The 72,089-nt window shown below is 43.4% G+C and overlaps 4 protein-coding genes across 4 annotated transcripts in view; 1 reads left to right on the top strand and 3 right to left on the bottom strand.

Annotated features, from left to right (window-relative positions):
• Nucleotides 1-13,464: 13,464 nt before the first annotated feature.
• Nucleotides 13,465-37,519, bottom strand: LOC311118544 (uncharacterized protein; the record flags this gene model as incomplete). The annotated part of the gene is made up of 16 exons (XM_084157642.1): nt 13,465-13,663; nt 13,816-13,918; nt 14,927-15,068; nt 15,198-15,317; nt 16,526-16,662; nt 17,677-17,773; nt 26,550-26,630; nt 27,280-27,360; nt 27,516-27,542; nt 27,641-27,703; nt 28,078-28,149; nt 32,497-32,523; nt 33,188-33,232; nt 35,350-35,466; nt 36,335-36,453; nt 37,423-37,519. The coding sequence occupies 16 exons, from the start codon at nt 37,517-37,519 to the stop codon at nt 13,594-13,596; spliced, it is 1,398 nt and encodes a 465-aa protein (XP_084013768.1). The 3' UTR covers nt 13,465-13,593.
• Nucleotides 37,520-43,010: 5,491 nt separating this feature from the next.
• On the bottom strand, nt 43,011-60,002 carry LOC311118471 (pleckstrin homology domain-containing family A member 8-like). The gene is made up of 13 exons (XM_084157633.1): nt 59,830-60,002; nt 59,441-59,557; nt 58,684-58,839; nt 57,318-57,430; nt 56,923-57,081; nt 56,295-56,326; nt 54,117-54,253; nt 50,905-51,208; nt 49,136-49,221; nt 48,193-48,251; nt 47,224-47,425; nt 47,036-47,097; nt 43,011-45,215 (listed from the first exon to the last, which is right to left on the bottom strand). The coding sequence occupies exons 1-13, from the start codon at nt 59,867-59,869 to the stop codon at nt 45,018-45,020; spliced, it is 1,665 nt and encodes a 554-aa protein (XP_084013759.1). The 5' UTR covers nt 59,870-60,002; the 3' UTR covers nt 43,011-45,017.
• A 270-nt stretch (nt 60,003-60,272) lies between these two features.
• LOC311107416 (peptidyl-prolyl cis-trans isomerase FKBP14-like) lies at nt 60,273-63,007 on the top strand. Its single transcript, XM_084149908.1, has 4 exons — nt 60,273-60,579; nt 61,183-61,334; nt 61,660-61,766; nt 61,912-63,007. The coding sequence occupies exons 1-4, from the start codon at nt 60,386-60,388 to the stop codon at nt 62,050-62,052; spliced, it is 594 nt and encodes a 197-aa protein (XP_084006034.1). The 5' UTR covers nt 60,273-60,385; the 3' UTR covers nt 62,053-63,007.
• A 4,691-nt stretch (nt 63,008-67,698) lies between these two features.
• The window catches only part of LOC311118490 (beta-chimaerin-like), a 45,706-nt gene continuing 41,315 nt past the window's right edge, over nt 67,699-72,089 (bottom strand). Inside the window, exons 12-13 of the mRNA XM_084157635.1 lie at nt 71,885-71,990; nt 67,699-70,216 (exon numbers count right to left, since the gene is read on the bottom strand). Coding sequence (XP_084013761.1) covers nt 70,045-70,216; nt 71,885-71,990 — 278 coding nt within the window. The 3' untranslated portion in view covers nt 67,699-70,044. The remainder of the gene's footprint in view (nt 70,217-71,884; nt 71,991-72,089) is intronic.

Raw genomic sequence — 72,089 nt, 5'->3', positions numbered from 1 at the left:
TGTTTTATTAGAACAAAAACAACTTTTAGCCCTCACTGGTTTCACCTCCAATGCTTCAGGGTTCGCTGTTACCTGATTTTCCTTCCCATCTAACAAATTCACATAGGGTAATTCATTTAACCAAGAACACCTTAACCTAGGCTTAAACAAATGTTTTGACAACAACATTATTTTATCTGTTAATGATTGTTGCTGATACAACAGCCATAACAAAGCATAAGATTGACACGTACTCGATAGAGGTTGAGCGACCGTCTCTAAAATGGAACCCCACGTGCCTGGTGCTGGAATTCTCAACAGACATGGACCCTCAAGATTCCTCACTGATCTTACAGAATGAGTTAACTGTTGGAACCAAAGATTTCTACCTGCCCATTCATCTTTAATCTTCAAAACAGAAGAATCAAATCCATATGCCTTCCATTTAGTTTCTCTCTTCCCTAACGAGCGGTTTTGATCAGATGTATCTTCTGATGTTATGTTGAAATCAAAGAACTCATCCTGTACCTCCATGATAGTATCTTGCACTATTTCAGATGAATCTATATTCTTCTCTACCACCATCTGCTCTCCTATTTTAACCCTATCCTTACTACCATTGACAGCACTCTCCATCCGTACCATAAACTCCTGAGTCACTCTTGCTACATCCTTTAATTTCAGAAAAGTTGTTGTTGGTGTCGGTGTCATACTTCCTACATTTGTTATTGCCGTCGTACCATTAACCCCTTTCAAAGTTACCATTAAAGTAGTTGATTTAGTTGATGTATTAACACCCTTAACTACTTCTAGTGGGAAAGCTACCGATATCCTCTGTGTATTATTTACTGTTGGAGTGGCTACTGTAATATACTTCTCCTGAACTCCTTCGGTGACTGTGGAAGCTTCAACAGACTTCAACTCTTCCATTATAAGCATCACTTTACGAATTACATAGCCTTTTAACCAATAATTCTTAACCGGAACAAATTTTAATGCTTGCACTAGATAAGTACACATATATTCTCCCTGATCTTTCTCTGTAACATTACGCAAAATAAGTGAACAATCACTCATAACCCTCTTCCACTTCATATCGTTGTACAAAATATACTTCCTTTGACTAGGTGCAACAGCTTCTACTTCTGGTCCTGATAACAATACTTCTTCTCCATAATTATCTCTCCATGTGGGAGGAACGTCACCATCCCCACTCCATCTCTCACAGCTACAAGGAAGATGAGCTGTATCACCCATCCTAACCCTAATAACAGTCTTTTCCTCTAAAATTGGTGCTGGAGCTATCTGCTCCCTTGTAATCAAATGCAATATATTTATGGCTTTAATAACTATCAATGTTGAAAGAGTTAAATTGCTTCCCACTGTTGTTATAATATACTAAAGTGTTGATGTCATTGTCGTTGTTTCATCTAGTTTCCCCAAAGCTTTGAACTCTTGACTTGTATTTCCATCTATCACCACTAGTTCTCTCTCTCTTCCTACTAACTAACATTGAAACTTAGCTTACTGTCCTAGAGCTCCTTCAACCCTAGTTCTCATAACTTTTTTAATCTAATCTTTTCTCCTAACCTTTAAAAACATTTTCCACTGATTTATTCACAAAATCCTTTACCAGCAAATTTTTTGAATGTGTGATTGGGAAGTCCCCACCTGCTTCTGACTTCTTTACACACAGACTTGGCAAACGATCGAACATCTTTTAGCCTATTTTGAAATCTCTTCCACCTCTTGGTGTAGGAATGTAACCAAGAATAAGTCACCCCTTTTAACTTTTATTTTTCAGACAGATTGTCTAATAGGCAGTCTAATAGATTGTCATCCTTCCTATGATATTATCTTTTCAAGCAAATATGATTCCCAAAAACCCTACTTTTTAAAATCTTCTACCAGACAGCTGTCTAGTGTACATCTTATTGTACAGTTCAATTTACACATGCATCTCTTCCCAACAATGCAATAGGTATATGTTCTAATACCAGTATGTTTATTTTAATTTCACATTGATTTTTATAGCAGAGCTCAATTGGTTCCTTAAGAGTAATCAACTGTTTTACTCCCTCAAATCCTATCCTAATTAGTTAATTTTACATAGTGAGATGTTTAACCTCTTTAGGCTGAACACAGATAAAAGCTTTTCCACTATTCACCTCTCCTAGTCCTTTGTTTTCACTTCAATTGTTAGATATTTTCTCTTCTTCTCTAATCGGTGCTATCAGCTGACACCCCCCTTCGGATCTTCTAGGCACTCTAGAATCCTTGCTCCTTTAAGGGTTCACCTGGAGAACAGGTGATCTTCACTTGCTCCTTTATCTTCCTCAGAAATTTCCTCTGTTGTTTCCTCCTGACGCATTGCAATCACAGGTAAAGTGACCAACCTGTCCACAATTATAACACGCTTCTGAAAGTTGCTGGAAGTGTGGCTGAAACCTTCCTCCTCCTTCTAAGCCTTCTCGTCCTCTTCCTCTTCAATTCTGTGTCTGTCCAGAAACTGGCTGTGGATATGGAACAACTGGTACCGCCCTTGGTGGCTGATACAATTGCATTTGACCTTGTTCAGTTGAAGCTATGGCAGTGATTGTTGATTTGGTGCACACTGATTCTTCATAACCAAAGCTTTTCTTCTCCTTCTTATTCTCCACCAGTTGTATTTGATTGAGTTTTCTGAGAGTTTCTTGGTCCTGTTCTTTCTTGTTGTTGACATATCAGTATTCTTCAAAAGGTTATATTCTAAGTTCTGTCCTCGAAATATCATCTTCCATCATCTTCTTACTTTTCTTCAGCTTCTTGAGTTGTTCCTCCAGTTGTGTTACTTCTTCTAAACTATTCGCTTTATCCAGGCATGATACACATCAGTCTATATCTCTTTCTATTTCTTCTGTGCTAATCATTGTTGAATAAAATCCTCTTGAACATAAAGCACCTTTAATCTCCAAGTCTTCATCTTTATTTTCATCTTTCCGAACCTCATTCTTCTCTTAGTTTCCAGACATCTCGGTTTTTTCTTACTTCTGGAGTTTTGGATTCATTTTTATTGTCGTTTCTGCTTGTCCTCTCTCTATTATTTGTTCATCTTCATCTCTGATGCAATAATCACCCTCCTGGATGATCACTGGAAGCTGAGGATAAACGTCCCTAAGCTCTACTTCCTTCTCATAAGGTGGGGGTCTTTTTGCTGAATCCGTATGTGAGAAAGGTGTACTGCCATTAGTTTTTCTGTCGCCTTTCCTTGTTTCACAATTTTCTCTATACCTTTGTTTATCTTATCGCTGGAATCTTTTATCAGTTTTTGTTTGAGAATGAAGGACAACTTAAGAACACCCAGCTCTCTTTGTGTCTTTTCTTTACGTTGTTCCCTTTTTTCACTTCTTTTGATCTGCTTTATGAATTGACAGAAGCACTTTCATTATGTTGATGACGTCAGGGTTAAGATTCCCTCTACTAGCTATGGTTTGTTCAATGTCAGGCCAACTTTTGTTTCATTTGCCGGATAACCTAGCAATACTTTAGTTAAAGGATTACTATTTTGTACTATATCAACAGGTGTAATTACCTTCATAGCCTTGATGTCGTTTTTTCCCCATTGTAACAACTCTTTTATATTCCTTTATTGTGCATTATTTTATTTTAGACTGTATAGCCTATGGCTTCCCCCCTTTAATTATTAATATAACCTATTTTTTTACCCAATCAACAAAAATATGAATATTCCCAAAAAATTATTTAAAAATATTTATTCAAAAAATTAATTAAAATAAAATGTATTTAAAAAAAATTATTCAAAACGTATTAATAATTAAAAATAATTTTTCATTTCTATATCCTATTTTACTAATTTATCAATTAGTGGCTATCTTACCACATCCCATCAGGAAAGTAAATGCAAGTAGTCAACTTCAGAGCAATCCAAAAAATAAAGACTTCTAATCCTACAACACTACAATGCCCATAAACCCCCTTGCTTTATAAGCACCCAATTATCTTAATTTTACAGAATAATGTCAGTACTCGATTTCCAATAGAACTCTTAATCAAACCCACTCATGCACAGAAACTCCAATGCAAATTTTATTCAATTGATCAGTCTGTTGCCAAGTCTCTGTGAAATTGTCATAACATCAAATATCCTGTAGGGGAAGATTTTGTAAACAGAACAGCACCAAAACCTTTTGACTCGATCCTCTGTCGCGTCACACCTTGTCACGTGATGTACACGTCAGCACCTCTCTTTCTTTCTCTCTCTCTCCTCTCGTCCCATCGTTCCTATTTCCTCTCATATGACAAAAGAGCATAGAAACAGACAAGAATTTAGCAGTTTATGCAATCACTGAGTCACTTCAACCATTCAATATTCCTCCGTTCACATTCGCTCTAAGAATTAACTCAGGAATAATTATAGATAGCTCAATAACATTTTATTTATTTATTTTAATCCGTCATTTTATTTTATTTATTTTAATCCGTCAACATATATCTAATTTATAAATTCAATAGATCTCAACAAATAGTTTCATCTTCAAATAGCCGATGTAACAACTAGAACATTCCATTCGTGTTCAAATCTCTTCTCTTTGTTCCTTCGTCTGTGTCTCTGTCTCCCCCCCTTGCACCCAGTGTAACAGAAGCATATGCTCCCTACGTCACTCTAGTGTCGTAAAATCTCACGCATGCGCAGTACATTCATCAATACGATTTCACCGTGGAAGGGAGCTTCTCAGCTCTCTCCCCAACCCAAACAGACAGTTAACAGTCCCGCTGTAACTCCGTTTTCTCCTCATAGTCAAACAACATTTAACAGAGCTCACAAAGCATAGAACCTAAACTCTACACACACAAACATACTTTAAGAGGCTTTATTCCATCGCAATGGCCCTCTAAGGTCACATGTTAGCATGCAGCATGTAACACAATTAGCATTTAGCATTAGCATTTAGCCTTAGCCTGTATGTACCATGTGGCATGTAACAATGTAACAATGTAACCTGCATTGCGCCTTTTTCTTTGTCTTAGTCCCTACCGTTTATGATGCCGTGAGTTCTGGATATTCATATGAGAGGTTACATCAAACAAATGCTTCGTCAACCACCAGCTGAGCGGTAACATGCAATACAATGTATATTCCACAAACTCGAGTTCCCAGAACCCACCTAATCACACCGAATGCGTTATCAGGATTTTAGGCCCACCCTATAGGTCGCCCCCCTGGGGTCTTTACAAGATTGCAATGCCCTAACTTGTATACGTATATCTGCCTTGTACATCTGCCTTGTATATCTGCCTTGTATATCTGCCTTATTCACCTGCCTTATTCACTACCATCAATTGTTCTAGAATTCCTATCTCTATAGGTACTCTCCCCCCTTTTGCGCTGTCTACCAGTGCAAACAAATGTATGGTTAGCCAGAATCCCAGTTCTCAGCAATAAAGCAACACTAAGCACACATCGGTCCTAACGGTACATCTCTCCAGCGCACACTCAAATAGCCTCCAAACTAACAAATTTCCAAAGTGGTGAGAAAAAAAACTCACCCTTATCTGGCCATGACTTCAGAACGAGTCAGCCTGGCGGCAATGAATGGAACAAAGGAGAGATGCAGACCCTCCCTTTTCGTGACGCCATTTGTAGTGTCGAGTCAATGCTGGTAATTATTGCTGTCAAACAAAGGAGTCCGCTCATACTGAACCTTGATCATAAGTTTTATTCATATCACAAGATTCCAGCACAGGGACGGCCTGTTCAATAGGGCGATATGGGCGACGCACTGCCAAACGGGAAAAGGAAGGGATTTTTTTTCTAATCAATTATATCACGGCAACAGTAGTTATCAGTGTTCACGTCTGATCTGCCAGCCACTAAATGTCAAATCAGGCTAAAGTCGTGCTTCAAATGGCCCCGCCCGTTTTTGGGGCGATCGTGTACATACCCGCTACGAACGGACTAAATAATGAAAACGCTGCTGGCAGCGGAATCCCAATACAGCTGGGAGACTTGGCTGGATGACAGAGTCCCGGACAGAGAAGTGGAGCCGGCCGGCTTCACCCTGGTCAGAGCGGACCGCGATCCTGGTAAGAGAGCGACTCTGTACCCCGACATTGAACTGCTTTTGTTGATAAAACAAGTTTACTGGAGAACTGAGACCAAGTAGAGACTTTGGACAGGGTGGATAATGGTATAATATAGGCAGTTTATTCAGAGGTAAAGATATCTGGAATAGCGTGCACGGACCCGTTCGTCAAACTCGTAGGGAGTTTATCAGAAGAGAGCCCCGAAACATTGTGTGCTGACATTTTATACAATAAAATGAAGTAGGTTGAATCTAGTAGTTCTGATCTTCTGATTGGTCCTGATGAGTTGGGCGAGGTCCCCTCCAGGTTAGTATCACTGTTGCATTGGCTCTGAGTCGGGTTCTCTGTCTTCAGATGTTCAGCCTAAGAGAAGGGGATTTGTGTGTGTGTGTGTGTGTGTGTGTGTTTAACAGTGATGATGTGTGTGTGTGTGTGTGTGTGTGTGTGTGTGTTTATCAGTGATGATGTGTGTGTGTGTGTGTGTGTGGGTGTGTGTGTGTGTGTCCTCAGAGCAAGAACTCGTGAGTTGGAAGAACTGAGAGACCTATGGCGTGGGTGTTGTCCTTAGCCACCTGCTGACAAGGCTGACAAGATAGGACTCTTTTGTCCATTGTTATAGGATAGGAACAGCATTGATTGAAAACAAACGCCCAACACAAAATGGGTCATGCACAAGATTTTAGTCAGACCAAGCTATAACATTATATATTTACTACGACAGTACATTCAACCAAAAGCTAATATAACAAAGGCATCAGAGATTATTTATAATCTGTCACAGAAACTGGAATCCATCTCCCCAGATCAGTCAATAAATGCTTCTGGTATTGACTTATATGCTGCCCCTGTCTTCATGTTGTTGCTGGACATATCTTTTTTAAAATGTGTGTAGGTCACCTAAATCATCAGAAAAATTGCCCCTCCTGAGAATTTTTTCAGGAGCCGCCACTGTTCCAGCATGAGTTTACGGATGTCCAGACCACCCGGAGAGCGGCGTCTCAGATTGCAATGGCCGCTCTAACCTCTTCTTCGTTTTTACCCAGTATATATAATCTTCCCAAGATATGGGTGGCTCCCTCTACTGTCCAATCCCCTGTCTACAACACACACTTCCTGTCTGTTGTATGTGGCGTCACCCTAAAACAATTCCCTCTGACACTAAAATAAACATCCTCTCAGGTTCCACTTAAAAACATTAACAAAGTCATAATCTTCATATACGACAAAGCACATTAAGGTCCTGGAGTGGCCTAGCCAGTCTCCAGACCTTAATCCCATAGAAAATCTGTGGAGGGAGCTGAAGGTTTGAGTTGCCAAACGTCAGCCTCGAAACCTTAATGACTTGGAGAAGATCTGCAAAGAGGAGTGGGATAAAATCCCTGCTGAGATGTGTGCAAACCTGATGGCCAACTACAAGAAAAACGTCTGACCTCCACCAAGTACTAAGTCATGTTTTGCAGAGGGGTCAAATACTTATTTCCCTCATTAAAATGCAAATCAATTTATAACATTTTTGACATGCGTTTTTCTGGATTTTTATGTTGTTATTCTGTCTCTCACTGTTCAAATAAACCTACCATTAAAATTATAGACTGATCATGTCTTTGTCAGTGGGCAAACTTACAAAATCAGCAGGGGATCAAATACTTTTTTCCCTCACTGTATGTGTGCGTGCGTTAGTGCATTTCCAATGTGTGGCTATGTGTCCCTGCCTGGCCCACAGCACCCTGCATGCCTGTCATTCCTCCCTATAGGTCAGGGATTTCCACTGGGACTGGTTGGACAGCTGGGTCCCTGCCTGCTTCCTGCCCTGAGGCCTCCCCAGCCCCCCCACGCCCTCCTCCCCTTGTCACCACAGCCATAACTTAAACCATCCCAACCTGCTCTCAAATAATACATTTTCTCTGGGAACAAAAAGCCAGTGACTGTGTTCATTATTTAATGACCTGCCATCACCCAGGCATCCTGATGCGTCAGAGGTCAAAGCCCCCCCCCCCCACCAGGTTAAACTGATGCAGGTCACCCAGACTGGCCGTCTCAAATGGGGGTATTTTAGGGTCACACAGAGCACAAAATGGCTATAGGGAAAAAATCCTCTACATTCTTTTGTCAACTTCAGAACTCTTCATTAAGATGCTAATAGAATCGGCTGCATTCGCTGCTTCATTTCCACAGGCATCTACAGAGAGACATCTGTGCACTGCCCACAAATCACATTGGTCTGGTTTGGGAACCCAGAGTGGTAGGATAAAGAAAAGCATATGTAAGCTTTTACTTGGGCATCTCTGCAGGCAAATGAACCTTAATGAAATCATGGGAGAGAAATATGGCATGGTAATGGAGTTAGAGACAGAGGGGAAGGCAGAACTGCTCCTACCTACTCCTGTCCTATACCGCTGGCTCCCTGCCACGGCCTGAGCCCTCACTCTTCTGCCTCAGGTCTACACACTCTCACACACACGCACACAGGGTGAGTTAATGTAAAGACAGGTATTATGATTATGGTTGCCAACTCAGATCAAGCTCATTCTGAGTGATCATATAATTCCTTTGTTTGTGTTTCAGTTATTCATCTGATTAGGGCATTTACAAAACATCACAGAATAACTTTACTGCTCGTGAGGTAGGCCTACAGGCTGACTATAGAATACTAGGCCAAACGAGGAGTGTTGAATGACAATTCTAGCTGTGGTGTGTTCAGTTCAAGGCTCTCTGAGGATATTGATGTCCTGCCACTACATGAAATAGCAGAGTCCCACAGACACAGCACTTTGTGAGCAGCTGCCTGCTGACAGCGTCTTTTCTCTGCTTGATGCAGGTCTACTGCTGTGCAGTGTGTGCTCTTCCTCCCTGAGAGAACGTCAATAGCATCTCCATCACTATCAGTCTGCTGCCCACTACACACAATCCAATCACTGTCAACGACAGAGGAGCCTCCTCCACTCAGGGATGCTGACAAACCCCTGACTCTCAGCCCCATGTCAGTCAGTCAGCCGGTCAGTCCAATCAAATGCCCTGACACTAACTAGAGAGTATTGACTCTGGTCAACAATGTGTATTTTTTCTATTTAACTAGGCAAGTCAGTTAAGAACAAATTCTTATTTACAATGATGGCCTACCTGTATGTGACCAATACAATTTGATTTGAACATTTGATTTGAGTTCCTTGGCAGAGTGAATAGCTTGTAACAGTCAACAGCTTCCATTTTCTGATCTTTATTTTGTTCTCAATAATGCATGACTGTGTCAAACATGTCTGAATGATGAAATCAGAGGAGTTCTGAAATCCTGATATGCGAGCGCATTCACCACCACCAAGCATGGTGTAATGTTACCACATGCTACCAGTGTACCTACAGTATACAGTACACTATTATATTAGCCAAACAAATTGATATTTCATGTGTTTATACATGGATAATACAGTTATACATGTCATACAAAAGTTGACGTAATATTCAGTCATTAAAGTTATACAGTTATATTAACAAGAACCATCAATATTTCTTTAAAGCATATACCTTGTCGAGAGTTAACTGACTAATATTTACTTATAGCATGTAGGCTTCATTCACAGCCATCTTTGGCAAATCGGTTGCATTTTAAACTTGTAAATTACAGTACCACTAACATGCAGATGTAATATTAGAACAGTCTTGAAATTACATATTTGTATACATCCACTTTTACATGAGCAACAATATTTTCCTAACTCCCCAAAGTGTGGGTGAGGTTAAAGGTCGGCCTCCGTTGGCATGGCGACCCACAGCTTGTGGTAAAGAACAGCTTATCCTGAAACATTCTCTTATACTATTGAGGGAATACAGGAAGAAATGCAGACTACAACTACAGTGGCTTGCGAAAGTATTCCCCCCCCTTGGCATTTTTCCTATTTTGTTGCCTTACAACCTGGAATTAAAATTGATTTTTGGGGGGTTTGTATCATTTGATTTGCACAACATGCCTACCACTTTGAAGATGCTACATATTTTTTATTGTGAAACAAACAAGAAATAAGACAAAAAAACAGAACTTGAGCGTGCATAACTATTCACCCCCACAAAGTCAATATTTTGTAGAGCCACCTTTTGCAGTAATTACAGCTGCAAGTTTCTTGGGGTATGTCTCTATAAGCTTGGCACATCTAGCCACTGGGATTTTTGCCCATTCTTCAAGGCAAAACTGCTCCAGCTCCTTCAAGTTGGATGGGTTCCGCTGGTGTACAGCAATCTTTAAATCAAACCACAGATTCTCAATTGGATTGAGGTCTGGGCTTTGACTAGGCCATTCCAAGACATTTAAATGTGTCTCCTTAAGCCACTCAAGTGTTGCTTTAGCAGTATGCTTAGGGTCATTGTCCTGCTGGAAGGTGAACCTCCGTCCCAGTCTCAAATCTCTGGAAGACTGAAACAGGTTTCCCTCAAGAATTTCCCTGTATTTAGCGCCATCCATCATTCCTTCAATTCTGACCAGTTTCCCAGTCCCTGCCGATGAAAAACATCCCCACAGCATGATGCTGCCACCACGCGTCACTGTGGGGATGGTGTTCTCGGGGTGATGAGAGGTGTTGGGTTTGCGCCAGACATAGCATTTTCCTTGATGGCCAAAAAGCTCAATTTTTGTCTCATCTGACCAGAGTACATTCTTCCATATGTTTGGGGAGTCTCCCACATGCCTTTTGGCGAACACCAAATGTGTTAGCTTATTTTTTTCTTTAAGCAATGGCTTTTTTCTGGCCACTCTTCCATAAAGCCCAGCTCTGTGGAGTGTACCGCTTAAAGTGGTCCAATGGACAGATACTGCAATCTCCGCTGTGGAGCTTTGCAGCTCCTTCAGGGTTATCTTTGGTCTCTTTGTTGCCTCTCTGATTAATGCCCTCCTTGCCTGGTCTGTGAGTTTTGGTGGGCGGCCCTCTCTTGGCAGGTTTGTTGTGGTGCCATATTCTTTCAATTTTTTAATAATGGATTTAATGGTGCTCCGTGGGATGTTCAAAGTTTCTGATATTTTTTTATAACCCAACCCTGATCTGTACTTTTCCACAACTTTGTCCCTGACCTGCTTGGAGAGCTCCTTGGTCTTCATGGTGCCGCTTGCTTGGTGGTGCCCCTTGCTTAGTGGTGTTGCAGACTCTGGGGCCTTTCAGAACAGGTGTGTATATATACTGAGATCATGTGACAGATCATGTGACACTTAGATTGCACACAGGTGGACTTTTTGTGACTCCTGAAGGTAATTGGTTGCACCAGATCTTATTTAGGGGCTTCATAGCAAAGGGGGTGAATACATATGCACGCACCAATTAATCTTTTCCTTTCACTTCACCAATTTGGACTATTTTGTGTATGTCCATTACATGAAATCCAAATAAAAATCAATTTCAATTACAGGTTGTAATACAACAAAATAGGAAAAACGCCAAGGGGGATGAATACTTTTGCAAGGCACTGTGTAGTGTTCAGTTCACCACTGAGTGGTGCAGTAGCTCTTATCCAGTTATTTAAGCAGGCAGGCTGGATAAAGAGGTATCAAGAGGAGTACTGCTACAATATGATACAGAAAGATGTGTCCAGAGCTTTCTAACTGAGGCACCGTAGACTGTCCCAAGGTTTCCCACCCTATCTATCTAACTATCGGAATTCACTTCCTACCAAATAGCAGCTAAAACGGTTCCTGTTCTGCAATGAGGAAATGATTGAAGAAAATGTAGTAGTAGTAATAATAACAGTTTGCCAGCCTTCACGTGTCATATCTCCCTGCAGACAGTAGTGCACTGAGGTCCTCCTCCATACCTAGAGGACTGATGGCATGAGTCATCAACGTGTACAGTAAGCACTTCTGAGTGAGGAGAGGGACAGTGTAAGTCAGTGTGCAGCACAGACTCGGTGGTCTCATCTGTGGTCTACAATGGATATAAGGGAGGATGTCTGTGAAAACCGCACGACCACAGCTACATTATGTTAGTGGTTCCTGAGTTAAATCGTGGAAATGTCAATCTAAACTAAAGCAAAGCTGACCATGTCCACAATGTCCAGATTCTGAACGGCCCTCTTGAACTACAGTCCAGTGCTATCACAAGCTAATAGAGCGCACAGGCCTGGCTGTCCCAAATGGCACCCTATCCCCTATATAGTGCTCTACTTTTGACCATGGCCCATAGGACTCTGGTCAAAAGTAGTGCACTATATAGGGAATATGGTGTCATTTGGGACAAGGCCCCTGTTCAGTTCTACCAGGTGGTGAGGGATCCCGGTCTATCAGCTTGGCTGCTATTTCCACAAGCGGCCATCTTGGCTTTATGCTACTACTATACAGTACATAGCTTTACTGTTCTTCTGAAGAGGATATACCTCTTCAGTACAGACTGACCTAGGCTTAAGATCTACCTCTTCAGTACATACTAAACAAGGCTTATAATCTACCTCTTTAGTACATACTAAACAAGGCTTAAGATCTACCTCTTCAGTACATACTGAACAAGGCTTAAGATCTACCTCTTCAGAACATACTGAACAAGGATTAAGATCTACCTCTTCATAACATACTAAACAAGGATTAAGATCTACCTCTTCAGTACATACTGAACAAGGCTTAAGATCTACCTCTTCAGAACATACAGACCAAGGCTTAAGATCTACCTCTTCAGAACATACTGAACAAGGATTAAGATCTACCTCTTAAGAACATACAGAACAAGGCTTAAGATCTGCCTCTATTGAACAAGGCTTTCAGAATCCTCCTGAATACAGTATCATTATAACATGCCCCTCCTGTCCTGATTAGTGAAATTATAACATACAATATACTCCCTACGTACAATTGGAGACGTCTACCTACTATATATACACAGCACAAAGCTCATGACAACGATAGTAAGTATTGTGATTGGTTACATGCCTAGGTAGTGACATCTGTTGCCATGGTCACACAGCAATCTCAGCCTCATGCAAATGCTACATGACGTCATTCACATTGCAGTAAAATACACAGCACCCTGCTTCTGTTTCTCCAGACCTGGTTCTCTTTTCTTTAACAGTGCTACGTCGAGGTAAATATGGCTTCCGGCTCCACCCACGAGTCTCTCTCTCTTTCTCAGAGCTCTCCCATTGGCTGTCTGTCACTTCTCTCATTTGACCGCCTCTCGTTCAGCGGCAGGCCCTGGTCCTATCAGGTATGGTGTGGGCGGAGCCTCTTCAGTCTTGGGTTGAGTTTTATTTAAGACAAAGTGAAATTGTCCTGTGCGTTTCCTGTGAATGGGTGAGGGGGCATTTTACTCGCCGCCACCCCCCCCTCCCCCCACCTCCTCGGGAGCTACATGGCTTCAGCAGCGTTTCAACAGAGTTAGTGTGTGTAGTTTTAGTCATTTTGTCAGGTTTAGTCCAGTTTGTCACCACTTCCTTTTTGAGTCTCTTGTTTGCAGTGTTGTTGTTGATCTTTCTTCTTCTTTTTTTTTTTGTTGCATTACGGTCATCCTGTTTAGTGCCAAAGCAAACAAGACATGAAGGATCCCACTGCTGTGTCCAGGTTCCTCTTCATGTGAAATACTTGCAGTTTGTAGAGTCAATGACACAGTACGGAGTGCATCTGAGACGACCATAAGACCTGGGAATCAAGGAGAAATAGAACCCTCTGTCAACTAATCATGACAATGGCAGACAGTGTTACTGCTTCATAGGGAACACAAAGTTATGAGGTTACATACAGTAAGATATGGAAAGCAGACAAGAATGGATCAAGACAGTAGTCCTACTAACCCTGGGAGATATGAGTTGCATGTCTGATAGCCAAAGTCCTTTCCATCACATTCCTCGGCCCCGTCGTAACGATAACCATCTCCACAGTAAGCATGTTTACACTCTGTCAGGAGGAAGAGATGGAGAGAGAAACAGAGGGGGAGAAAAACAGAGAGAGACACACAGTGAGAGAGACACACGGAGAGAGAGAGACACGGAGAGAGAGAGACACGGAGAGAGAGAGACACGGAGAGAGAGACACACGGAGAGAGAGACACACGGAGAGAGAGACACACGGAGAGAGAGACACACGGAGAGAGAGACACACGGAGAGAGAGAGAGACACACACGGAGAGAGAGAGAGAGAGACACACGGAGAGAGAGACACAGAGAGAGGGACACACAGAGAGAGGGAGACAGAGAGACACACACAGAGGGAGACAGAGAGACACACACGGAGAGAGACACACACGGAGAGAGGGACACACGGAGAGAGAGACACACGGAGAGAGAGACACACGGAGAGAGAGAGAGACACACACGGAGAGAGAGAGAGAGAGACACACGGAGAGAGAGACACAGAGAGAGGGACACACAGAGAGAGGGAGACAGAGAGACACACACAGAGGGAGACAGTGAGACACACACGGAGAGAGACACACACGGAGAGAGGGACACACGGAGAGAGACACACACGGAGAGAGGGACACACACGGAGAGAGGGACACACACGGAGAGAGGGACACACAGAGAGACAGAGAGACACGGAGAGAGAGAGAGAGACACGGAGAGAGAGACAGAGACACGGTGAGAGAGAGAGAGACGGAGAGAGAGAGAGAGAGAGAGAGACACGGACAGAGAGACAGAGACACGGAGAGAGAGAGAGAGAGAGACGGAGAGAGAGAGAGAGAGAGAGAGAGAGAGAGACACGGACAGAGAGACAGATAAATTGCCATCCAAACCAGACCGGTGCTTCTGTATGTCATCAATAGCATTATCATTTAGCAAGTTACTTCATCTAAATCAACTTCCCATGCGGTAATCAAACCCACAACTCCAGGCTCCAACAAACGGAACCATCGGCAGAACCAAACCACAGATCTTGTTCATCCACTCTGATAACGTGACTTACTGACGCAGCCGTCGGTGACAATCCTATTCCCGTCGTCACATTCCTCCCCGTTGGGAATCTGAACGATCCCGTCGCCACAATAACCCTCCTGTTCCGGAGCGTTCTCCGTAGACTGGAACGGCGTCAGCTGGAAGAAAGAAGTCTATTACAGAGATTAGAAACTAAAACAAAGAAAATGAAATAAAACTATAACTTAAAGATTAACCTCGCCAGGCAATACTGTAAGCACTTAGACATCACGTTTAGAAGATAAGTGCATCGGGTGAGGTACCTGAATCGGCAGCCATCCGTTGGTGTCTTTGAAGTAAAGCGATCTCTGGTCTTTCCGGAAGGCTAGGGCGTTGTCCGTATGAAGACGATCTAGTTCTTCTTCATTGTTTACCACAAATATCTGTAAACAACAAAGACTCATTCTGGGTGAGACACAATAAAGACTCATTCTGGGGTGAGACACAATAAAGACTCATTCTGGGGTGAGACACAATAAAGACTCATTCTGGGGTGAGACAATAAAGACTCATTCTGGGGTGAGACACAATAAAGACTCATTCTGGGTGAGACACAATAAAGACTCATTCTGGGTGAGACACAAAGACTAATTTGGGGGAGACACAATAAAGATTCATTCTGGGTGAGACACAAAGACTCATTCTGGGTGAGACACAATAAAGACTCATTCTGGGTGAGACACAAAGACTCATTCTGGGTGAGACAAAGACTCATTCTGGGTGAGACACAATAAAGACTCATTCTGGGTGAGACACAATAAAGACTCATTCTGGGTGAGACACAAAAAAGACTCATTCTGGGTGAGACACAAAAAAGACTCATTCTGGGTGAGACACAATAAAGACTCATTCTGGGTGAGACACAATAAAGACTCATTCTGGGTGAGACACAATAAAGACTCATTCTGGGTGAGACAGAAAGACACATTCTGGGTGAGACACAATAAAGACTCATTCTGGGTGAGACACAAAAAAGACTCATTCTGGGTGAGACACAAAGACACATTATGGGTGAGACACAATAAAGACTCATTCTGGGTGAGACACAAAGACTCATTCTGGGTGAGACACAATAAAGACTTATTCTGGGTGAGACACAAAGACTCATTCTGGGTGAGACACAAAGACTAATTCTGGGTGAGACAGAAAGACTCATTCTGGGTGAGACACAAAAAAGACTCATTCTGGGTGAGACACAATAAAGACTCATTCTGGGTGAGACACAAAGACTCATTCTGGGTGAGACACAAAAAAGACTCATTCTGGGTGAGACACAATAAAGACTCATTCTGGGTGAGACACAATAAAGACTCATTCTGGGTGAGACACAAAGACTCATTCTGGGTGAGACAGAAAGACACATTCTGGGTGAGACACAATAAAGACTCATTCTGGGTGAGACACAATAAAGACTCATTCTGGGTGAGACACAATAAAGACTCATTCTGGGTGAGACACAATAAAGACTCATTCTGGGGTGAGACACAATAAAGACTCATTCTGGGTGACACAATAAAGACAATAAATCAAGTGCCTTAGCTGAGGCAAGTTTATGATTCGCAATAATGTTGATCATGTGTTGCATGCTCACCGCTGGCACTTTGGCGTAGTCGCTCCTGGAACTATGTTCATCAAACTGTGGGCTGTTAACACTAACAGAGTTACAGCTGCAAGGTCCAGGAAGACCTGGTAGCCCCCTCTCACCTTTCGTTCCGACCACGTAGAGTCCTGAACAAGAAATAAACCTTTAGATCATATATTATCGATGTAGGCACACAAGCACAGAGTACCATATTCACAGGGACTGTATGTTATAAATGCACTATCCAGGCCCCCTTGTCTATCTATCAAGTTGGTAAAGCAATCAACTCAATTTGCGCAGAAACTTGAACAAGACACCGGCTGTCACAGTTTAATTACATGGTGACATAATGTTTGTAAATATGTAAGGAGCTTCTTGGCCCTCTATGAATCCGTTTTAAGGACATGATGTCATGGCTTCATCATCCGTCCCATCCCAGTGTCCCCCTGCCACCCCACCCCCCCTCTGGGCATCTGTTTCACCTCAGGGGGGGGGGGATAGAGAGGGGGGGATCAGGTTCCTGTTTCACCTCAGGGGGGGATAGAGAGGGGGGGGATCAGGTTCCTCTGAAGCTAAATAAGCTCTCTGGTGTTACCTCCTGCTGTGTTTTAATGTCTGCTTCCTTTCGCAGATGCTGACACAGGAGGTTGCCTGCCTGCAGCTTCACACCCATCCCTGAAGCTTCTCACACTGACAGGACATATGGACGATTTCCAAACCATACATTAAACCTCAACCTGTACTTTCCAGTGAGATTCTCCATTGGGCATGCTTTTTATTACAGGACTAGGTTTAATAATCTAGGTCTGAGAAACTAGCCTTCAGAGTCCAGAAAATTGGCAGAGCCTCCAACAATCTGTCGATGTGCCCTTAAGCAAGGCACTTAACCCTAATTGCTCATGTAAGTCGCTCTGGATAAGAGCGTCTGCTAAATGACAAAAAAAATAAAAAATATAAACACAAATGAACAAACCAATAACTCTAAATCTGACACAATGCTCTTCCCTAGAATTCATCCAGCTACACACTCAGCATGCATCTACAGACTGGCAACAGATTAGCATGTTAGCCCAGCCACACTCCCTAGCCCTACAGCTGGCTCTAAAGCAGCCAAGCTCAGATGGAAGAGCTGATGGAGGAGGTGGTGGAGAGGTCCTTACCTGAGGCTGGCAGACCTGGGGGACCAGGGTGGCCGGGGGGCCCCTGAGGACCTGCTGGACCTAGAGGGCCGATAATCCCATTGTCGCCCTTTCCTCCCTGATAAATCAGACAAGATAAACAACACATGTAAAAACATCGACAGACAAACATATGGTAAACCTTCAGCGGTCAAAACATGTCACCACATCATAGTGATTTGAAGTTGCTCAAAGAGCGGCAAAACTTTTTTAAATCACAGCTTCTAACAGCATGTGATACAGTGGCTTGCGAAAGTATTCACCCCCCTTGGCATTTTGTTTTTGCCTTACAACCTGGAATTAAAATGGATTTTTTTGGAGTTTGTATCATTTGATTTACACAACATGCCTACCACTTTGAAGATGCAAAATGTTTTTTCTTGTGAAACAAACAAGAAATAAGTCAAAAAACTGAAAAATTGAGCGTGCATAACTATTGACTTTGGGGGGGTGAATACTTTGTAGAGCCACCTTTTGCAGCAATTACAGCTGCACGTCTCTTGTGGTATGTCTCTATAAGTTTGGCACATCTAGCCACTGGGATTTTTGCCCATTCTTCAAGGAAAAACTGCTCCAGCTCCTTCAAGTTGGATGGGTTCCACTGGTATATAGCAATCTTTAAGTCATACCACATATTCTCAATTGGATTGAGGTCTGGGCTTTGACTAGGTCATTCCAAGATATTGAAATGTTTCCCCTTAAACCACCCGAGTGTTGCTTTAGCAGTATGCTTAGGGTCATTTTCCTGCTGGAAGGTGAACCTCCGTCCCAGTCTCAATTCTCTGGAAGACTGAAACAGGTTTCCCTCAAGAATTTCCCTGTATTTAGCACCATCCATCATTCCTTCAATTCTGACCAGTTTCCCAGTCTCTGCCGATGAAAAACATCCCCACAGCATGATGCTGCCACCACCATGCTTCACTGTGGGGATGGTGTTCTCGGGTGATGAGATGTGTTGGGTTTGCGCCAGATATAGCGTTTTCCTTGATAGCCAAAAAGCTCAATTTCTGTCTAATCTGACCAGAGTACCTTCTTCCATATGTTTGAGGAGTCTCCCACATGCCTTTTGGCGAACATCAAACATGTTTGCTTATTTTTTTCTGGCCACTCTTCCGTAAAGCCCAGCTCTGTGGAGTGTACAGCTTAAAGTGGTCCTATGGACAGATACTCCAACCTCCGCTGTGGAGCTTTGCAGCTCCTTCGGGGTTATCTTTGGTCTCTTTGTTGCCTCTCTGATTAATGCCCTCCTTGCCTGGTCTGTGAGTTTTGGTGGGCGGCCCTCTCTTGGCAGGTTTGTTGTGGTGCCATATTCTTTCCATTTTTTAATAACGGATGTAATGGTGCTCCGTGGGATGTATGAAAATGTATGCACTCACTAACTGTAAGTTGCTCTGGATAAGAGCGTCTGCTGAAAAAAACCCTGATCTGTACTTCTCCACAACTTTGTCCCTGACCTGTGTGGAGAGCTCCTTGGTCTTCATGGTGCCGCTTGCTTGGTGGTGCCCCTTGCTTAGTGGTGTTGCAGACTCTGGAGCCTTTCAGAACAAGTGTATAAATACTGAGATCATGTGACAGATCATGTGACACTTAGATTGCACACAGGTGGACTTTATTTCTTTAGCGGAGGAGCGAGGTCGGGTGAGGTTGTGTTTTCTCTAGCAGGAGGTAAGCTTGGCTTCTTATATGGTGTTGAGTAAAGCTTAAACCATGTATTTAGATTGTAGGTAGGTATTGTAGTTAGGTATTGTAGGTAGTTTATTTAGGTAGTTATTGTAGGTTATTGTAGGTAATTATTGTAGGTAAGTATTGTATTCGGCTGAGCCCGGCGAAGCACGAGGCTAGCTAACCCACTACCTGGACCAATAAAGCTAGCTAGCTAGCGGGTAGCTACTGTTAACTTTTAGCAACTGTGGATAGTTGTTTCCAATGTTATTTCACGCTTAAGAGTACCTGTAATTAAGCCAGCTAGCTACCTACCATTCAGCTGTTTTTCTAACCTCATTATCTGAAGCATTAACGTTAGGTAGTTAGTAGCTACTGTACTTAATTACAGCTACTGATTGCAGAAGACCAATGTATTCTTGTCTGCCACCCAGACAGCTGGCGTCGGGTAAGTTTGGCTTTATACATAGCTTGGGCTTTGTCGAGTAAGGCTTAAACTATGTATTTAGATTGTAGTTAGGTATTGTAGGTAGGCATCGTGGGTTGTTGTGGGTAGTTATTGTATGTAATTATTGTAGGTTAGTATTGTATTCGGCGGTGCCGGGTGTAGCACGAAGCTAGCTAGCTAGCTAGCTAACTCACCTCCTGGACTAGCTGGCGAGTAGCTATTAGCAACGGTAGCAACTAAATACAATATCCTTTTAGCCAGCTACATTTGTTCGCAGCGACGCCGTTTTTCAAACAAAGTCATCACCGCAGCCATTGCTAGCTAGCCAACGCTACCAGCTAGCAGTACTATAGCAACTAAATACAATATAATTTTAGCCAGCTACATTCGTTCGCAGTGATGCCGTTTTTCAAACAAAGTCAACACAGCAGCCATTGCTAGCTAGCCAACACTGCCAGCTAGCTGTACTGTAGCAGCTAAATACAATATATTTGTGCTAGCTAGCCAACGTTTAATTATTGCTGCGTTATGAAAGGAACTAGACACGGACACGAATTATCTGTTTAGTGTGTTAACACACTATTGGTAGTTTGTTGTAACCAAGTATTGGTGCTAAACTGTGTGTTATTGGATGCTAGCATGCTAGTTAGCTATGGCCTCATAGTTAGCTAGCTGAATAAAGTAAGTTGAGTCTATTCCTTGAAACATTGAACTGCTGTAGTTTACAACAATTCTAATTTCTAAAGTGGAAGTTGGGAGAGTTTTATTCGGGTGGTTCAGTGAAACAATTATAGTTTCTGAGGTGGAAGCTGGGAGAGTTATATTTGGGAGTTATGGTGAGGGAGGCCCTGCTCTCTCCTTTCCCAGATGTTTAGTTCATTTCATTCCGATCTCCTCTGCATTATTGCAGCCATCTGCTACAGCCTGTCAACTATGCCTCTGCCTATCCCTGTTCTCTCCTCTCCGCACAGGCTACACAAACGCCTCACACCGCGTGGCTGCTGCCTCTCTAACCTGGTGGTCCCTGCACGCACCACACACCTGGAGTTCCAGGTCTCAGGCAGCCTCTGGAACTGCCGTTCTGCTGCCAACAAGGCTGACTTCATCCCAGCCTATGCTACCCTCCAGTCCCTCGACTTCCTGGCGCTGACGGAAACATGGATTACCACTGAAAACACTGCTACTCCTACTGCTCTCTCCTCATCTGACCATGTGTTCTCGCATACCCCGAGAGCATCTGGTCAGAGGGGTGGTGGCACAGGAATCCTCATCTCTCCCAAGTGGACATTCTCAATTTTTCCCCTAACCCATCTGTCTATCTCCTCATTTGAATTCCATGCTGTCACAGTCACTAGCCCATTTAAGCTTAATATCCTTGTCATCTATTGCCCTCCAGGTTCCCTTGGAGAGTTCATCAATGAGCTTGACGCCTTGATAAGTTCCTTTCCTGAGGATGGCTCACCCCTCACAGTTTTGGGGGATTTCAACCTCCCTACGTCTACATTTGACTCATTTCTCTCTGCCTTTCCACTCCTCTCCTCTTTTGACCTCACCCTCTCACCGTCCCCCCTTACTCACAAGACAGGCAATACGCTTGACCTCATCTTTACTAGATGCTGCTCTTCTACTAATCTCACTGCAACTCCCCTCCATGTCTCCGACCACTACTTTGTATCCTTTTCTCTCTCGCTCTCCTCCTACACTACTCACTCTGCCCCTACACAGATGGTAATGCGCCGCCGCAACCTTCGCTCTCTCTCTCCCACTACTCTCTCCTCTTCCATCCTATCATCTCTTCCCTCTGCTCAATCCTTCTCCCTCCAATCTCCTGATTCTGCCTCCTCAACCCTCCTCTCCTCCCTTTCTGCATCCTTTGACTCTCTGTGTCCCCTATCCTCCCGGCCGGCTCAGTCCTCCCCTCCAGCTCCGTGGCTTGATGACTCATTGCGAGCTCACAGAACAGAGCTCCGGGCAGCTGAGCGGAAATGGAAGAAAACTAGACTCCCTGCGGACCTGGCATCTTTTCACTCCCTCCTCTCTACATTTTCTTCATCTGTTTCTGCTGCTAAGGCCACTTTCTACCACTCTAAATTCCAAGCATCTGCCTCTAACCCTAGGAAGCTCTTTGCCACATTCTCCTCCCTGCTGAATCCGACCCCCCCCCTCCTCCCTCTTTGTGGATGACTTCGTCAACCACTTTGAAAAGAAGGTTGACGACATCCGATCCTCGTTTGTTAAGTCTAATGACACTGCTGGTCCTGCTCACACTGCCCTACCCTATGCTTTGACTTCTTTCTCCCCTCTCTCTCCAGATAAAATCTTGCGACTTGTGACTGCAGGCCGCCCAACAACCTGCCCGCTTGACCCCATCCCCTCCTCTCTTCTCCAGACCATCTCCGGTGACCTTCTCCCCTACCTCACCTCGCTGATCAACTCATCCTTGACCGCTGGCTATGTCCCTTCCGTCTTCAAGAGAGCGAGAGTTGCACCCCTTCTCAAAAAACCAACACTCGATCCCTCTGATGTCAACAACTACAGACCAGTATCCCTTCTTTCTTTTCTTTCCAAAACTATTGAGCGTGCCGTCTTTAGCCAACTCTCTTGCTATCTCTCTCAGAATGACCTTCTTGATTCTAACCAGTCAGGTTTCAGGACTGGTCATTCAACTGAGACTGCTCTTCTCTGTGTCACGGAGGCTCTCCGCACTGCTAAAGCTAACTCTCTCTCCTCTGCTCTTGTCCTTCTAGACCTGTCTGCTGCCTTTGATACTGTGAACCATCAGATCCTCCTCTCCACCCTCTCCGAGCTGGGCATCTCCGGCGCGGCTCACTCTTGGATTGCGTCCTACCTGACCGGTCGCTCCTACCAAGTGGCGTGGCGAGAAGCTGTCTCCGCACCACGTGCTCTCACCACTGGTGTCCCCCAGGGCTCAGTTCTAGGCCCTATCCTATTCTCGCTATACACCAAGTCACTTGGCTCTGTCATATCCTCACATGGCCTCTCCTATCATTGCTACGCTGACGATACACAACTAATCTTCTCCTTTCCCCCTTCTGATAACCAGGTGGCGAATCGCATCTCTGCATGTCTGGCAGACATATCAGTATGGATGACGGATCACCACCTCAAGCTGAACCTTGGCAAGACGGAGCTGCTCTTCCTCCCGGGGAAGGACTGCCCGTTCCATGATCTCGCCATCACGGTTGACAACTCCGTTGTGTCCTCCTCCCAGAGTGCGAAGAGCCTTGGCGTGACCCTGGACAATACCCTGTCGTTCTCCGCTAACATCAAGGCGGTGACCCGATCCTGCAGGTTCATGCTCTACAACATTTGGAGAGTACGACCCTGCCTTACACAGGAAGCGGCACAGGTCCTAATCCAGGCACTTGTCATCTCCCGTCTGGATTACTGCAACTCGCTGTTGGCTGGGCTCCCTGCCTGTGCCATTAAACCCCTACAACTCATCCAGAATGCCGCAGCCCGTCTGGTGTTCAACCTTCCCAAGTTCTCTCACGTCACCCCGCTCCTCCGCACACTCCACTGGCTTCCAGTTGAAGCTCGCATCTGTTACAAGACCATGGTGCTTTCCTATGGAGCTGTGAGGGGAACGGCACCTCCGTACCTTCAGGCTCTGATCAGTCCCTACACCCAAATGAGGGCATTGCGTTCATCCACCTCTGGCCTGCTGGCTCCCCTTCCTCTGCGGAAGCATAGTTCCCGCTCAGCCCAGTCAAAACTGTTCGCTGCTCTGGCACCCCAATGGTGGAACAAGCTCCCTCACGACGCCAGGACAGCGGAGTCACTCACCACCTTCCGGAGACATTTGAATACCTGGGATAGGATAAAGTAATCCTTCTACCCCCCCCCCCCCCCCCCCGGGGTTATAGGGTGAATGCACCAATTTGTAAGTCGCTCTGGATAAGAGCGTCTGCTAAATGACGTAAATGTAAATGTATTTAACTAATTATGTGACTTCTGAAGGTAATTGGTTGCACCAGATCTTGTTTAGGGGCTTCATAGCAAAGGGGTTGAATACATACGCACGCACCACTTTTCCATTATTTATTTTTTAGAATTTCTTGAAACAAGTAATTTTTTTCATTTCACTTCACCAATTTGGACTATTTTGTGTATGTCCATTACATGAAATCCAAATAAAAATCAATTTAAATTACAGGTTGTAATGCAACAAAATTGGAAAAACGCCAAGGGGGATGAATACTTTTGCAAGGCACTGTATTACATCATTAAGATCCAAATAAGATCCTAATACAGTATATATCTCAACTGTTTAATAAAGTATATATCTCACCTGTTTAATAAGTATATCTCACCTGTTTAATAAAGTATATCTCACCTGTTTAATAAAGTATATCTCATCTGTTTAATAAAGTATATCTCTCACCTGTTTAATAAAGTATATCTCTCACCTGTTTAATAAAGTATATCTCTCACCTGTTTAATAAAGTATATCTCTCACCTGTTTAATAAAGTATATCTCTCACCTGTTTAATAAAGTATATCTCTCACCTGTTTAATAAAGTATATCTCTCACCTGTTTAATAAAGTATATCTCTCACCTGTTTAATAAAGTATATCTCTCACCTGTTTAATAAAGTATATCTCTCACCTGTTTAATAAAGTATATCTCATCTGTTTAATAAAGTATATCTCTCATCTGTTTAATAAAGTATATCTCTCATCTGTTTAATAAAGTATATATCTCACCTGTTTAATAAAGTATATCTAATCTGTTTAATAAAGTATATCTCTCACCTGTTTAATAAAGTATATCTCATCTGTTTAATAAAGTATATCTCTCACCTGTTTAATAAAGTATATATCTCACCTGTTTAATAAAGTATATATCTCACCTGTTTAATAAAGTATATCTAATCTGTTTAATAAAGTATATCTCTCACCTGTTTAATAAAGTATATCTCTCACCTGTTTAATAAAGTATATATCTCACCTGTTTAATAAAGTATATCTCACCTGTTTAATATAGTATATCTCTCACCTGTTTAATAAAGTATATCTCATCTGTTTAATAAAGTACACTGCTCAAAAAAATAAAGGGAACACTTAAACAACACAATGTAACTCCAAGTCAATCACACTTCTGTGAAATCAAACTGTCCACTTAGGAAGCAACACTGATTGACAATAAATTTCACATGCTGTTGTGCAAATGGAATAGACAACAGGTGGAAATTATAGGCAATTAGCAAGACACCCCCAATAATGGACTGGTTTTGCAGTTGGTGACCCCAGACCACTTCTCAGTTCCTATGCTTCCTGGCTGATGTTTTGGTCACTTTTGAATGCTGGCGGTGCTTTTACTTTAGTGGTAGCATGAGACGGAGTCTACAACCCACACAAGTGGCTCAGGTAGTGCAGCTCATCCAGGATGGCACATCAATGCGAGCTGTGGCAAGAAGGTTTGCTGTGTCTGTCAGCGTAGTGTCCAGAGCATGGAGGCACTACCAGGAGACAGGCCAGTACATCAGGAGACGTGGAGGAGGCCGTAGGAGGGCAACAACCCAGCAGCAGGACTGCTACCTCCGCCTTTGTGCAAGGAGGAGCAGGAGGAGCACTGCCAGAGCCCTGCAAAATGACCTCCAGCAGGCCACAAATGTGCATGTGTCTGCTCAAACGGTCAGAAACAGACTCCATGAGGGTGGTATGAGGGCCCGACGTCCACAGGTGGGAGTTGTGCTTACAGCCCAACACCGTGCAGGACGTTTGGCATTTGCCAGAGAACCCCAAGATTGGCAAATTCGCCACTGGCGCCCTGTGCTCTTCACAGATGAAAGCAGGTTCACACTGAGCACGTGACAGACGTGACAGAGTCTGGAGACGCCGTGGAGAACATTCTGCTGCCTGCAACATCCTCCAGCATGACCAGTTTGGCGGTGGGTCAGTCATGGTGTGGGGTGGCATTTCTTTGGGGGGCCGCACAGCCCTCCATGTGCTCGCCAGAGGTAGCCTGACTGCCATTAGGTATCGAGATGAGATCCTCAGACCCCTTGTGAGACCATATGCTGGTGCGGTTGGCCCTGGGTTCCTCCTAATGCAAGACAATGCTAGACCTCATGTGGCTGGAGTGTGTCAGCAGTTCCTGCAAGAGGAAGGCATTGATGCTATGGACTGGCCCGCCCGTTCCCCAGACCTGAATCCAATTGAGCACATCTGGGACATCATGTCTCACTCCATCCACCAACGCCACGTTGCACCACAGACTGTCCAGGAGTTGGCGGATGCTTTACTCCAGGTCTGGGAGGAGATCCCTCAGGAGACCATCCGCCACCTCATCAGGAGCATGCCCAGGCGTTGTAGGGAGGTCATACAGGCACGTGGAGGCCACACACACTACTGAGCCTCATTTTGACTTGTTTTAAGGACATTACATCAAAGTTGGATCAGCCTGTAGTGTGGTTTTCCACTTTAATTTTGAGGGTGACTCCAAATCCAGACCTCCATGGGTTGATAAATTTGATTTCCATTGATAATTTTTGTGTGATTTTGTTTTCAGCACATTCAACTATGTAAAGAAAAAAGTATTTAATAAGATTATTTCATTCATTCAGATCTAGGATGTGTTCTTTTAGTGTTCCCTTTATTTTTTTGAGCAGTGTATATTTCTCACCTGTTTAATAAAGTATATCTCACCTGTTTAATAAAGTATATCTCATCTGTTTAATAAAGTATATCTCTCACCTGTTTAATAAAGTATATCTCTCACCTGTTTGCCCCTCTTCCCTGGTCTGCCCGTCGGTCCTCTATTCCCTGAGATTCCAGGTTCTCCCTTTGGACCCATTTCACCCTAAAGACATAACAAACCACAGCACTCCATCAATAACAACATATACCGGTACATCATATAAATAACTGTGGTCCAATTTAGAATTGTGTTATTGAGTTATTATGGAGGGCCAGTTGATTCTGGTACTATCCTGTTCAATGAACCTCCACTACACGTCATCCTACAATGACCTCCTCCTGCTCCTCCTACTGCTCCTCCTACTGCTCCTCCTACTGCTCCTCCTTCCCCCCTCCTCCTGCTACTGCTCCTCCTCCACCTGCTCCTCCCCCCTCCTCCTCCTCCTCTACCTGCTCCTCCCCCTCCTCCTCCTGCTGCTGCTGCTCTTCCTCCCCCCTCCTCCTCCTCCTCTACCTGCTCCTCCCCCTCCTCCTCCTGCTGCTGCTGCTCTTCCTCCCCCCTCCTCCTCCTCCTCTACCTGCTCCTCCCCCTCCTCCTCCTCCTGCTACTGCTCCTCCTCCACCTGCTCCTCCCCCCTCCTCCTCCTCCTCTACCTGCTCCTCCCCCTCCTCCTCCTGCTGCTGCTGCTCTTCCTCCTCCTCCTCCTCCTCCCCCCCCCTCCACCTCCTCCATCTCCTCTCCACATCAACCCCAGCAGCTGATAAACATCAGATAATGTCTAGATCAAGAGAACACAAGATGTATGTCTCACTTTCTGTCCAAGCATTCCAGGGAAGCCCATTGTGCCCTTGTCTCCCTTCATCCCAGCCTCACTACGGTCACCACGGGAACCCTAATGAGACAGGAGACAAAACAACTGTACAGCCAACTGTAAACACTGAAAACAGACAAACAGTGTTGTTGAACCAACCCAGTGGAACTGAGATATGGTATGTAATGTAATAGAATAAAAGAAAGCAGTCTAACACATTTGAAGTAATCACACACCTTTTCTCCTTTGTATCCGGGTAAACCCTAGGAAGGAAGATCAGAAGTCTGAAGTATAGAAAAGATGAATAACTTTATGGTTGAAATCAGACAATTTTCTCGGGGAAAGATGAAGCTTCACAGACCTTAGGTCCAAGAGGTCCTCTTACTCCAGGTAATCCCATCAATCCACCATCTCCCTTCTCCCCCTGCGCCACACACACACACACACACACACACACACACACACACACACACACAGAGACATGGCTCTGATAACACAGTCTTCATCTACCTTTACACATCATATCATACAGACGTGGTATCTTAATTTGATCACTCTGTTGTCGCAGAGAATTTTCCTGCACCGTAGGAAATTCAAATGAGCCTCGTGATTTACATAAATTCACTGAAAACCCTTTCTCTTTCTCTTACTAGATCCTAATATATAGCCTACTTTCCCCTATCAAAACTACAGTCATTTCTCGTTAGAAAATAATCAAATCCTCCTGCTGCTTACCATACTATGGTACGGTAAAATACCATATTGATATATGGGCACTTTGAAATAGGACTTACTCACTTTGGGCCCATTTGGTCCTGGCCACCCGGCTGGTCCCTGGCGACCTGGGAGACCTGGAGGCCCCGTCCGACCCTGATGGACCACAACATCATTTAACACATTATACGGTCATTTAGCACAGAGGATCCCACATTATTATGTTTTGCGTGGGGAATTGTGATAGAAAATTAATCGGGGACACCCTCATAATATCAGAATGCAAGTCCTACTTTAGAGTGCACTACAAATAGCATACAAGCAGTTTTACTATGACTTCAAGTCTTGGGCAACGGGAAACACATTTTTAAATGTCCCCCCTCTTAGCGTCAGAGAAAAAAAGCTCATTACCTGCAATTCTACACATTTTGCCTTTGGGCATAGATACCATTTTAAAGCTAAGTTCTTGCAATTCTAGTACAAGTGTACATTTCGTCAACAATAACTATGACGAAAAATACTTGTCAACAACTTATTTTTCCTGACTATGGCGATAACGAGATGCCCTGGGAAAAAAAACAATAACTGTAACAAATTCGTTTTCATTTTAGTTGACAAATATGTGGCCAGACGAGAATTCCATGTGAGATTAATGGACATTTAATTTGAAATGAAGCTCCTATTTATCTGTTTTGTCCAATCAGAGCATGCATGCAGAATATTTCATGCAACCCTCTCATTGGCAGAGTTGACATCTTTCAGGTGCGCAATCTGATTGAGCTGATCTGCCCGGCTCTCCCACACAGCTCCCAGGTGGTCTCTTCAGTCACTCTTCAATCTTTTTTGAACTGATGCGAAGCCAGGACTCTTCACTTGTAACTAACCTCAACTAGAAACAATAATGTTTATTAAGAACACCTTCCTAATATTGAGTTGCACCCCCTTTTGCCCTCAGAAAAGCCTCAATTCGTCGGGACATGGGCTCTACAAGGTAACACTTTCTCATTCTGAACGACTAACGCGAGTGGAACGGATGTTCGTGACAATGACCACATGAGTAGCTGCTGCTCACTGATTTGACAGCTCTAACACAGTTACACCTCTGACACCGCCAAAACATCAGCTATGAGGTGTCGGCTATCACCTGTTAACACTTGATCTAATTAAATCTAGGTCTAAGACTAAAACTAAATCTAAAAAAGGTGACGAAATCAACAGTGAATTCTATACATTTTGCCATGTTGCAGTTTTTGGCTTAAATTACAGTGCACTCAAAACAACATTTTTGGGGAATAAAATAAGAATTTAGTTAAACAAATGTATTATTGATAGAGTACTGTGGATACCAATATCCCTGTGAGCCTCCCCGGCCCATGTTGTGTGTCTAACGGTTAAGAACATAAATTGTGGATGAATATTACATTGTATTGCACCCTCTAGTCTAAACTCTTTTCGCAGATCTGTTGAGCAATATTCATTGTTTTTTGTTATTTTTATTATTATTATATATTTTTTTGATCTGGCTGCAGACCCCCTGCAGTACTCCCCCTTTGGGGACGACTGATTTAGCAGACTTTTTACAGTTATCACACATAGTACCACAGGAGGTTGGTGGCACCTTAATTGGGGAGGAAGGCTCATGGTAATGACTAGAGTGGAATCAGTGGAATGGTATCAAATACATCCAACACATGGTTTCCATGGTTTCCATTAGTTTGATGACATTCCATTTGTACCATTAAGGCCATTATTATGAGCTGTCCTCCCTCAGCAGCCTCCTTTGTACGGTACATAGGGTATATGTGAGAATAGCTGAGTCATATCAGAACCATTAAAACACTACTTTAACCAGACCAGAAGTTCTGAACTGACTAGAAAACACAGGCCATGAAGACGGCCATATAAAGAATCACCAGCTGACCTAGCGTCATAAACAAAAAAACAAAAATACCAGACGCTAGAACACAACCATTCAACTGAATGAATCAGCAGCTCTCCATGTAAACTGTGTACTGTGCAGTATCATCTTTTCGTGTGTAATATTGTAAAAGTAGAAGTAACATAGTTAGCATGAGTTACAAACATGATTGTTCTGAATAGTTACAGAGAATTCCGTGAGCTGGTGGGGATGTTGACATGACAACCTGTGTACTGTTTTTACCCTGGTCCGCCATGTGGAGAGAGAGAAGGACTTTAACAAGGGCTGTCACTCTGCCCTCTTTAATTAAATGATAGGCCGCATATAGAACAGGAGGGCCCGCTGCTTATGGGAAATAAAATGATTTATGGTCTGGCTCAAGCACTAAGCTAAATTGCACTGCAATGCTGCTGCTGCACACAGCCAGCCCCACAGCTCACAGAGCAGGGCAGTGAACGTATACAGTGGGGAAAAAAAGTATTTAGTCAGCCACCAATTGTGCAAGTTCTCCCACTTAAAAAGATGAGAGAGGCCTGTAATTTTCATCATAGAAGATCCAGAAAATCACATTGTAGGATTTCTAATGAATTTATTTGTAAATTATGGTGGAAAATAAGTATTTGGTCAATAACAAAAGTTTCTCAATATACCCTTTGTTGGCAATGACACAGGTCAAACGTTTTCTGTAAGTCTTCACAAGGTTTTCACACACTGTTGCTGGTATTTTGGCCCATTCCTCCATGCAGATCTCCTCTAGAGCAGTGATGTTTTGGGGCTGTCGCTGGGCAACACGGACTTTCAACTCCCTCCAAAGATTTTCTATGGGGTTGAGATCTGGAGACTGACTAGGCCACTCCAGGACCTTGAAATGCTTCTTACGAAGCCACTCCTTCATTGCCCGGGCGGTGTGTTTGGGGTCATTGTCATGCTGAAAGACCCAGCCACGTTTCATCTTCAATGCCCTTGCTGATGGAAGGAGGTTTTCACTCAAAATCTCACGATACATGGCCCCATTCATTCTTTCCTTTACACGGATCAGTCGTCCTGGTCCCTTTGCAGAAAAACAGCCCTAAAGCATGATGTTTCCACCCCCCTGCTTCACAGTAGGTATGGTGTTCTTTGGATGCAACTCAGCATTCTTTGTCCTCCAAACACGACGAGTTTAGTTTTTACCAAAAATTTATATTTTGGTTTCATCTGACCATATGACATTCTCCCAATCCTCTTCTGGATCATCCAAATGCACTCTAGCAAACTTCAGACGGGCCTGGACATGTACTGGCTTAAGCAGGGGGACACGTCTCGCACTGCAGGATTTGAGTCCCTGGCGGCGTAGTGTGCTACTGATGGTAGGCTTTGTTACTTTGGTCCCAGCTCTCTGCAGGTCATTCACTAGGTCCCCCCGTGTGGTTCTGGGATTTTTTCTCACCGTTCTTGTGATCATTTTGACCCCACGGGGTGAGATCTTGCGTGGAGCCCCAGATCGAGGAAGATTATCAGTGGTCTTGTATGTCTTCCATTTCCTAATAATTGCTCCCACAGTTGATTTCTTCAAACCAAGCTGCTTACCTATTGCAGATTCAGTCTTCCCAGCCTGGTGCAGGTCTACAATTTTGTTTCTGGTGTCCTTTGACAGCTCTTTGGTCTTGGCCATAGTGGAGAGTGTGACTGTTTGAGGTTGTGGACAGGTGTCTTTTATACTGATAACAAGTTCAAACAGGTGCCATTAATACAGGTAACGAGTGGAGGACAGAGGATCCTCTTAAAGAAGAAGTTACAGGTCTGTGAGAGCCAGAAATCTTGCTTGTTTGTAGGTGACCAAATACTTATTTTCCACCATAATTTGCAAATAAATTCATAAAAAATCCTACAATGTGATTTTCAGGATTTTATTTTCTCAATTTGTCTGTCATAGTTGACGTGTACCTATGATGAAAATTACAGGCCTCTCTCATCTTTTTAAGTGGGAGAACTTGCACAATTGGTGGCTGACTAAATACTTTTTTCCCCCACTGTAGATGGATCCATCCTCCAATACCAATGGGAGCGGGGATGGACCACATGACAGGAAAGTGGGGGTGTATTCTGAAAGATTAAATGTTCAGAATGTTGCAGATAGAAATGAAATAGATAGAGTGAGTTCGATTCCCTATTCTATACGACCTACAATCATCTATTTTCTATGCAATACATCTCTATGTGAAGGTGCTGTAACGCTGCACCCTCCTGAACAGGGCCTAGTGAAGCTGGATAGGTTTCAGGAGCTAACAGGGTGACCAATACTTCCCCATCTGTTAGAGGAGACATGGGACGGAATGCTTCTATACATCCAACTCAGCAGAATGCTTCTATACATCTTCTATCTCAGCAGCTCTCTCTGTGTCCTAGCTGTCCTAGCATCCTGTCAAGGTTGTGCTGCTAGTCTTGCTCTGAATTTCATAATGTTCAAAACCAGGCAGCGGGCGGACAGGCGGGCGGTGGGGACGTGAGTTACAGCCCACCAGACAGACTGAGGAGGGACTGGATCTCATTTTTGAGCAAATCCACTTAGCAGAGCTAATAGAATGATCAATGGACGCCCTCACCTTTTGTCCAGGTCGTCCCAGTTCTCCCTGGAGGTAGAGAGACAGAGACAGAGAGAGAGACAGACAGAGACAGAGACAGAGGTACAGAGACAGAGGTACAGAGACAGAGGTACAGAGACAGAGACAGAGACAGAGGCAGAGGCAGAGGCAGAGGCAGAGGCAGAGACAGAGGCAGAGGCAGAGACAGAGACAGAGGCAGAGACAGAGAGGCAGAGGCAGAGGCAGAGGCAGAGGCAGAGACAGAGACAGAGGCAGAGACAGAGGCAGGGGCAGAGACAGAGACAGAGGGACAGAGACAGAGACAGAGGTACAGAGACAGAGGCAGAGGTACAGAGACAGAGGCAGAGGTACAGAGACAGAGGCAGAGGTACAGAGACAGAGGCAGAGGTACAGAGACAGAGGCAGATACAGAGGCAGAAGCAGAGACAGATACAGAGGCAGAGGCAGAGGCAGAAGCAGAGGCAGAGAGACAGAGGCAGAGGCAGAGGTACAGAGGCAGAGGCAGAAGCAGAGGCAGAGAGACAGAGGCAGAGGCAGAGGTACAGAGGCAGAGGCAGAGGCAGAGACAGAGACATACAGTTATAACTAGTGCTTTTCATACAAGCCCTTTCCTCTTCGTATAATGACAGTTTTCAATCAGTCACTAAACATCTAATGTAAAAAAAATTTTTTTTTTAGAAATGACACTTACCTTTTCTCCTTTTGGTCCCTTCAGACCTGGTAGCCCAGCTGGACCCTGTAAAAGGTCAACAATAATCAGATATATAAACAATCAGAACATGTTATTATTATTTGGGGGGGGGGGGGGGCAATCGACTGATTATTTACAATCCCAATAATATTCTGAATTCCTATCATAATATCCTTTAATATCAATTAGCAGGTACAGGATCAATATTGACACCAAATGTGCTTGTTAGCTTCATTTGCAGTCAGCTAACTCGGGTGCCATGCTGTATAGGCTAAATTGTGCATGAATTGTGCATGAATACTGAAAACAATCTGAAGGGTCTGCTAACCATGCTCTCCTCTCCCTGACAGAATGCCATCTAGGCAATTGGCAATTTATAGGACTCTGGGATTACTATAGGATCTGCTACATTACAACACCACCCTCCACACAGCAACATCACCACCCACCCTCCGCACACAGCAACACCACTACCACCCACCCACCCTCCGCACACAGCAACACCACTAACCGCACACAGCAACACCACCACCCACCCACCCTCCACACAGAAACAGCACCACCCACACACCCACCCTCCACACAGCAACACCACAACCAACCACCACCACCCACCCTCCACACAGCAACACCACCACCCACCCTTCGCACATAGATACACCACCACCACCCACCCACCCTCCACACAGTAACACCACCACCACCCACCCACCCTCCACACAGCAACACCACCAGGCACCCTTCGCACATAGATACACCACTACCACCCACCCACCCTCCACACAGCAACACCACAACCACCCACCACCACCCACCCTCCACACAGTAACACCACCACCCACCCTCCACACAGCAACACCACAACCACCCACCACCACCCACTTTCCACACAGTAACACCACCACCCACCCTCCACACAGCAACACCACAACCACCCACCCACCCTCCACACAGCAACACCACCAGGCACCCTTCGCACATAGATACACCACTACCACCCACCCACCCTCCACACAGCAACACCACAACCACCCACCACCACCCACCCTCCACACAGTAACACCACCACCCACCCTCCACACAGCAACACCACAACCACCCACCACCACCCACTCTCCACACAGTAACACCACCACCCACCCTCCACACAGCAACACCACAACCACCCACCACCACCCACCCTCCACACAGTAACAACACCACCACCCACCCACCCTCCACACAGCAATACATGGAAATGAATCACATGCAGCCTAACCAGGTTGTTGTGTACACAAGGCGATACAGGAATTTACTCCCTCCACTCAATATGCCTTTCCAAGCAGACCGGGCTGTTTGGGTTGTTTCTAAGAATGGTGTGTGGTGGGACAGAGAGACGTGGCAGCCAGTGGAAAAAGTCTATTTGCGTCGTGTCTAAATGTGGAGTGTTAATGGGATGCTGTGTTGGAGGGCTCCATGTAATCCCTGTCCCTGTCCCTGTCCCCGTCTCCGTTCCCGTCTCCGTCCCTGTCCCCGTTCCCGTCACTGTCTCCGTTACCATCTCCGTCCCTGTCCCCGTCCCTGTCCCGTCCCCGTTCACGTCTCCGTTCCCATCTCCGTCCCCGTTCCCGTCTCCGTCCCTGTCCCCGTCCCCGTCCCCATCCCCGTTCCCGTCTCCGTTACCGTCTCCGTCCCTGTCCCCATCCCTGTCCCTGTCCCTGTCCCCGTCCCCGTCCCCGTCCCTGTTCCCATCTCCGTTCCCATCTCCGTCCCTGTCCCCATCCCCGTCCCCGTTCCCGTTCCCGTCCACATCCCTGTCCCCGTTCCCGTCACCGTCCCCATCCCTGTCTCCGTCCCCGTCCCCATCCCCGTCCCTGTCCCCAGCTCTAGAGGTACAACAGGAAGGGAGGAGAAGGAACTCACACGGGTCTCAGATGGTAAAGCGCTGCTAGGGGCCTATAGAGGACATAGCCAACCCCCAACACCTGTATACCGCCATTACTGAAAAGTAAGGAAGCTCAGGCAACTAACTGAGGTGTCCACCTGATAAGCCCTGATTAAATACTCTTCCAAATATCTTCATTATAACTGTATTAACCATTTTCTGGCTTATAAAAAGATAAAGTGATGAAGCCAGCAGGATGACAATGTAAGACAGCTGGGGGGTGGATAAGTTTACCTACCTGAGGACCGGGGGGTCCATCGGGGCCTGGGGGGCCTGGGACACAGGTGGGACCTTTCAGCTCCGTCCCTGGATCTGGATCTTTACCATGTTTACCTCCATTATCGGACTCTTCATTCTAAACCAATCAAACAAAAACACTCTTCCATTCAATCATTGCTTTATTTAATAATAAAATGATCAGTAGTTATTTGCGGTACTGAAGTACAATTACAGTACAATTAAGATTGTGGATCACTTATACACTATTTGCAAATCAAAATGACAGCTGTGTGTCATGTCATCTGTCAGTTTGAATTTGAGATTCTACACAATCATTCAGCGTAAACTCCTGGTCATCACTCCTCTAGAGTTTACAGTCTAGGCTATAGGCTGAGGGTTGTATCTCTAAGAGGACCCTCTAACAGGATAGGCTGAGGGTTGTATCTCTAAGAGGACCCTCTAACAGGATAGGCTGAGGGTTGTATCTCTAAGAGGACCCTCTAACAGGATAGGCTGAGGGTTGTATCTCTAAGAGGACCCTCTAACAGGATAGGCTGAGGGTTGTATCTCTAAGGACCCTCTAACAGGATAGGCTGAGGGTTGTATCTCTAAGAGGACCCTCTAACAGGATAGGCTGAGGGTTGTATCTCTAAGAGGACCCTCTAAGGTCGTATCCCCTCATCAACCCTGATCTGCAGTCAGCACTCGGTGGGAGACCAGTTAATCCATCACTTCCGACACACACCTACTCTATCATCAGAAATCACTACTGCTCTTAGTCAGGGGCAGAGGAGGGCAAGAGTGAGGCTAAGTCACAAATGGCATGCTATTCCCTATACATTATAGTCCACTACTTTTGACCATAGCCCTATCAAAAGTAGTACGTTAAATAGGGAAAAGGGTGCCATTTAGAACACAGCCAGGGAGTGAGGTTTGGATAGCACCCAAGGACAAATCAACAATCATACACTCCACAAGGACAAGTCACATGACTTTGGACTCACATGACCACCGCGGTGCCACAGTGAGGGGGGAGGAGGGAACAGGGGGGGCGGGGGCGGACTCAGTAAACAGCAGGGGTTGAATTTCCTCTGCTGGTCCAAGGCAGGTTGTTGTTGGAGACCTGGGGAAAGTAGTGGACAGTATGGTAAGTCAGTCACTTGGGAAATAAATACACACCGACCCAGCAGAGGATGCCTTTGTAATAGACATATTTAATTTGTTTGTCATGTTGACATCAGTGGGAAATTAAATGAATAGAGTCAGTGTCAAAACTGGTTGAAGGGGCTTAAAGAAAACCCAATGTTTGCTTATTTCTAACAGCATCAGAGTGTATGGTAAGGTGTGTATAAGAATATGTATGTTACTGCATCCTGTAGAGGCAGAGACTAGACAACACCTCACTAACAAGCCATAAAGGAAAAGCTCCTGCATAGGGGCATTGCCAAAGAACTGGTGTTGCAGCTGCCTAGTTCAAATCCACTCAATCAGCAGATCCTCCCCTTCACAACAAACATCAGCTGAACTGAAAATAATCTGTAAATGTATGGAAATGCACTGTCTGGCAGGTTATTGCAGACACTAGAAGCTACAAATGGTATCTATATAGGTATATACTACAAAAACTGAAATACATCTACAAATCAAACAAATAATAACTAGAATATAATAAGAACTGAAATCACACAGACTATTCAGACAGGGAACTGTAACATGACAGTAACATGATAAGTGTAGTGACATCACGGCATCCACACTGGAGAGAGCTGCTCCCGGCTCTGGCTGAATACAGATATGAGGCACCATATGCCTTCCTCCCTGTCAGGAACTGTAGACAGACGCTATTTATAGAGACATTTCCATTCTGACAGCATTTAATATTCCATAAATTACAGGAAAATACACAGTAACACACACTTCAAAGTGCAGAGACAATCATGATAAGACATGACATTGAGTTTACCCAGGGTCGGACTGCAGCTTGTCAAAACCATGCATGACATATTCCTGCACGCACACAGACACACATATAAACACACACATGCATGAGTGTGCGCATGTACACACATACACACACGGCTGACTCTCTTACCTGCTGGGAATGAGAGAATATTGTCCAGGAAAGAGGACTGAGACAGGACATAACAAAACAATAGTGGAAGATAGAGTCCAAATGTGATGAGGATCATGCTGCTGTAAATACAATACCCTGTCTGTCTCTAACTTGGGTTTACTGAAGAGCCACAGCAAAACGACTCCACTCTCACTCTCTCTCACTCTCTCTGACTCTCTCTCACTCTCTCTGACTCTCTCTCACTCTCTCTGACTCTCTCTTGCCTACTGTCCCCCCTCTCTCCCCCCTCTCTCTCTCTCTCTCCTCTCTCTCTCCCTCTCTCTCTCTCTCTCTCAGTATCCCTGCGCCTTTAGGAGGGGGGTGCCTGCCAACCATTGCCCACTCCTGCATCAGTGTGCGCTAAAATTACAGGAGGCAGCCTGTCAGCTGCCCTTTGTGACAATATTAGAATGTTACTACTGCAAGGGATGCCTTTCTTAATCGTTTCCCTCTCCGCTCATACGGATACAAGACTACAAAATATACTACATGGCCGGAATGACATTGGAAAGACCATACTCTCTACAGTACAAACACTTACCTCTTATGACCACTGTATAAATAAATACTATGTGGTCACTTCACAACTGTAGCAAATAAACAGAACAAGGTAGATTACCTTGTACATGTTGCACAAGACAAGGAAAAATAAACACGGTTCTGTCATGAATGCATGCAAATCACAATACACCTGTGACCGGTTGTCACTGTAAACAATATAATCTAAAACATTTGTTAGATTATACGATTATTTTCAGAAAAATAAGGTTTACGCACCACATGGATACGCAATGAATAGGACTCCACTTGTGTCACACAGCATTCACTACAGCATCGGTCTCTGAGGATATATCGATTAGACCACCCCATTGGTTTTATCAGCCTCTGCAGCAAAATTAATGGCCAGGCATTCATAAAGAGGCACTGGAATCTTGGGCATGGCAGGGGAGCAATATAGACGCCAGTATCAATTTAAATAAATTAAAGTGAAAGTCTTAAATTATCAGCAGTATTTCTGTCTGTAATAAAGTGCTTTTTTGAAGAAAGACTCATTCTGATTGGCTGGGCCTGGCTCCCCAGTGAGTGGACCTTGCTCCCTATGGCTGCACCCCTGCCCAGTCATGTGAAATCCATAGATTAGGGCCTAATGATTTTATTTCAATTGACTGATTTCCTTCTATGAACTGTAAAATTGTTGAAATTGTTGCATGTTGCGTTAATATTTTTGTTCAGTATACAGTGGGGAAAAAAAGTATTTAGTCAGCCACCAATTGTGCAAGTTCTCCCACTTAAAAAGATGAGAGAGGCCTGTAATTTTCATCATAGGTACACGTCAACTATGACAGACAAATTGAGAAAAAAAATCCAGAAAATCACATTGTAGGATTTTTAATGAATTTATTTTCAAATTATGGTGGAAAATAAGTATTTGGTCACCTACAAACAAGCAAGATTTCTGGCTCTCACAGACCTGTAACTTCTTCTTTAAGAGGATCCTCTGTCCTCCACTCGTTACCTGTATTAATGGCACTTGTTTGAACTTGTTATCAGTATAAAAGACACCTGTCCACAACCTCAAACAGTCACACTCCAAACTCCACTATGGCCAAGACCAAAGAGCTGTCAAAGGACACCAGAAACAAAATTGTAGACCTGCACCAGGCTGGGAAGACTGAATCTGCAATAGGTAAGCAGCTTGGTTTGAAGAAATCAACTGTGGGAGCAATTATTAGGAAATGGAAGACATACAAGACCACTGATAATCTCCCTCGATCTGGGGCTCCACGCAAGATCTCACCCCGTGGGGTCAAAATGATCACAAGAATGGTGAGCAAAAATCCCAGAACCAGGACCTAGTGAATGACCTGCAGAGAGCTGGGACCAAAGTAACAAAGCCTACCATCAGTAACACACTACGCCGCCAGGGACTCAAATCCTGCAGTGCCAGACGTGTCCCCCTGCTTAAGCCAGTACATGTCCAGGCCTGTCTGAAGTTTGCTAGAGTGCATTTGGATGATCCAGAAGAGGATTGGGAGAATGTCATATGGTCAGATGAAACCAAAATATAACTTTTTGGTAAAAACTCAACTCGTCGTGTTTGGAGGACAAAGAATGCTGAGTTGCATCCAAAGAACACCATACCTACTGTGAAGCATGGGGGTGGAAACATCATGCTTTGGGGCTGTTTTTCTGCAAAGGGACCAGGACGACTGATCCGTGTAAAGGAAAGAATGAATGGGGCCATGTATCGTGAGATTTTGAGTGAAAACCTCCTTCCATCAGCAAGGGCATTGAAGATGAAACGTGGCTGGGTCTTTCAGCATGACAATGACCCCAAACACACCGCCCGGGCAATGAAGGAGTGGCTTCGTAAGAAGCATTTCAAGGTCCTGGAGTGGCCTAGTCAGTCTCCAGATCTCAACCCCATAGAAAATCTTTGGAGGGAGTTGAAAGTCCGTGTTGCCCAGCGACAGCCCCAAAACATCACTGCTCTAGAGGAGATCTGCATGGAGGAATGGGCCAAAATACCAGCAACAGTGTGTGAAAACCTTGTGAAGAATTACAGAAAACGTTTGACCTGTGTCATTGCCAACAAAGGGTATATAACAAAGTATTGAGAAACTTTTGTTATTGACCAAATACTTATTTTCCACCATAATTTGCAAATACATTCATTAAAAATCCTACAATGTGATTTTCTGGATTTTTTTTTCTCATTTTGTCTGTCATAGTTGACGTGTACCTTTGATGAAAATTACAGGCCTCTCTCATCTTTTTAAGTGGGAGAACATGCACAATTGGTGGCTGACTAAATACTTTTTTCCCCCACTGTATTTGTGTGTACAGTCGTGGTCAAAAGTTTTGAGAATGACACAAATATTAATTTTCACAAAGTCTGCTGCCTCAGTTTTTATGATGGCAATTTGCATATACTCCAGAATGTTATGAAGAGTGATCAGATGATTTGCAATTAATTGCAAAGTCCCTCTTTGCCATGAAAATGAATTTAATCCCCCCCAAAAAAATCCACTGCATTTCAGCCCTGCCACAAAAGGACCAGCTGACATCATGTCAGTGATTCTCTCGTTAATACAGGTGAGAGTGTTGACGAGGACAAGGCTGGAGATCACTCTGTCATGCTGATTGAGTTAGAATAACAGACTGGAAGCTTTAAAAGGAGGGTGGTGCTTAAAATCATTGTTCTTCCTCTGTTAACCATGGTTACCTGCAAGGAAACACGTGCCGTCATCATTGCTTTGCACAAAAAGTCCTTCACAGGCAAGGATATTGCTGCTAGTAAGATTGCACATAAATCAACCATTTATCGGATCATCAAGAACTTCAAGGAGAGAGGTTCAATTGTTGTGAAGAAGGCTTCAGGGCACCCAAGAAAGTCCAGCAAGTGCCAGGACCGTCTCCTAAAGTTGATTCAGCTGCGGGATCGGGGCACCACCAGTACAGAGCTTGCTCAGGAATGGCAGCAGGCAGGTGTGAGTGCATCTGCACGCACAGTGAGGCGAAGACTTTTGGAGGATGGCCTGGTGTCAAGAAGGGCAGTGAAGAAGCCACTTCTCTCCAGGAAAAACATCAGGGACAGACTGAAATTCTGCAAAAGGTACAGGGATTGGACTGCTGAGGACTAGGGTAAAGTCATTTTCTCTGATGAATCCCCTTTCCGATTGTTTGGGGCATCCGGAAAAAAGCTTGTCCGGAGAAGACAAGGTGAGCGCTACCATCAGTCCTGTTTCATGGCAACAGTAAAGCATCCTGAGACCATTTATGTGTGGGGTTGCTTCTCAGCCAAGGGAGTGGGCTCACTCACAATTTTGCCTAAGAAGAAGGGTCAACACTGCAAATATTGACTCTTTGCATAAACTTAATGTAATTGTCAATAAAAGCCTTTGACACTTATGGAATGCTTGTAATTATACTTCAGTATACCATAGTAACATCTGACAAAAATATCTAAAAACACTGAAGCAGCAAACTTTGTGAAGACCAATACTTGTGTCATTCTCAAAACTTTTGACCACGACTGTAGGTGATTGACATGATTCTCTTGAATTTTGCTGTCAGTTTCATCGGCCAAAATTTCACATGCACGCATACACACACAAATTAATTACCCTCACAAATTTCCCCTTTCCATGCCTGCTTGGTGTAATCTATCTACCCCCGTTGAAGAATAGGTGGATAAGTGTTAACTAGATAATAATTAGCCCAATAATGACTAAAGGAGCCTATCATTACCCCTTATAGTCCACCTTACATGTTCTGTTTAAAGGTGAATTGGCTCTGGAAGCCAAAACAGCCAATCGATGCGGTACGGCTCTAGAAACATAAATCCCTTTCATATCACATCAAAATAATTTCACAAACGCAAAATACACATTTACTGAACACCGTTTTAACAGTTGAAGCCGACAGTATTTTTCAGCGACGACACATTTGTGGGATCCTCTTCCGTTTACACACAGGTGTTCTGAGACGCAGAACTCTCTCTTCCATCTGTTTTCCCTAAACAAGCCCTTTAATAGAGTACCACAGTATGAGTTATAATACCCATAAAACCTAGCGGTCAAACAGGGAAATGGTTCCAGTTTTAGAAACACTTAAAATAAGGGCTGTGTTTCGTGAAGGCTTACCGTTTTGATAACCATGTAAATCTCTCTCGGACAAGGCGACTTTTATCAATATATTTGCCTGTATTTTCCCCCAACAAATGAAATACTAATTAGGCGATCATAAAGAACTACACATGCCATGATTATCTGGACAGACTGCTGAATCGAGGCAAAGGTAAGAATCTCTGGATTAACTATCTAATGTTAGGTAAATGTAGTAATGAAAGAATTGGCTACATTTCTTTAAATGTATAATTCTGTGAACTGTCTTGGGCAAGTTTTAAATTTACACAATACCTGTTAGCAAAGGGGTCAGCTAGAGATGACAGGGAGTTGTAGTCTTGCATGTCTACTTTGATGCTAATTAGCATTTTCAAATCAGAGTAAATAGTGCGGAATATATTGATAAAAGTCACCTTGTCCGAGAGAGATTTACATGGTTATCAAAACATCACGCCAGGGTAAGCCTACACGAAACACAGCCCTTATTTTAAGCATTTCTAAAATCCCCTATGGGAAAAATTCATGGTGGAAAAACGATTGGAACCATTTCCCTGTTTGACAGCTAGGTTTTATGGGTATTGACACCTTCACTGTGGGGCTCTATGTGGAAATATGGCCTTGTGGGAAATCTAACCCTATAAAAGGTGTATCAATTTAACCTTTTGTTTTTGAAAATTATTTCTCACTGATATGAAAGACAAGGCCCTTATGCTTCCAAAACCATGGTCTCAACAAACTCAGAGTGCATGGACTCATAAGAAAACTCCAGAGAAGACTCCTTCATCCAATCACTCTTATGTGTAATGTACTGGAACTGAGAGTCATGATCAAGGGCTAAGAAGAGGGGAACCCAAGTCTTAGAAGGTTGGGATTTCACATGGTTGTAATGGAAACCCCCTAGGTAAAAATAACATCCAAATGATCAAACGTACCCATTAATGATTTCATCAAGTTTAATACATATGTAAAAATGCCATCTTATGTACATTCGTATAAAATGTGTTCTATCTGAAATTGTAAGATACAATAGCATAGCAATAACATTAACACTAGAAATGATTCACAAAAAACTAATCAGCCTATTGCACATCTTCGATCTAGCCACTGGTGAGAATGCTCATCATTGTTACCGTTTGTCCCTATAAACTCAACGAACAGGAAAATACTGTTGAATGTTGGGTTTCACGCGATGGGCCTATTGGTCAGATGTTCCTGCTTTGTCCAAATGGCTCAGTGCATCTATAAACAAAGACTGAATTCATGTCCAGAGTTAGACTGCCTCTGTGATAATCACTGTTGTATTATTGTCAACCTACACCATCTGTTAGGCCATCAGTCACAGAGAGGAAAGCCAGGTAATAGAAGACATTAATTAACAATCTATCCATCATGATTGTTAATACATTTAGTAACATTCAAAACGTTAATATATTTTGAATCAAGGTCTGGCTGTATATTCCACTTCAGTTGGCACCTCAGTCTAACCCTATACATTAAATCATGCAATAAACCATGTTCTATATGGATGTAAATGTCCATGAGTTACTCATAAAGACTACATTTAAATTATTAAGAAAAAGATAACATGAACTAGTATTTTACTCATGTTAAGTTAATGTCACTTGGTAAACAATAGGTTTGTAGATGAGACATAATGAGAGAGAGAATGAGTGGTTGTGGAGGCTGGAGGTGGTTGTGGAGGCTGGAGGTGGTTGTGGAGGCTGGAGGTGGTTGTGGAGGCAGTTGTGGAGGCTGGAGGTGGTTGTGGAGGCTGGAGGTGGTTGTGGAGGCGGTTGTGGAGGCTGGAGGTGGTTGTGGAGGCGGTTGGTGCTGTATGGAGTTCATCAGGGATCAATACTAGGACCGCTACATTATACTCCTCAGTGTTGTAGGCAGTTCATTACATACAGCCTATGTACAGTATGCTGTCAAATAATGATGGCAATAATTATATCAATAATAATAATATCAGCCTCAATTTAAAGTAAAAGTTCATATTTGTGCATTCTCAGCAACCAACGGTGCACCTCTTCATCATGGATGTCACCAGAGGAAAAGAGCCTAAGTCTAAAGTACTGTACACTACATCAAGTACAGTCAAAGCCACTATAACGGAGTGAAGAGTGCATCCATCGTCAGGACGTGCTCAGTCAGAAGACCACCATTCAACTCCACCAAGGTTAGAGTTTGTAAAACAGGGCACCCTTTGTAATTGGAAGTACTGAGCCTGAACCACTAGAATTAAAACCTGAAAAAGTCCTCCCTCCAAAGCCTAGCCCCTCTACAGCCATTAGACCTATGTAGATTGCATTGTGCCAGAGTTAGGAGGGAGACAACACCTGGTATTACAGACATCTCATTTTACACCGGGCATGCTCACACTCACTCACGCTCCTCAATCCTCCGGATGGCTCTGATTGGCTAATCTAGTGAGCATGCTCCCTGGGGCTCAACCCTGTTCTTGGGGAGCCAACCAACCAAGCCCACACCTCCAGGGGGCTCTCTCCTCTCCCTCCTGTCCTCCTCCTTTGTCAGTGTATCCCAGATGGTCGGAGTCTCAGAGAACTCTCCTCCTCTGGTAATGTGTCCCAGTCAGTCTCAGAGAACTCTCCTCCTCCTCTGGTAATGTGTCCCAGTCAGTCTCAGGGAACTCTCCTCCTCCTCCTCTGGTAATGTGTCCCAGTCAGTCTCAGGGAACTCTCCTCCTCCTCCTCTGGTAATGTGTCCCAGTCAGTCTCAGAGAACTCTCCTCCTCCTCCTCTGGTAATGTGTCCCAGTCAGTCTCAGAGAACTCTCCTCCTCCTCCTCTGGTAATGTGTCCCAGTCAGTCTCAGAGAACTCTCCTCCTCCTCTGGTAATGTGTCCCAGTCAGTCTCAGAGAACTCTCCTCCTCCTCCTCTGGTAATGTGTCCCAGTCAGTCTCAGACCACCAGTAGGGAACTCGTCTCAGACTACCTCATCTGACTCCAGATTGTATTCTTCATACAGGGCATCCAGGATGGCCAGTTGTTTCTCCATGGCAGGCAGGTAGACCCCCAGGTCCCGGTGCATGCCTGTGTTGAATCCTTCTTTCAGTTCATCCCCCTCTCTTGACACCAGGGCCGCCGCAAAGCTGCTGTAGGATGGTGCTGCTCGGAGGGCCAGCTGGGAACGGAAGAGATGAACAAACAGTCTCACACACAAACACACCAAGGTCATTATAGGTTTGTATTTCTATATTCCTTTTAAGATTTTTATTACAAATTCAGTTTAGTTTCAGTTAGTTTGCAGATCCACTTTACTCATTTTGATTTAGTTTCAGTTTTATAAAAACATTTATATTTCGTTTTTAGATTATTTAATTTCAGTTTTAGTGTTAGGCACAGAAAGAATCCTGTGTGTGGGAGGCATTTATGCCTTTAGTTTTTTGTGATGTCACTTCTTGCCACTGTGGGGCAGTAATGCATAAGGTGATGGGTCAGGATATAGGTTAGGTTAAGTTTAAAGGTACAACAACCAGGAGCATTGAAGCGCGAGGCTAAACTACTCCACTGTTTTGGTCCTGTACCACATTGTAGCAGCTGAAGCACCCGTGCACATGCTCTGTGTGACAGCAAAGTCTTGCACTGTGGCCTCCTGTAGCTCAGTTGGTAGAGCATGGCGCTTGCAACGCCAGGGTTGTGGGTTCGTTTCCCACGGAGGGCCAGTATGAAAATGTATGCACTCACTAACTGTAAGTCGCTCTGGATAAGAGCGTCTGCTAAACCATTTTTAAAAATGTGATCGTCTCAATGGACGCGTTTGGACAAGTAGATCACTTTTGTCAAGTAGGTGACCATCGTTGCAAGTTTCTACAGTTGCGCTTCACCGACTTCCTCCTGCAGCCATCGCCTGCATTGTATGAAAATAAATGCACTCACTAAACTGTAAGTCGCTCTGGATAAGTGTGTCTGCTAAATGACTAAAATGTAAAATGTATTGTAGGAGTCTCTATTGTCAATCAATCATTATGGTGTTTTTGTTTGGCCCACGCGAACGTGACCAAACATGATTGAAACAGGAACCAATTTGCTGTGATTTATATGTGCAGTGGATGTATACAAATACATATGAGGCGGTCTTTCACTGATGTGGACATTTACATTTTAGTCATTTAGCAGACTTTTAGTTACAGTTAGTGAGTGCATACATTTTTTTCTTCTTCGTTTTTTTCATACTGTCCCCCCGTGGGAATCGGACCCACAACCCTGGCATTGCAAACGCCATGCTCTACCAACTGAGCTACATCCCTGCCGTCATTCCCTCCCCTACCCTGGATGACGCTGGGCCAATTGTGCGCTGCCCCATCGGTCTCCCGGTCGCGGCCACGACAGAGCCTGGATCTCTAGTGGCACAGCTAGCACTGCGATGCAGTGCCTTAGACCACTGCGCCACTCGGGAGCACACATTATTATATTATGATTTCAGTGTGAGTATGTGATATGGGGGCTAGATACGTGTTTATTTCAACATTATAAAGAAAACCTTTTATAAACAATGGCAACACTGCCATGTTGATCTGAGCCTTTGCTGTTAGAGAACTACATTAGTATACGACTTTCGGCTGTCGCAGATCCTTAAACCCCATTGGATTTTTGCCCCCCCCCCCCCAAAAAAACTGAAACTGAACATAATTCATGTTTTCAGTTTAGTTTAGTTCGTTTTGGAGTCAAAGATAAGTTTCAGTATAGTTTTAGTTTGTCAGACGGATTTGTTAATTATTTTATTTCCGTTTACTAAATCGTTTTTTTTCCATGATTAGTTTGTTTCAGTTTACTATAGTAGCCTTGGCTCGCACACACACACACACACACACACACAAACACACACACACAACCACACACAACCACCCCAAAGTGGGCATGATCGCATGATGGGATACTTTTTCCAACTATAAACTGCTTCCCTAAAAGGAGCTTGACGACTGATTATTAAGTATTACTCACAGCAAATACACCTCGCACGACCCATCCATGATACTGCCGTAGACTCCGTCCATAAGCATTACCTGAATGAAGAGGAGTGTGTTAGGAATACAGAGGACATTATACAGTATATTACATCAGACCAAAAGAGGACTATCACCTAACCATTAACCGTGTGTGTGTACCACAGTGTTGCGATGCTAACTCACCCAGCGCTCCGGGGATATCCCTTTCCCCAGAGTTGACCTGGGACAGGAACTCCTTGAGGAACTTGAGTCCTCGTTTGAGCCACAGCAGGGCCTCGGTGGCTGAGTTGCGGACGCGGGCCACGCCGGTCTGCACCTCGTGGAGCACTATGGTCTGTAGTGTGGGGAAGCTGCCTGGGTCCGACGACAGCTTCTGGTGGATCTTCTACAGACAGCCACACAGGGAGGCAGAAGGACTTGTCACCATAAAGATAATGACTGCGGACCAAATGGCACCCGATTCCCTTTATAGTACACTATATAGGGAATAGGGTGCCATTTGGGATGCAGCCCAGCAGTTCTGATAGGTTTCTAAATCTGGTTGGTCATGTTGCCACTTAACAGGGTTACTTGTGCCATGATATAACAACACTCTATACCGTGTCTTATTTTCGTTGGCAGTAAAGTACTTGTGTCAAAGCTCTGCTTGTGAAATGTTCCAGTGCTTTATACACACAGCACTGCCTTATGATAATATCTCACTTTCACCTTCTAGCACATCAACTGTTACAACAATCTTTGTTTAGAGTGTATTCTGCACAACTGAAGTGCTCACAGGACAGGTTAAGGAGACTGGGTGGGTGTCCTAAATTGTACCCTATTTCCTCTGTAGTGTACTACTTTTGACCAGAGCCCTGTGGGCCATAGTCAAAAGTACTGTACTACTGTATATAGGGAATAGGGTGTCATTTGGGACATAACCGGTGGGTGTAAACGTCCATTTGGTCTAATTGTAACAACATGGAGGGAGGAGAGTCCCTCTTGTGGTCATTTAAAGAACTGTTGATACCGCTCAGAGGCTTTTACAACTGCACCCAGAATGTTATGCTGATTTGAGCAGCTTTTAAGGTTTTAGTAAATATAGTGTAAATTCCATTTCCTGTAATGTAAAATCAAACATTGTTCTAAACTCAAGGCAGCCCTTCCTCTTACCTTGATGTTGCCTGTAAAATCCATTTTAACTGGCGCAAATACTGTGGATCCTAGTTTGTCTGTGGAGAGAGTCCAATGTCACTTCAGTGCTGGATATTTTTTACACTATTGTTTGTCCTTGTGTGGCGGTTACACGGACATAGATTAAGGCTAGTCCTGGACTAAAACGCCAGTTCGATGGAGAATCTCCATTGAAAATGCTTTTGCGTCAATAATTAGTGTTAATCTGTGTCCGGGAACCCCCCCCCCCTTGGTGTTTTATTCCCCATGAACCATTACAAATTGATGTAGATTTCAATAGAATAATAAATTGACAAAACAACGAAGTATAACATGGAAGAGACAGTAAAGCCTGGAGGATCAAGAACAATGTGTGTGACATATAATACATCCCAGTACCTGAATATAGTTTATCACACTGACATGCATTATGGTGGGTCGGATCACATGAACAATGGACAGAGGGGTGTTGTATCTCTTCAAGGTGGATTACACACTCCAGACTCCACACAAGCACCCAAACACACACGCAAACACACACCCTCCCTCCCATGAAACCCATCCAGTTGATTAGTAAGTAAGAGAAAGAAATACCTCCAGTCAACCAGAGAACACATCCAATAGGATGATCAATTAGATGCAGATGAGGAGAGAACAGTATGAACGTGTGAGAGGAGAGAACAGTATGAACGTGTGAGAGGAGAGAACAGTATGAACGTGTGAGAGGAGAGAACAGTATGAACGTGTGAGAGGAGAGAACAGTATGAACGTGTGAGAGGAGAAGGGTTCATGAGAAAAAGAAGACACTGAAAGAAGAAAACATGAAGGATAGAGCATGCACTACCACCAGGTGGAAAAGATGATGATTTAGAAGAGATGGAATGATTGAGAAGAGGGGGGGGGGGGGGGAAGGAGACAGATGAGTGAGAAGTGACCGTCCTACCTAATACAGGCACTATTGCATAGCATGAGTCCAAAAAGGCTTGTGTAGGGATACCACTGTCTTCAACCAGTCTTATATCACTGAATCTAAAGAGAAGTCAAAGAGATTCAAACAGGGGGAGATATTAGTGAGGTCCAGCATCGGCAACCTTTATTTGATTCAATCAATAAAAACAATCAATCAAACAAAAACAGAAAAGAAAGGGGTAGAACCAAAGTGAAGCTAAAGACAAGATCCACACAAGACCATGCTGTCAGGCTATTGGGTGATTTGAGACTTGTTTTGAGTTCTTGTGTCTAACTTGGATATACCTGTATAATAAATAGTTATAATGTATCAAAAACATATCCGCTATGTTCCCCATCCTCTATGGTGTTGTTCTGAATACTTTTTCACTAGCTCTGTGTTCGAGGCTTACTGCACTTAAACACGTTAACACTGCTTAGATTGTCTCTCCCTGTCATTGGAATACTGTAACATCATAAGTGAACATCACGGTTCTGATCATTCACATCACGGTTCTGATCATTCAAATCACGGTTCTGATCATTCAAATCACGGTTCTGATCATTCAAATCCTAGCTTAATGCTGAATAACACTGTTAAAAGGGGCTTTCAAATGTCATCAAAGTGAAATGAAGAGTGAAATGATTACCAAAAAAACATGACCGACCCCAACATCAGATGAGGGCATCTCTGTAATAGTCATGTGATCAACAGAGAACACACCAGTGTAAAACTCGTTATATGTTCAAATGGATTTAAAAACAGTCATAAAACATTCAATGTTACCCTGTTTTAACCTAGCCTGAGTGCCAGTCTATGCTGTCATGCCAACTCCTTGTCAGTCATTAACAGCAATGGAGTTGGCAAGAGCACAAACAGATCTGGGACCAGACTAGTTTTGACCCTTTTTGTTTTTGCACAGGCAAGGAAAAACAACCTTTGCCCTTTCATACCCAAAGCATGAGCATTGGACCTAAACAGTACATATCAGAGTTGCATAATTCACAGCAAAATCTGAACACACTAAATAGATTAATCTCAATAATAAATACCTCATTGTGTAATCACAACGCCATTATAGTACCTAGAATAATTACAGGAAAAAAGGGTATTAATCGATTAGTGTATGTGTTGGCCCTTGTTCTGTCTAGTTACTGCTAGTGAAATAGCATTGAGCGCTGTTGTATAACAACTACACTCTGGGGTGATGTTTTCCCCTAGCGACAGATCTAGGCTCAGCTTTCCTTTCCCCAATCCTCCAATGCAAAAAGTGAAATCTAGGCAAGCCTAAATATCGTATATTGAGTGATAATTCATTTAAAATTAGTTTTTTATTTTCTTGTTTTTTCTTCGCACCAAGCTAAATTATCAAATGTCATTGGCAGATAATTTGGCATATTTTAAACTCAAAATATTTTCCCTTAATACGACTATGTCTCTGCGTTTTATGTCTCTGTGTTCAGTATAAAGGAAGTTGGAGGTAGTTTCGTAAGCCAATGCTAACTAATTTAGCTTAGCGCAAAGAATGAAAGTCTTCTGGATCAGCTAGCATGCTAGCAGATACCCAAGACTTCCAGTCTTTGAGCTAACGCTACATTGCCAATATCCTGAACTATCCCGGCTTCATTGCCAAAATCCCGAACTATCCCTTTAACCATTAGTGGGGGAAATGCAAAACTGACCCAAAATCAGCGTCTAGGGTCACCTTCACCCTACACCGTAATGTCTACAGTATTTGTCCCTCTTGCGGTGTGTCCCCATACCTGTGACTCATCGTATTGAAGAATGTGTCCACCTGTTCTGTCTCCTCTTCTTCTCTCTCTTCTTCCTCCGGCTTGGCTTCCTCTTGGTCAGTGACAGTTTCCTGTTGGTCCTGGGTCACTTCCTGTTTCTCTTCTTCTTGGGCATTGCTCATTTCCTGCTCCACCTCTTTGAATTCCTCCTCTTCCTGTGCTGGTTGGTCAGTGTGTTCTGGATCAGGGGTGGTTTGGGGAGCGGCCTCCTCCTCTTCCTCCTCCACTACAGACTCCTCTGGGTCCTGGTGGTCCCCGCCGGCTGGGCTATTCTCTGTATGGCACAGAGCCACACACACAACATGTTAACAAATGTTCTGTTCCAGTTGGCATCTATGAGCCATAGCAACTGGCATGTGAAACCCATTCAAGCAGAAATGGTCAATGCCATTTCAAGGAGAACTCTAAACCACTATCTTAAAAGTAGACAAGTCTCTGGGTATAGCACGTAGTGACAGAAGCACTTTCTGAGTTCCACATTTATCGTGTGCCAGCGATACGCATCTCTTCGTACATTTGGGTCCGTTATTTAAATCGTGCATTTGAACACGCAAGTGTATTTACAGTTGAAGTCGGAAGTTTACATACACTTAGGTTGGAGTCATAAAATATTGTTTTTCAACCACTCCACAAATTTCTTGTTAACAAAACTATAGTTTTGGCAAGTCGGTTAGGACATCTACATTGTGCATGACACAAGTAATTTTTCCCAACAATTGTTTACAGACAGATTATTTCACTGTATCACAATTCCAGTGGGTCAGAAGTTTACATGCACTAAGTTGACTGTGCCTTTAAACAGCTTGGAAAATTCCAGAAAATGATGTCATGGCTTTAGAAGCTTCTGATAGGCTAATCGACATAATTTTAGTCAATTGGTGTACCTGTGGATGTATTTCAAGGCCTACCTTCAAACTCAGTGCCTCTTTGCTTGACATCGTGGGAAAATCAAAAGAAATCAGCCAAGACCTCCGAACATTTTTTGTAGACCTCCACAAGTCTAGTTCATCCTTGGGAGCAATTTCCAAACGCCTGAAGGTACCATGTTCATCTGAGCAAACAATAGTACGCAAGTATACAGTGGGGAAAAAAAGTATTTAGTCAGCCACCAATTGTGCAAGTTCTCCCACTTAAAAAGATGAGAGAGGCCTGTAATTTTCATCATAGGTACACGTCAACTATGACAGACAAATAGAGCATTTTTTTCTCCAGAAAATCACATTGTAGGATTTTTTATGAATTTATTTGCAAATTATGGTGGAAAATAAGTATTTGGTCACCTACAAACAAGCAAGACACCTGGGGACCTATTGAATGACCTGCAGAGAGCTGGGACCAAAGTAACAAAGCCTACCATCAGTAACACACTACGCAACTCGTCGTGTTTGGAGGACAAAGAATGCTGAGTTGCATCCAAAGAACACCATACCTACTGTGAAGCATGGGGGTGGAAACATCATGCTTTGGGGCTGTTTTTCTGCAAAGGGACCAGGACGACTGATCCGTGTAAAGGAAAGAATGAATGGGGCCATGTATCGTGAGATTTTGAGTGAAAACCTCCTTCCATCAGCAAGGGCATTGAAGATGAAACGTGGCTGGGTCTTTCAGCATGACAATGATCCCAAACACACCGCCTGGGCAACGAAGGAGTGGCTTCGTAAGAAGCATTTCAAGGTCCTGGAGTGGCCTAGCCAGTCTCCAGATCTTAACCCCATAGAACATCTTTGGAGGGAGTTGAAAGTCCGTGTTGCCCAGCGACAGCCCCAAAACATCACTGCTCTAGAGGAGATCTGCATGGAGGAATGGGCCAAAATACCAGCAACAGTGTGTGAAAACCTTGTGAGAAACTTTTGTTATTGACCAAATACTTATTTTCCACCATAATTTGCAAATAAATTCATAAAAAATCCTACAATGTGATTTTCTGGAGAAAAAAAATCTCATTTTGTCTGTCATAGTTGACGTGTACCTATGATGAAAATTACAGGCCTCTCATCTTTTTAAGTGGGAGAACTTGCACAATTGGTGGCTGACTAAATACTTTTTTCCCCCACTGTAAACACCATGGGACCACGCAGCCGTCATACCACTCAGGAAGGAGACGCGTTCTGTCTCCTAGAGATTAAGTACTTTGGTGCGAAAAGTGCAAATCAATCCCAGAACAGCAGCAAAGGAACTTGTGAAGATGCTGGAGGAAACAGGTACAAAAGTATCTATATCCACAGTAAAACGAGTCCTATATCGACATAACCTGAAAGGCCGCTCAGCAAGGAAGAAGCCACTGCTCCAAAGCCGCCATAAAAAAGCCAGACTACGGATTGCAACTGCACATGGGGACAAAGATCGTACTTTTTGGAGAAATGTCCTCTGGTCTGATGAAACAAAAAAAGAACTGTTTGGCCATAATGACCATCGTTATGTTTGGAGGGAAAAGGGGGTCACTTGCAAGCCGAAGAACACCATCCCCAACCGTGAAGCACGGGGGTGGCAGCATCATGCTGTGGTGGTGCTTTGCTGCAGGAGGGACTGGTGCACGCCACAAAATAGATGGCATCATGAGGAAGGAAAATTATGTGGATATATTGAAGCAACATCTCAAGACATCAGTCAGAAAGTTAAAGCTTGGTCGCAAATGGGTCTTCCAAATGGATAATGACCCCAAGCATACTTCCAAAGTTGTGGCAAAATGGCTTAAGGACAACAAAGTCAAGGTATTGGAGTGGCCATCACAAAGCCCTGACCTCAATCCTATAGAAAATGTGTGGGCAGAACTGAAAAAGCGTGTGCGAGCAAGGAGGCCTACAAACCTGACTCAGTTACACCAGCTCTGTCAGGAGGAATGGGCCAAAATTCACCCAACTTATTGTGGGAAGCTTGTGGAAGGCTACCCGAAATGTTTGACCCAAGTTAAACAATTTAATGGCAATGCTACCAAATACTAATTGAGTGTATGTAAACTTCTGACCCACTGGGAATGTGATGAAAGAAATAAAAGCTGAAATAAATCATTCTCTCTACTATTATTCTGACATTTCACATTCTTAAAATAAAGTGGTGATCCTAACTGACCTAAGACAGGGAATTTTTACTAGGATAAAATGTCAGGATTTGTGAAAAACTGAGTTTAAATGTATTTGGCTAAGGTGTACATAAACTTCCGACTTCAACTGTAAATGAGAGACCTGTTGGGGGTGTTTGGGTGGTTCTCTCAGGGAGTGTGTCTGGTCCGTCTAGCTGGTCTGGTCCGTCTGCTCCAGAGTCAAGGATCTGGTTGTCATGGGCTACAGATCCTCCTGAGATTTCTTTTAACTCCCTCTGTCTGGGAAAACAAGACAAGAACCACTCACATCCTGGCCACAGAGTTATCATGGATACATATCTAAAGCTGTATTTTCATGCAGTTAGTGGAAATCTAACAATTCATGGAAGATCAAATCAAAATGTATTTGTCACATGCGCCAAATACAACAGGTGTAGACCTTACCGTGAAATGCTTACTTACAAACCCTTATCCAACAATTCGGTTCAAGAAATAGTTAAGAAAATATTTACTAAATAAAATAAAGTCAAAAATAAAATAAAAAGTAACAATAAAATAACGAGGCCATATACAGGGGGTACTGGTACCGAGTGAATGTGCGGGGGTACAGGTTAGTCAAGGTAATTTGTACATGTAGGTAGGGGTAAAGTAACTATGCATAGATAATAAACAGCGAGTAGCAGCAGTGTAAAAACAAAGGGGGGGGGGGGGGGGGGTTGGTCAATGTAAATAGTCCAGGTGGACATTTTATTAATTGTTCAGCAGTCTAATGGCTTGGGGGTAGAAGCTGTTAAGGAGCCTTTTGGACCTAGACTTGGCGCTCCGACAGCCTTTTGGACCTAGACTTGGCGCTCCGGTACCGCTTGCCGTGCAGAGAGAACAGTCTATGACTTGGGTGACTGGAGTCTTTGACAATTTTTTGGGCCTTCCTCTGACACTACCTAATACATAGGTCCTGGATGGCAGGAAGCTTGGCCCCAGTGATGTACTTGGCCGTATGCACTACCGTCTGTAGCGCCTTACGGTTGGATGCCAAGCAGTTGCCATGCCAGGCAGTGATGCAACCGGTCAGGATGCTCTCGATGGTGCAACTGTAGAAATTTTTGAGGATCTGGGGACCCATGCCAAATCTGGTCAGTCTCCTGAGGGGGAAAAGGTGTTGTCGTGGCCTCTTTACGACTGTCTTGGTGTGTTTGGACCATGATAGTTTGTTGGTGATGTGGACACCAAGGAACTTGAAACTCTCGACCCGCTCCACTACAGCCCTGTCGATGTTAATGAGGGCCTGTTCGGCCCTCCTTTTCCTGTAGTCCACGATCATCTCCTTTGTCTTGGTCACGTTAAGGGAGAGGTTGTTATCCTGGCACCACACGGCCAGGTCTCTGACCTCCTCCCTATAGGCTGTCTAATCGTTGTCGGTGATCAGGCCTACCACTGTTGTGTCTTCAGCAAACTTAATGATGGTGTTGGAGTCGTGCTTGGCCACGTAGTCGTGGGTGAACAGGGAGTACAGGAGGGGACTAAGCACGCACCCCTGAGGGGCCCCAGTGTTGCGGATCAGCGTGGCAGATGTGTTGTTGCCTACCCTTACCATCTGGGGGGTGGCCCGTCAGGAAGTCCAGGATCCAGTTGCAGAGGGAGGTGCTTAGTCCCAGGGTCCTTAGCGATGAGCTTTGTGGGCACTATGGTGTTGAAAGCTGAGTTGTAGTCAATGAACAGCATTCTCACATAGGTGTTCCTTTTGTCCAGGTGGGAAAAGGCAGTGTGGAGTGTGATTAAGATTGCGTCATCTGTGGATCTGTTGGGGCGGTATGTGAATCGGAGTGGGTCTAGGGTTTCCGGGATGATGGTGTTGATGTGAGCCATGACCAGCCTTTCAAAGCACTTCATGCCTTCAGTGCTACAGGTTAGTTAAGGTAAGTGCTACAGGGCGGTAGTCATTTAGGCAGGTTACCTTCGCATTCTTGGGCACAGGGACTATGGTGGTCTGCTTGAAACATGTAGGTATTACAGACTCGGTCAGGGAGAGGTTGTAAATGTCAGTGAAGACACTTGCCAGTTGGTCCGCGCATGCTCTGAGTACACGCCCTGGTAATCCGTCTGGCCCCGCAGCCTTGTGAATGTTGACCTGTTTAAAGGGCTTGCTCACATCGGCTACAGAAAGCGTGATCGCACAGTCATCCGGAACAGATGCTCTCATGCATGCTCCAAGATGGAGATAAGGGAGTGTGTTCCATAAAGGTGGAATGCTGGTGTAAAGGTTAAGACCGTGAGCAACAAGTTAGCTTGAAACCAAACTTCTGAAAAGAGAGCCACCTACTTTTCCTGATTTGATTGATTGACAGGTTTGACCTGTGGAACAAAGAAAATAGCACATTAGCCAAAGACAGTACAGTAAGAAGATAGGATAAAACTGCTCTCCAATAGAAATCCCTGATCACACTTGTAGGCGATGTAATGGCGACGTTGGCTAGCTAAGCTCATACGTAGAATTACGTCATCGGTTCTAACGGTCGTCTTGCACCGAACTGCGCATGTGCAGGCCGTCAAATCAAAAGGCTGTCCTTCGATATAAAGTTGTTTTTGACTCAAATGAAAACATATCCGTTTGTCACGAGGTTGGAGTAATAACATGTTCAACTACTTAATGAAGACATTGGCTCCAATCTAGGTTGGGACTTTAGATTTTTAGAAAAAAATTGCATTGTTTAGAAAGGGTGCAAAGGTGTATTGAGTTATTGCACACGCGCACTTCAGAGTAGGCGTTCCCTAACTCAAATATATGCTAGAACACGCCAATAGGATCTCGCTAGTTCGTGCTTGGCTCTGCCCACCTCCTTGCTTGTTCTGCCCACTATGACTCATTTGTTCCCATTTGAAACGACGGGCTGTGGTCCATCTTGGTTTAGTTATACAAATCTTTGGTATCTCTATGCGTACGTTGGTACCTTCTGGGGTTTGATGGTGGCCACGGGAGGTGACCCGGGCGGGGTCTTTGTGGCCTGGTCTGAGCTGAAGGTGCGGTTGGCGATCAGCATGCACTCCTCCAACGTCTTGAGGAAGGTGGTGCATGTAGACTTCACCATGGTGCCAGAGTTCTCCCCTGGCTGAAACAGACACACAGATATACACAACCATCAACTCCTAAGCAGATTGCTTATGCCATTGCTTATCCCTTGCTTGTGCTGTAAAAGTGACTGTCCATTTGCATAGCAACATACATAGCAACCAAATCCAATGGCGACTGAAACAGAGCATCCATACTGAACTCAGTGAGAAAAGATTCTATGGTTGCACAGAGAGTAAATAGGCCATTGAAACCTCAGCCCTCCCTCTGTCTTACCTCCTCAGTCTCCTCACTGTCCTTGATCTGGTTGACTTGCTGGAGGAGAAGGTCACAGTACAGCCTCAACTCTGACATCTTGGTCTTCAGAGCCTCTGTGTTCTCCTGGTGCTCTGAGAGAGAGCGAGAGAGTGAGAGAGATGTCGCTTCTTGAAAATATCCTTGGCTGTGTAATTTCAATTTTTAAGATTAATAAAGCTCATATTCAGTGCATACATTTCTCTTTCTATAATACACAATGTCCAGTGTTCTGTTGGTGAGTCTTGGGTTGATAGTCACTAGACTGGATGCTTTATGTTATGCATTAAACTCATATCTGTTGATAGTGATTGACGCCAGACTGTTGTGTACTCAACACACTGATTATTATTGTATTTTCTGTGAAACACTGATTCTTTAGCAGCTGACACCTTTTGTTTTGACTTCCTACAAGCCTCTCGGCTGGCGTTTACAGAACAGTTGTCTGCTGATCAGAGAAGGCCAAGTAGACCATTTCTCTGCTTCTGTGCTGGAGGTGTCTCCCTGTTGTAACTTGTAATAAACAGGATTGGCTTTATCTGCAACTGCTCTTCTCTTTTGTTCACCTGGAAATTACTTTTAAAGGTTACGTCCCAAATGACACCCTACTCCCTATTTAGTGCACTACTTTTGAGCAGTGCCAATAGGCTCTGGTGAAAACTAGTGCACTATTTGGGAATAGATGCCATTTGGGATGCAGAAGTTCTCACTTGCTTACTGTAGATCATCAACTAGATTCAGCCGCGGGCCAATTTTTTTCTTGAGCGGATGGTCAGGGGGCCGGAACATAGTTACAAATAATTTGTAGACTTCAAATTGACCGGAAGAATCCTAAAAATATATAATATTTTACTAAAACATTAATTTCAAACCTTGCTTACATTTATACGATCACATATCTCTCCATTATACGTGGGAATACTTTGGAACAGATTTCCAAAATTAAAATCACTCTGCGCTGATTTGCTGGTGTTTTTACAGTCTCATGTTCAGACAAACAAACAACTGGTTTTGGGTTTTTTTTCTTCAGAAAACTGGGGAGGGACAAATCATTTCACCCACGGGCCACCAGTTGAGGAACCCTGCTGTAGATATTGAGTTATAACACATTAATTTAATGAAGTCAGTTTGATAGCTTTTAAGAGGTCACCTATGCTTTTAAGAGGTCACCCATGTTTTTAAGAGGTCACCCATGTAGCCCTACATGTCCATGACAGACACCAGGTTCACGTACAACAGGTCAAACCAAGCCAAATAAAATACCCACACAACAGCATGAAATCGTGTTTCATTCAAGCTATTGTGTGTTTTCAGACTTGTTTGGAGTAACCCAAAGCTATCACCTTACCTTTCTCTCTCTTGGTTCGGTTGTCTGTGAGGCAGGCCTTTGCAGATCCCAAGGCGACCAGCCATTTCTGCCTCTCCGCTGCGTTGATGGCTCTGAGGTAGAAGTACTGTTCTCCAGGGATGGTCAGGTCAACACGTGTGAAGTCAGAGGAGTGGACTAGTAGGGGGTGAGAGATGGAGTGGAAGAGAGAGAAAGACAAAGAGGGGGTAAACCTGAGTTAGCAGCATCCTCAAGGGTGTAGGACAGTGGTTCACAACCTTTTTCGGGTTAGTGTACCACCAACTGAATTTTGCTCTGCCCGGAATTCCCCTGAAGTACCCCCTCATGTGCATTTTATCAGTAAGTCTATGGTCTCATGAGTCTTCAAGTCCCCCTGTGGATAGGCCAAGCACCCTGAGGGGTCCTAGTACCCCAGGTTGGGAACCACTGGTGTCGTATGTGGCCAACCGTATGTGGTTGTTATGTTGTCTATAGTTTGTCTGCCTTTGTATATTCCACTTAATTTGTACACTAGAGCACTATATGTTGGGTCATATGTATATAGGCACACAGGTAACCAGGAAGTGGTAAAGAGCTTTTCAAATGGAAGGTTTGGTGAGTAGTGATATTTATATGACTAAAACAATATAGGCTAAGCTTCAGATTGACTCTTCAGTATGGTGTAGCCCATCTAGTTCAAAGGAGCGCAACAGTTAGCATGTTGTCATAATACCGGCCACAGTCTTTACCAAGCCAATAATAGCTAACAAGTACCAACCTTGTATTTCACACACTGAGATTTTGATGCTGCCCTTGCATCCTTTCCAGGAATCTTCTTGGGAGTCATAGTAGGACAAAGTCCCTCCTTCCAGTACAAACCAGCGAGGCTGCCAACCTGGAAAAAGGGATGTTGATAACTATGACCATTATGTAAAACAACACTATTCATTGTAACCTGTAATAGCTATCTTGCTAACACAGCAAGACATATGACGCATGACTCAGTGGCATCCAATGACAATTAGCTAACTAGCTAGCTAAGGTTAGAGCATGTTGATTTTCTGGCTGATTACCTGTCCAGCTAGTTGTTAGCTAACTAGCTAGCTATCTGACTCAAAGCCGACTTATTCAGAAGCTCAGTTAGCTAGCTACATAGTTACTACATACCACTTATGTAATTTGTCCACTTGTATAGGATTCCCTCCATTCTTCATCTGTTTCTGAGGTTCATTACTTGTTTATCAGAACAAGACGCCAACCACAGCTGATCCTGGAGACTCAATTTAATTCCCAAGTAAGATTTTCGGCGCTAAAGGACCCATTTCATTTGGACTACGACAGAAAAGTACGTAAGTCATACATGAATGGGGTTCCATGTGATCGCGTGAGATCCCGCCCAGTTATATGACGTCAAAGGAATTTGCGTTTTAGGGCCTGTGTACGTAACATTGTGGGAGGAACTATGTATGTCCTCCAATGAACAGAAAGTATTTAGAAATTGGGTGTGGCCTCCAAAAATTCTCTCCAGTCGCAAAAGTGGTGGTCTCGCAACTGAACAACGGAAACATTTTGTTAATGCAAGTACCCCTCTAACGTTTGCCTGGCACGTAGGTAGCAATTGATCTAGACTCCATGCAACATTGTTGCACACTTGTTAATCAGGCCTTGTCTATTTAGTTTTGTACTCTGGTTTGATATATCTATCCAACCAGCAACCACTGAAATGTTACTCCTATCTTTTTGGTCAATTGTTTCGTGCTTTTTGTATGTGAATGGCGCTAAACTACCCGAACCAGAGGTGAAATTTGAGGTTTTACATAAACCCTTTATCTGCTTTCAGAAGTCGAAATATGGAGACATACTTCTTGTGCACTTCGAGGGATTTCTGGAGAGCAATGGCACCATGTTTCATTCCAGGTGACTTGTTGAAATCGATATGGAATGCTCTGTTGATTGGATACGTTTCCGTTGCTTCTTGCTGCAATCTTACAGTCTACTAACCAATGGTCAACCAATCCATCACACTCGAGGGTTGAATTGCCCACCAAATGAATCCCCCTGATCACACTCTCATAACAACGGCATGTTTGTGGACATTGACAATCACTGTGTTTGTTTGTTTTTCTGATTGTTAAACCGGTTGGTTAAAGGGATAGTCCAATCAAAAACTATATTTCGGTATTTTGTTAATTAGTCCACTGTCAATACAATCCTAAAAATGGTGCATGTCAGCACTGTAATGACGCGTTTTTGCCCGTGAGCCAGAGGAGGCTGGTGGGAGAAGCTATAGGAGGACGGGCTCATTGTAATGGCTGATATGAAATATATGGAATGGTATCAAGCATATGGAAACCACATGTTTGACTCCGTTTCATAAATTACCCTTTCCAGCCATTACAATGAGCCAGTCCTCCTATAGCTCCTCCCACCAGCCACCACTGGCATGAACTATCCCTTTAATTTAGGGTTTACTGATTTTCCTTTAAAAACACTATGATGGATCTGTGTGACTCTTGGCAGCCTTAACCACGGGGATAAGCAGCCAGTGTGGTTCACCCTGGGGATCCAAGAGGTGATCAAGGGTTGGGATAAGGGGCTGAAGAACATGTGTTCAGGAGAGAGGAGGAAGCTCACTATCCCCCCAGCTCTGGCCTATGGCAAAGAGGGAAAAGGTATTACACATGTGTTAACATAGGACTACCAGTAGCCTAATGCTTACCGAATCCTTCATACCCAATTACAGAACGTTAGCCTACCGGTACAAGAGGAAAATGTGTGATCTCCTGAGACACTGAAATCCATAATTACTTTAATTGGCTAGGTGCTCCTTTTGTGTCAAGTGTCAAGGGTCAATGTCATCAGATGCATCACAAATGGGACAATATTCCCTAGTGCATTACTTTTGACTAGAGCGCTCTGGATGGAAGTAGTACACTAGGGAATAGGATGCCATTTGGGACACAGACATCATGTCATGTTGCTCAGTTTTGTTTCCAGGCAAAATCCCCCCTGAGAGTACGTTGATCTTTGACATTGAGATCATGGAGATTCGGAACGGTCCCAGGTCCCATGAGTCATTCCAGGAGATGGATCTCAGCGATACTGTTACACCAGGCTAAACTCAATCAAGCCCAGTATTTGAACCCAGGTCTAGTGTTTGTTAATCTCCTGTAGGCAGATTATTTTACTTCTGGGTTACAGAGATTAGGTGTTTGTTTATGTGAGGGTTTTATGTTCTCTCTTTGACAGGTGAAGGAGTACCTAAGGAAAGAGTTTGAAAGACATGGCTACCATGCTAATGACACGCACCATGAGGCGATGGTGGAGGACGAGGATGAAGATGGATTCATATCTTCTAGAGAGTTTACCTACAAACACGATGAGCTGTAGAAGTCTGAATTTTATAAGGTTGGTTTACAGTAGATCAAGCGACTGTCTGTGGATAACGTGTCGTTAGCCCAAGTATAAACCAGCCTTTACTCCTATTAACATGTCATTTCATTTTCACTATGTTCAATCGGTCCTGAATTTACAATTAAAGTGTTCTGAGGAGCGCCAGGGTTTACTGGCATATATATATTTAGGAGATTTTTGTATTTTTCAGGGATTTGTGGGTATGAAATTGCCTTGAATACGTATCATAGAGAACACTAAGTCCATCCACTGCATTTATGCCAAATGTGACCCATGTACAGTTATTTAGATTCATTTAAATGATTTTCTGTATAGACACATATTTTTGTGTTAGTCTTTAGTTCAAGTACAAGTCTTTAGTCTTTAGTTCAAGTACAAGGCTGATGGTGAATGATGGGGTCACCAATTTGTAAAGTATCATACAGTATTTCTAAGAATATCTGTATTTGTCAGCCACTGAAATCAAATGCCTTTTCATAAAACTCTCAGAAGAACTGCGCCACCAATGCCTTTAGAGAGAAGTACTCATAGCAGAGTACAGGATGATCAGTAGAGGGCGCTCTTTCTCCTGTTTTCATACCAATACCCAAAGTGCAGAACAACTCCTTTGCTTACTTGTAGAGAACAGTTTAAATTAAAAGGTCACAGAAGACCGTTCCATCACTAGTATTTGTCCCCCTATTTCACACCATCTGTAACACAGGGGTAAATAAGCAGATTACATAGAGCAAAGGGGAATACAGTATGAAGGAATGACCTGGTTCATTCTTTTTCAACTCAGGTTCACGCAGATGTACACTACCGTTCAAAGGTTTGGGGTAACTTAGACATTTCCTTGTTTTCGAAAGAAAAGCAATTTTTTTGTCCATTAAAATAACATCAAATTGATCAGAAATACAGTGTAGACATTGTTAATGTTGTAAATGTCTATTGTAGCTGGAAACGGCTGCTTTTTAAGGTCCTCAACTGGCAGCTTCATTAAATAGTACCCGCAAAACACCAGTCTCAACGTCAACAGTGAAGATGCGACTCCGGGATGCTGAACTTCTAGGCAGAGTTGCAAAGAAAAAGCCAAATCTCAGACTGCCCATCTTAATCTTTTTTTTTTATTGGCCAGTCTGAGATATGGCTAGAAGGTCAGCATCTCGGAGTCGCCTCTTCACTGTTGACATTGAGACTGGTGTTTTGCGGGTACTATTTAATGAAGATGCCAGTTGAGGACCTGTGAGGCGTCTGTTTCTCAAACTAGACACTCTAATGTATTTGTCCTCTTGCTCAGTTGTGCACCGGGGCCTCCCACTCCTTTTTCTATTCTGGTTAGAGCCAGTTTGCGCTGTTCTGTGAAGGGAGTGGTACACAGCGTTGTACGAGATCTTCAGTTTCTTGGCAATTTCTCGCATGGAATAGCCTTCATTTCTCAGAACAAGAATAGACTGACGAGTTTCAGAAGAAAGTTATTTGTTTCTGGCCATTTTGAGCCTGTAATCAAACCCACAATTGCAGATACTCAACTAGTCTCAAGAAGGCCAGTTTTATTGCTTCTTTAATCAGCACAACAGTTTTCAGCTGTGCTAACATAATTGCAAAAGGGTTTTCTAATGATCAATTAGCATTTTAAAATGATAAACTTAGCAAACACAACGTGCCATTGGAACACAGAACTGATGGTTGCTGATAATGGGCCTCTCTACGCCTATGTAGATATTCCATAACAAATCAGCCGTTTCCAGCTACAATAGCCATTTACAACATTAACAATGTCTACACTGTATTTCTGATCAATTTGCTGTTATTTTAATGGACACTTTTTTTGTGCTTTTCTTTCGAAAACAAGGACATTTCTAAGTGACCCCAAACTTTTGAACGATAGTGTACATACAGTACATTTCACTTAATTAAGGTCGGCCATTATCAAGTCCTGGCACTGTCATTAGCAACATACCGTTCGCATGAACCATAATGAGTTACAGTAGCTACCTCAAATCCAGTAAGGAGGAACTTGTCATCCGGATCCATCAACATTTATTGTAATAAGCCTAGGTAATTATGTTTCTAATAATGGTGCTCTAAATGGCAAGAATGTGTGATTTAAAAATTACCCCAGCAGCTCCAGGGAAGTTGCAGTCTAAACATTTCACCACACCCAGAGGACTAGCAACAGAACAATGACAATGGCTACATCTATTGTATGGTTCAAGCAAGGTCATGGATCCATTTATCTTTTAGAAACCAGAATAAACCAGCATCTTTAATAGTCTAGAGGTATTTAGACTTCTAGATGTATTTTGATTTATTGATTTATTGAGACTTTTAGACTTCTAGACTTTGTCCTAATATTTATATATTTCTTAATTCCATTATTTTACTTTTTAGATTTGCGTGTATTGTTTTGTATTGTTAGATACTACTACACTGTTGGAGCTAGGAACATTAAGCATTTCGCTACACCCGTAATAACATCTGCTAAATATGTGTGTGCGACCAATAAAATTTAATTTAATTTAATTTTAGATGTATTTAGACTTCTAGATGTATTTAGACTTTTAGATGTATTTAGATTTCTTCACTATATATGTTATTGTTAAGTGAAAATAAAACAAAGTAAACCAAATTACATATTTACACATTTATTTACAATAATGTTTCTGTTTTTTTTTCATATACATCTCTGAAGTAAACTTTTAGCAGACTGTAAACAATTATGCCAGTAGGCATAGTCCATTCAAAACAGAGACTTTGAGACAGTGACTGAATAGCAAATATATTATCCACAATAAATATGTAACAAAGGTGTATTAACTTCATATGTAATTCCTGAGTGAGTGTGTACGTACATTGCAGTACTAAATGCTGATGTTTAAAAAAAAATTTTTTTTTAATTTTGTGATGTAAACAACTAAATGTAATCTTAAAATCTCCTCAACACTAGCTACACGCTGGCATATCCTTCATTGACATCCACTGTAAGGGTTCATTACTGCAATGGTTCCCAACCAGTGGTACTAGGACCCCTGGGGTACTTGGCCTATCCACAGGGGGTACTTGAGGAGACTCGTGATCATAGACTTACTGATAAAATGCACATGAGGGGGTACTTCAGGGGAATTCCGGGCAGAGCAAAATTCAGTTGGTGGTACAGTAACCAAAAAAGGTTGGGAACCACTGCATTAGTGCATACTAGCATAATAACCACACAACTCCATCTACTCTTATCTGTGTCATTGATATAGCTCCCTCATTGTAGAAACAAACCTCTCTATTCCTTCAAAGATATTAGCTAGCCTAGTACAGTATGAGCAGAATCAGATTAATCCAACATGATCCAAATAAAGTTTGGTTGTATTTGAGTCATTCATGTGCTTCATATCAAACCACCTCGAGTCCTTCATATCAAACCACCTCGAATCCTACATGTCAAACCACCTCGAGTCCTACATGTCAAACCACCTCGAGTCCTTCATGTCAAACCACCTCGAGTGCTTCATATCAAACAAACAAACAAGAAAACAAACACACAAAGGGCAATAAAGAAATAATAAAAATAAAAACATTGACCCTGGCAGGATATCTTTTCTACATTAGATACCATGTGCATTAGGCTGTGTGTATGAAATATGAAAACATACTTGAAAATGGATATTGTAACGACCTTAACCCAACACCTAGTGACCTCGTCAAGAGGTTCGGACCTGTTGGCGTAACGGTAATTGTGTTGGCTTGACAGTCGCTGGACCCAGGTTCGAGTCCCTGTCAGGGCTACCTTACGAATTTGCTACATTGGTGTCAGAAGTGGGATGGTGCCCGTTAGGCCATACACATGAGGGACTTGGTATAGAGAAGTGTGGGGACACACTCTCCTGAAGGAAGTTGGTAATGTAGCAACCTTAACCCAGACCTCTTGGCGTTACCGTTAAGGACTTGGCTTGACAGTTGCTAGACCCTGGTTCGAGTCCCGGTTGGGGCTACTTCCCGAATTCCCTACAATTTGATTATGAAATCATTTTTTACAATTATTTGATACTTCATAACTATTCCGTATCAATCCTTCATTGGCCTAAACATATTATGAATTAGGTGTATACCTAATATATTAACCTGGTATAGGCACAATTGATCAACATTTATGAAAGTTATATCTTAAAAAAATGCCTCAAAAAATAAATTACAATTGCATCATCAATGTCCCATGCTCCATAACAGGTTGCAGTCTGGCAGGTAGAATGATAATGATATACCCTGGGCTACTTCGCAACAGCAGTCGCAGCAACATTTCCACTGAAGTTGTTATTTTCAGGTATGGTCCCCCGTACTCTTCTCTTCTCCTTAAAACGTCCAGAACGTGAAACTTTGAGATTCCGTCTACAGGTTTTCTCATTGAACATTGGCTCAAACTCTGCATCGTCTAAGGTTTCTGCATCTGGAAATGTTTCGTTTCCCTTTGAGTCCGGTGTAGATTTGGAGGAGATAGGAGACATATTCTCCCCAGAAGGTTGGGTCTCACCAGATTCTTGGGTTGTTGGAATACTCTTCCTTGTCACAAACGCTCTCCACCAAGGGTATCTCACAGGCGCTGCCATATCTGGAGGATTAAGTTTCACCTGCAAGATACGTTTCTGTATGTCAATATAGCCAAACTGGTATTGAGAAAAAAGAATCAATCATGCCATAAAAAGTCTGTCAATAATCCAAAATATTCAATAGGAAATCATGTTCATATAGCTGTCATGTAAACATGCTATACGTTTGTGATCAGCTATAATGGATAATATAATGTCATACCCCTGCCATCAACTCACCTGTATGTTTTCAGCCCTCTGGGGTCTCCTCTAGTATCTCCAAGGGGGTTAAACTTGAGGTCAGTCCTCGGCTGAGGACAACATGACCCAAACACAGACCTTCTAAGACAGTGTAGATTCCAAGTTGTTTCCACAGATGCATCCACTTGGAAGACTCAATTTACAACATCCAATCAAGGCTTGAATTTACATGAAGGCCAATGTTTTACGAAGAAAAACGACTGTAAATAACCAACTTTTGATGTATTTCCTGTGACTAAGAGGCAGCAAATGTTACAGGTATGGGAACACACCTGTCTATATCGCCTACAAACAAAGCCCCACCCATGCACACCTGATTGGTGCAGGTAAAACTGGGAGAGAAGTTACCTCCCTGGTAGCCTGCAGGAAGAATACCTGACCTGCCAGCCAGAGCAACACATTACCTGAGAACTAGACACACAGAAGAAACAATACATGCAAACTCCTCCACACCCTTACATTTAGAGACAGGGTGACTAATCATGGTAGCGTCCCAAATTGGCACCCTATTCCCTTCATAGTGCACTATTTTTGACCACAGTCCTATGGACCCTGTTCAAAAGTAGTGCACTAAATAGGGAATAGGGTGCCATTTGAGACGCATACCAAGTGTGTTCCCTCAGGTACAGGGCATCCACCATTGTTGCTCTCTTCAGCACCAGCGCTATTGAGCCATCATTGTCCTATTGAAGGTGTGGTGCAGTACGTGTGTGTTGTGATTGCATTGCACCATGACGCAGACATTTCTTTGAGCAATTGAATTGTAGCCTATCCTAAATGTACACATAAAAGATTGAGCAAAATGTAATTTTACATCCTTTTAATAAATCAGCATTTCATAAATTACAATCTTAATTGCACCAATCACAAAAATACTTTTAATAAAATGGATTCGTAGAAAGGATTTCAATTATTATATTATCAACAATGGAAAACAGAGAATGTGTCAACTTTGTCGTCATGGCGTTGTTGTTAGGAGTAGGTGAGCTCCACAGCACCTATAGCTGCTCCAGGCAGTTTTCTAGGCTGAACATTTAGACATCAATGTTTCCTGACTTTAGTATGTGTCAAATAGTGTAAACTGATGCATGTATTGGAAAAATACTAGGAGGTCTAGTCCCTACCCAGACTAGATGTTTGTCAGTCTACGAGTAGCAATTACTGAACAAAAATATAAACGTAACATGTAAAGTATTGGTCCCATGTTTCATGAGCTGAAATAAAAGATCCCAGAAATGTTCCATACGCACAGAAAGCTTATTTCTCTAAATTGTTATGCACAAATTTGTTTACATCCGTTAGTATTTCTCCTTTGCCAAGATAATCCATCCACCTGACAGGTGTGGCATATCAAGAAGCTGATTAAACAGCATGATCATTACACAGGTGAACCTTGTGCTGGGGGCAATAAAAGTCCACTCTAAAATGTGCAGTTTTGTCACAATACACAATGCCACAGATGTCTCAAGTTTTGAGGGAGCGTGCAATTGGCATGCTGACTGAAGGAATGTCCACCAGAACTATTGACAGGGAATTTAATGTTCATTTCTCTACCATAAGCCGCCATCATTTTAGAGAATGTGGCAGTATGTCCAACCGGCCTCACAATCACAGACCACTTGTAACCACGCCAGCCCAGGACCTCCACATCCGGCTTCTTTACCTTCGGGATCGCCTGAGACCAGCCACCCGGACAGCTGATGAAACTGAGGAGTATTTCTGTCTGTAATAAAGCCCTTTTGTGGGGGAAAACTCATTCTGATTGGCTGAGCCTAGCTCCCAAGTGGGTGGGCCTATGCCCTCCCAGGCCTACCCATGGCTGCGCCCCTGCCCAGTCATGTGAAATCAATAGATTAGGGCCTAATTTATTTATTTCAATTGACTGATTTCCTCATATGAACTGTAACTCAGTAAATTCATTGAAATTGTTGTATGTTGCGTTTATATTTTACCCATTCCATGTATCAATTTAAAATGGGAGGTTTGATTCAATAGTTTTCTGTAAACATTTAGGCTCAGACACACATTTCACCCAAACCATATACTATAACTAGGACAATTTTTCTAGTACCAGCTAACAGTTGCAAATGTAACTTCAACAGTGCCACTCAAAATAAGTTTCTAAGCATTTCCTTACAAGTTTAAACTGCTCTGTTCACCAATTCCTTTTGGGGTTTTGTTGCATTTTGACAATGGAACACATCGCACATCCTTGACAACCTATCAGCTTAAGAAAAAAAAGCACATGATGCTGAAAACATTTACATAAAAACTTTATAAAATAAATTAATCAGCACACTCTTTGCTAAATAAAAAGTGCTTCATACATAGACCATCCATAGCTCACCCTATAGGATGACACAGTTACTGAGTCAACACTAAAAAGATCTGATTTGATCAAACAAGATTTAACCTGCATTCCCTTTACAAAGACACTCATTAACCAATAAGCACACAACGAACACACTTGAGCAGACAATCAATATGCAGACAGACATCAACCAGGAAGAATGTGGTAATGTGATGATGCTACATTTATGAAAAAAAATATGTTTTTATTGTCACATACACCGGAAAGGGGCAGTGAAATGTGTTGTTTTACAGGGTCAACCATAGTACTACAGCGACCCTGGAGCAAATTAGGGTTAAGTGCCTTGCTCAAGGGCACATCAACAGATTTTTAACCTTGTCGGCTCGGGTATTCAAACCAGCGACCTTTCGGTTACTGGCCCAACACTAACTGCTAGGCTACCTGACACCATGAAAGGTGTGTGAAAATGCTGGAATCAATGGCTTCGTCCAAAATGCCACCCTATTCACTATATAGTGCACACTACTTTTAACCAGAGCCCTATGGGACCTGTTCAAAAGTAATGCAAAAGTAATAAATAGGGTGCCATTTGGGATGTATCCAATACCTTGTTCCTCTTAAGGAGAATATGGCCTTTGACCTTACTGTAACAAGACATGATGTCTAACTGACGTACCACAGACTCAACTTCAACTGAAACAGTCATGCTTATGGGAGAGAAGAAACATTTTGGAATTTTTACACTTCATATGATGACACATATGATGGCTTGAGATTCCTCTGGTATGGGATAAATAAAAAGTCATATTCATTCCCAGCAACAGACAGGGCTCCAGTCCTTCAAAACAAGACGTCTTCATGTTCTATCAGGAGCTGTATGATGACTTTCTGATGCCTCATGTCGTTCAGAGTGGCCAGGGCGTTCTGTTCAGGTGGCTGCATTAACGTCGGACCAAACACAATCCCCAGGTTCTCAGAATTCATGAAATTGTCTTTTTCAAACATGGTGACCCTGTGAGAAAGATCATTATTATATAATTTAGAAAGGTGAGAAACAACAACATTACATGTACAGTTGAAGTCGGAAGTTTACACCTTAGCCAAATACATTTAAACTCAGTTTTTCACAATTCCTGACATTTAATCCTAGTAGAAATTCCCTGTTTTAGGTCAGTTAGGATCACCACTTTATTTTAAGAATGTGAAATGTCAGAATAATAGTAGAGAAAATGATTTATTTCAGCTTTTATTTCTTTCATCACATTCCCAGTGGGTCAGAAGTTTACATACACTCAATTAGTATTTGGTAGCATTGCCTTTAAATTGTTTATCTTGGGTCAAACGTTTCGGGTAGCCTTCCACAAGCTTCCCACAATAAGTTGGGTGAATTTTGGCCCATTCCTCCTGACAGAGCTGGTGTAACTGAGTCAGGTTTGTAGGCCTCCTTGCTTGCACATGCTTTTTCAGTTCTGCCCACACATTTTCTATTGGATTGAGGTCAGGGCTTTGTGATGGCCACTCCAATACCTTGACTTTGTTGTCCTTAAGCCATTTTGCCACAACTTTGGAAGTATGCTTGGGGTCATTGTCCATTTGGAAGACCCATTTGCGACCAAGCTTTAACTTCCTGACTGAGGTCTTAAGATGTTGCTTCAATATATCCACATAATTTTCCTTCCTCATGATGCCATCTATTTTGTGAAGTGCACCAGTCCCTCCTGCAGCAAGGCAACCCACAGCATGATGCTGGCACCCCTGTGCTTCACGGTTGGGATGGTGTTCTTCAGCTTGCAAGCATCCCCCGTTTTCCTCCAAACATAACGATGGTCATTATGGCCAAACAGTTCTATTTTTGCTTCATCAGACCAGAGGACATTTCTCCAAATAGTACGATCTTTGTCCCCATGTGCAGTTGCAAACCGTAGTCTGGCTTTTTTATGGCGGTTTTGGAGCAGTGGCTTCTTCCTTGCTGAGTGGCCTTTCAGGTTATGTCTATATAGGACTCGTTTTACTGTGGATATAGATACTTTTGTACCTGTTTCCTCCAGCATCTTCACAAGGTCCTTTGCTGTTGTTCTGGGATTGATTTGCACTTTTCACACCAAAGTACGTTAATCTCTAGGAGACAGAACGCGTCTCCTTCCTGAGCGGTATGACGGCTGTGTGGTCCCATGGTGTTTATACTTGCGTACTGTTGTTTGTACAGATGAACGTGGTACCTTCAGGTGTTTGGAAATTGCTCCCAAGGATGAACCAGACTTGTGGAGGTCTACAATTTCCTGAGGTCTTGGCTGACAATTAGCCTATCAGAAGCTTCTAAAGCCATTACATCATTTTCTGGAATTTTCCAAGCTGTTTAAAGGCACAGTCAACTTAGTGTATGTAAACTTCTGACCCACTGGAATTGTGATACAGTGAATTTTAAGTGAAATAATCTGTCTGTAAACAATTGTTGGAAAAATGACTTGTTTCATGCACAATGTAGATGTCCTAACCGACTTGCCAAAACTATAGTTTGTTAACAAGAAATTTGTGGAGTGGTTGAAAAACAAGTTTTAATGACTCCAACCTAAGTGTATGTAAACTTCCGACTTCAACTGTATATTTATATGACTACATCACTGATTCAACCCCATGAAGAGCAGATGAAGTGTGTGTGTGTGTGTGTGTGTATCCTCACTTCTTGAGATGCATCATCAGGTAGCGTAGGGTCTCGTAGTGGGCTGGCGGGAGCTGCAGCAGCCCCTCGTGGATGGCCTCCAGTCTGGTGTCTGGGTTGGGAATTTCTACCAGAGGAAATGTTACTTACGATAAGTGTTACTTACTATTAGTTACATTCACCTGATAAATAACCGCGCCTAAGACCTGAAGATTTTCTTTAGCTC

This window comes from Coregonus lavaretus, assembly GCF_964263955.1.
Source record: "Coregonus lavaretus genome assembly, chromosome: 3".
NCBI lineage: Eukaryota > Metazoa > Chordata > Actinopteri > Salmoniformes > Salmonidae > Coregonus > Coregonus lavaretus.
The sequence above is the reverse complement of the archived record's forward strand: the minus strand, read 5'-3'. Positions and strand labels throughout refer to the sequence as shown.

What these genes read in the sequence shown, in the direction of transcription:
- LOC311107416 (XM_084149908.1), top strand. Translation starts at nt 60,386, where the DNA reads ATGTTACTCCTATCTTTTTGGTCAATTGTTTCGTGCTTTTTGTATGTG. An exon ending in GGCACCATGTTTCATTCCAG is followed by an intron (nt 60,580 to 61,182) that starts GTGACTTGTTGA and finishes GACTCTTGGCAG; the next exon opens with CCTTAACCACGGGGATAAGC. An exon ending in AGATGGATCTCAGCGATACT is followed by an intron (nt 61,767 to 61,911) that starts GTTACACCAGGC and finishes TCTCTTTGACAG; the next exon opens with GTGAAGGAGTACCTAAGGAA.
- LOC311118471 (XM_084157633.1), bottom strand. Translation starts at nt 59,869, where the DNA reads ATGGAGGGAATCCTATACAAGTGGACAAATTACATAAGTG. An exon ending in AATCAATCAAATCAGGAAAA is followed by an intron (nt 54,254 to 56,294) that starts GTAGGTGGCTCT and finishes TTGTTTTCCCAG; the next exon opens with ACAGAGGGAGTTAAAAGAAA. An exon ending in TGCAATAGTGCCTGTATTAG is followed by an intron (nt 48,252 to 49,135) that starts GTAGGACGGTCA and finishes CTCTCTCCACAG; the next exon opens with ACAAACTAGGATCCACAGTA.